The sequence below is a fragment of the Indicator indicator genome, chromosome 6, assembly GCF_027791375.1.
Source record: "Indicator indicator isolate 239-I01 chromosome 6, UM_Iind_1.1, whole genome shotgun sequence".
Classification (NCBI taxonomy): domain Eukaryota; kingdom Metazoa; phylum Chordata; class Aves; order Piciformes; family Indicatoridae; genus Indicator; species Indicator indicator.
The window spans coordinates 16,966,999-17,039,087 of NC_072015.1; the positions used below are offsets into that span (position 1 = coordinate 16,966,999).

General features: G+C 38.6%; 1 protein-coding gene across 1 annotated transcript; it reads right to left on the reverse strand.

Annotated features, from left to right (window-relative positions):
• Positions 1 to 570: 570 nt before the first annotated feature.
• Positions 571 to 56,127, reverse strand: SLC9A3 (solute carrier family 9 member A3). The gene is made up of 16 exons (XM_054381651.1): positions 55,932 to 56,127; positions 29,814 to 30,116; positions 25,014 to 25,174; positions 22,066 to 22,144; positions 21,092 to 21,269; positions 19,237 to 19,457; positions 17,121 to 17,323; positions 16,171 to 16,260; positions 14,464 to 14,534; positions 11,047 to 11,176; positions 8,442 to 8,557; positions 7,756 to 7,885; positions 7,049 to 7,225; positions 6,414 to 6,489; positions 2,631 to 2,744; positions 571 to 821 (listed from the first exon to the last, which is right to left on the reverse strand). The coding sequence occupies exons 1-16, from the start codon at positions 56,125 to 56,127 to the stop codon at positions 571 to 573; spliced, it is 2,496 nt and encodes an 831-aa protein (XP_054237626.1).
• Between the last annotated feature and the right edge of the window lie 15,962 nt (positions 56,128 to 72,089).

Sequence of the window (72,089 nt, forward strand, 5' to 3'; positions counted from 1 at the left end):
TCCTATTGTCCATCAGAATCAATAGAGTCCAACAGGTTAAAGGACTCATCTGACCTTTTATGGGCAAACTATATCCTTTGGTAACTGCAATTGGGTTGTCTTTCCAGAGCTTCAGACTGCCTTGCTTACATCTGCAGACAGTAGTGACAATGTTACTGGAAAAGACCAATCACTTTTTAAGGGAGTTGAATCACAATTACCAGATTCCTATTAGGGACTTCACGTACAAATTTTATCATCTACAACTGACTAACCAATAGACCTGGAGCCTCTTGAAAATGGATGCATAGCATTCCAGTATTTGGGATACTATTTTCTTGGCATTTAAAATATTCATGCCAAAACAAAGAGCAGGACTCCAAATAGTTACACCGCACTTCTGCAGAAGGAAAATAGAAAGTTACTTTGTAATTCAAGCTAGCGGAAAGCTGAAGGTGTATAGCTATGTGGAGAAATCAGGCAGGAGATGCTCTGGAAGAAGAAAAAATCAGGAAAGTAAGTTTGGTTGTCAGTGGTCAGTGTTGATAGGAAGGCTGAATAAAAATAAAGGTGATAACATCTTTTAAAATTTTACATATGTGTTGATTCCGGGAGAAAAGATCTGGGTCGGTCCTCTGGGCCATCTGCTAGCAGGAAGGAATCTACTGATTTATTGCTGAGCCGGAATGGAGTGAGTCGTCTGAAGTTGGTTGGAGAATATGGGATCTGCACTCGGGCCCTTTGTGATGGTACCACAGTATCTTCACTAGATAACCATGGTGAGAACTTCATGTAGATGCTTTGATCATCGTCATCAGCTGAGAACACTGGGTTATCAATTCCTAAAAAAAGTTCATGAGTGACAAATCCAATCAATCAAAATAATTTCTCAGTAAGACAAGATGCTTTGTAAATGGGCAATAGACATAATGGGGCAAAACCAGGCCAGTATAACCAGTATAGGTGCTGCTAGACCATTTCACACATACAGGTTGATCTTTCTACCTTGACAAATGCTAGTTGCTTTGGATTGCTATTAAAGAGAAAAATTGGTTATTATATCCAATATGCAGCTGTGTTAGGGTTAACTGGAGATAAAAAAAACCAATTAAAAAACCCCCAGTGAAGAAATACTAAGTAAAATAAAGCACAATATAAAATAGATATTAAAAAAAAAAAAATAAGGAAAATTTCGGAAAAAATGCAAAAGCATAAACTGCACAACTCCATAAAGGAATGAGTTATTTGTGAGTGAGCTATAAATCAATCTATATAACAGTCAAAAGTAAGTTACAGGAGCCTTTTAAAATAGATATCAAGATTGTAGTGTTTGAACAGAAAAATAAATTTTAAAATTAGTCTAGATCTGCATCTTGCCACCCACTTATTTTTGGATTAATTTCTGGACGTCTTTATACCTTCTCAAACATAAGAGTTTGTCATGGACAGGTGAAATGGTTTTATCACTGTCTGCCAGAAGAGTACAGACACAAGACCTTTTCTTCACTGTATGCACAGTGCTACATGTGAGCATACAGTGGCACACTGAAAATTCAAACAGAAAAGTGCTAAAGAGAAATACTAAATTTTCTCAGAATCACAGAATCACTTCGGCTGGAAAAGACCTCTAAGATCATCAAGGCTAGCCATCAACCTAAGACAACCAGGTTCAATCAATGATGTCCAAAAGTGACATGTCTACATGGCTTTTGAACACCTCCAAAGGTGGTGACTCACCACCTCCCTGGGCAGCCCTTTCCTATGCCTGACCACTCTTTCAGTAAAGAAATTTTTCCTAATATGTAATCTAAACTTTCCCTGGTGCCATTTGAGGCCATTTCTTGTTGTCCCATTGTTAGAAGAGACCAACCCCCACCTTTCTGCAATCTCCTTTCAAGCAGTTGTAAAGAGCAATGGGGTCTCTTCTCAGCCTCCTCTTCTTGAGACTAAACAATCTCAGTTCCCTGAGCTGCTCCTCCTAAGACTTCTTCTCATATCATGTAATTTCTGATACATATGGTGAATGACTTTCAATCTTTTTTTTTTTTTTTTTTTGAGACTTTCTGGACTTGAAACTAAGTCCAATGAATGTTCCAGGAATGCTGCAAATCTACCTTTTTCAGTGACTCCTATGAGCCTATAAGGATGTGAGGCACTTGTGAATTTAAAAGAATAAATCTTGTTTAAACACAAACGAAACAACAAAACAGCATGGAATTTGTCACAACAAATTGCTTCAAATGCAGGTAGAAGCCAGTTCCAAAGGACTGGTATTGAGTCGCCTTGTAAGGTAGGACAACAATAAAATAATATTTTCCATTCCTAGAAATAATTAGTGGGTTTAGATCAAATTTAAGCAATCACACTCACACCTTCTATCAGCAGCAAATGATCTCCATACCTCTGGATATTCAAAATTCCATTAATTAACATTAATATGAAGCAAAACAAAACAAAACATAAAAACCAGGCTGAATCAGCAGCATTTCTAGCTTTTGGGGTTCCTTTGGTGTTTTGTTTGTTTGTAGGTTTTTGTTGTTTGTTGGTTGCTTTTTTGTTTTGTTTTGTTTTTTTTTTTTTTTTTTTACATGTAAGGAAAAAAACCCAACAAACAAGACCCAGACAACTCTGTAGGTAATTAATATTTTTACCAGTAGGAGTATCTGTGAAATTTTGCTTCGTAACATTAGCCAGGAAGTCAACTCCTTTGCCAAGATGTAAAGTTTCATAATCATTATTTTCTTCTGATTCAGAAAACTCAAAATCTGAAAGAAAAAAAAAAAAAGTCCAATTTGATCAGAGATTCATAACAGTTCTGATAGAAAATGCTATTTCATCCCATTTTGATGCTGGCAGTTGTCAAAGATACATCTTTTTAAAACTCTAGATAAGAGCAAAATTTAATCAACAGCTGTAGCACTGAAATGCAAACGTGACTGTATATAGAGTTTGCAGTTTAGACTCTGATCACATCAAGAAACTCATCACAGGTTTCCAGCTTGCATAATTATCTGGTACTATGATAGAGAGAAAATCCATACTCTGGCTAAGCTTTTTTCTAACAGCATTATCTGCTTTCCTGGGACTGAAACAAATCAACCCATGACATGGCATCACTGCTGCTGCTGTAGTTTGTGCCTCAAAAAGCTCACATGTTGGTCAATGTCAGGCCATTACAATGGCCAGTCACTGCATTTCCATCCTTTGACAGAGACCAGCAGTGGTATCCTGACTGACTTCAAATATTGTGATATAGTTGCTACTTCCGCTGCAGTATGCAGGTCAGTTTTACAACCGCTGTTAAATCACTTATTAACACTATCTTGCAATTAAGCTTTCACTCTTAAGTAGAGGATGACATCTATACACAGTGTTCTTTACTAAGACAACATTGAATGACCCACTTGAAAGTGTTCAGAAAGCTATTCTTATCTAAAAAAATCTCTAGCATATTACACTTAATCAGCCAGCATGTATGCTCTAGAAAATTATTCAAAGAACATACATAACAAAAAATATTTTTGCATGGAGTTACTGAGAAAAAGTGAATCCCTCACTACCTCACATCTTTTTAAGATTGAAAGAACAGAAGAAAGAATACAAATAGGATGTAGTTCAGTAGCGTTTAAAGCGTTTTAAGTGACATGTACGTTTTAATTACGTAACAAATATAATTAATATCCATCGTGGAATCACAGAATCATTTACACTGGGAAAGACCTTTAAGATCATCAAGGTTAACCATTAACCTAACACCAACAAGTGTGGTGCTAAACCATGTCCCTCAGCACCACATCTTGGCATCTTTTAAATACCTACAGGGATGGGGATTCAGCCGTCTCCCTAGGGAGCCCATTCCAGTGTTTGAGAACCCTTTCAGGGAAGAAATTTTTCTTAATGTCTAGTCTTAACCTTCCTTGGTGCAATTTCAGGTTATTTCCTTTCTTTCTATCACTTGTCACTTGGGAAAATAGACCAACACCCACCTCACTACAACCTCCTTTCAGGGAGTTGTAGAGAACAATAACATTTCCACTCAGCCTTCTCTTCTCCAGACTATACAATCCCAGTTCCCTCAGGTGCTCATCATAAAACTTGTCAGACCCTTCAGCAGCTTCCTTGCCCAAAACTGAACACAGTATTCAAGGTGCAGCCTCACCAGTGTCAAGTACAGGGGGGCAAACACCTCCCTCCTACTGCTGGCCACATTATTCCTGATATAAGACAGGATGCTGTTGGTGTTCTTGGCTACCTGGGCATACACTAGCTCATGTTCAGAAAGGTGTGAACCAGCAGATCCAGATCTTTCTCTGCTGGGCAGCTTTCCAGCCACTCTGTCCCAGCCCTGGAGTATTCATGGGGTTGTTGTGGCAGGAGGAGGCACTTGGCTTTGTTAAACCTCATACAATTGATTTTGGCCCATTGATGAATCCTGTGCAGATCCCTCTACAGAGCCTTCCTACCTTCAAGCAGAGCAACACTCCCTTCCAATTTGGTGTCATCTGCAAACTTACTGCATAATGGGCCATTAATCATTTTGTTTTGGATTATGGGGGTCTCATCCTGTTCTGTGTCTTCCAGGTCAGGGGGATGAGTATCCAGAAAACAACTAAATCTACTTCTAAAGACCGAGGCAAAGAAGGTATTAAGCCTTTTCCTCATCCTATGTTCCACATTGCATGAAATAAAGGATGGAGACTCTCCTTAGTCCTCCTTTTGTTGCTAATATATTTGTAGAAGCATTTCTTGTTGTCTCTAACAGGTGATGACAGATTATTTTCCAGCTGGGCTGAGGCCCTTCTGTTTTTCTCCCTACATAGCCTCATGACATCTTTGTACTCCTGAGTGGATGGACCCTTCTTCCAGATGCCATAATCTCTCCTTTTCCCCTGAATTCCAGACAAAGCTCTCTGTTCAGCCAGCCTGGTTTTCCCTGCCTTCTAGTCTTTCAGCACACAGGAACAGTCTGTTTTTTGTGCCTTTAAGACTTCCTTCTTGAACATCCTTGAACTTCCTTCATGTCCTACCTTTCTGGACTCCTCTGCCCTTCAGAATTGCCTCCCAAGTGACTTTCTCAACCTGCACCCAAAAAAGCCAGTCTGCTCTCCAAGGGCAGTTCTACTGATCCCTCTCTTACCCAACATGGAGAACATTATTATTTCATAATCGCTGTGCTCAAGGTGGCCACCAACGGTTACATGCCCCACAAGTCTTTCATTGTTCACAGACATAGGTCCAACAGGGCACCTTCCCTAGTTGACTCCATCACCAGCTGTATCATGAAGTTATCTTCAGAAGAGAAGGCTCTGAGGTGACCTTATTGTTGCCTTCCAGTATCTGAAGGGGGCCTACAAGAAAGCTGGAGAGGGTCTTTTTAGGACAGCAAGTAGTAACAGGACTAGGGTAATGGAATAAAGCTGGAAGTGGGGAGATTCAGGCTGGATGTGAGGAAGAAGTTCTTCACCATGAGAGTGGTGAGAGCTTGGAATGGGTTGTCCAGGGAGGTGGTTGGGGCCCCATCCCTGGAGGTGTTTAAGGCCAGGCTGGATGAGGCTCTAGCCAGTCTGATCTAGTGTGAGGTGTCCTTGCCCATGGCAAGGGGGTTGGAACTAGATGATCCTTGTGGTCCCTTCCAACCCTGACTGATTCTATAATTCTATCTTCCATATACTGTTCCCTTTCTGATGTATAGTATTTCCAGTAGACATCTGGTAATTTCAAGTCCCCCATGGGAACAGAGGCAAGCAATTGTGATATTTCTCCCAGCTGATTATAGAACATTTTGTCTGTCTCTTCATTCTGGTTGAATTGTCTATATTAGACTCCCATCATAACGTCCACTGTTTGGCCTTCCCTCTGATTCTTTCCCATAAACACTCAACCCTATGGTAATTAAATTTTAGACATTCATAGCACTCCTAAATATACAGGGCCACACCTCCACCACTCCTTCCTTGTCTGTCCCTTCTGAAAAGTTAGGAGCCACCCAGTGCATTACTCCAGTCATGAAAGTCATCCTACTCTTCTTTTACAGCAACTATATCATAGTTTCCCTGCTGCACAATGGCTTCCAGCTTCTCCTGATTGTTACTCATGCTGCATACATTCGTGTAGGTACACTTCAGTTGGGCTGATGATCCCACCATCCTTCTGTAGGCAGAAGCCCTAATTCCTGCCTGGCCATTCTCTGATGCCTCCATGGTTTCTAACCTGTCAACAAACTCTGTACCTTTCCTGCCATATGGTTCTCTGTCCCCAGTGTCTACTGAGACAGCAACAGGCTGAAACATCTCACTAGCACACTCTTCCTTTTTGATTTAAGATTTACTGTTGCACATTACTGACAATGAAGCTGGTAAAATGCAGGTACTGAAACTAAGAAACTAAGAGTCTCAGTACAGGTACTGAGACTAAGAGTCTAAGAGTATTTTTACCTTTTTCCTTCAAAGGAAAATCTTGTACTGGATTTTCTGAAGGTATTTTTCCATTTGGTATTGCACTACTATTTCGCTGAAAGAAACCAAACAAAGTTATTGAAATCATCATCAGCTACCAATGGCAATAAGCTCCTTGGAAATAACATTAACCCCAAAATCTGTTGTAGATTTTTCTTGAGATTCAATATGTATCCCATTAGCATCTCTCCCTGTATTTGTGCTCCCTACAGGAAAAGAAAGGAACTTTGTCTCTTTGTATGCTGTACATTCCTTTTTAGGTGTATGTAGATTTTGTGGGATGTTCTGTGCAATAGTGCTACCCTGCTACACCTACCCTGCAATCTCTCCATCCTGTTGTAGCGTTGATTAAGGTCTGTTGTTTTGCACCTGATCAACAATCCTTCACCCAGAAGAAAGGTCCCAAAGCACAGAGAAAAGCAGTAGGTGAGAAGATGCCCCTTGAGTTATCTCATAGTTTAATCTCTTCTTGTTTAGGCCCTTTAAGTTCATGAAGTTCTACAGGATAGAGATAAATGCACAACACAGGACTCTTCAGAGTCCTCCCTGCCCCCCCCAGCCCCTTAGTTTGGATAAGAGGTTGCTACATCGGGGTCCTTGTGAAAGTGTTTTACCCTTTTTTGGCCCCGGTCTCGCTTGTGGATTTTATTGAGCTTCTTGGGATGGTTTATTCCTAGTTTGGTACTCTTGAAAGATTCTAAGCGCTTCCTCATTGTCCTATGGAAAATTTCTTTGTCTTGTTTCTCATCTTCACTATGCATGATCTCATGTCGACTGTACAGGTGTTTGTGCTGTGGCCAGGAAGGGAAGACAATATTTATTTATTTAGAAATACATCTTGAAACCCTGAATCAACGTATCCCAGCAGTGTCAGAAAAATGCAAATAACTCCATAAAAAAGAATGAACCAAGGACTAGTCTGAAGGCATTCATGAAACACCTATTTTGCTTTCTCTTTCTTCACTATGAAACAGGTATGAGTCCAGGAATTTTAAATATGTAAGAGTGACTGCCATTTAAAGTAAGCCTCTCCCTATAGGTGTGAATCACTTCATTTGATACACTCCATTTAATCCTGCTTCAGAATCCATATTGGACCCTGTTCTGCATTCCACTGGCCCCACTGAAATTAAAGGCACTAGTGCTGTTAAAGAAACATGTTCATAAATGAGAAAGAATATAGACAAAGAGCCTATCTTCCTCAAGGGTGCAGATTTTGCAGATGGGTTCTTTCCTTTTCAGTTTTGCTCCCAAGTTTGGGTTCCTAATGTCTCTTAGTTTTAGACTGGAAATAAGTCCAATGCTAGCCTTCTGCTCTCACCTCCTGCCTGGGTTTATACAGGTACTGTTGTAGAGTGTGATGAGCTACTGTGTCTTCTGTGTCCCGGATACTTTTCCTCCTCTGCTCTAAAGCTTGCATGTCAAGGCAAACTGGTCCAGCTTTTTCTCTCCTGAAGAAGAATACATCGTGTATATACAAAAGCATTAATTGTTGAAGAGGAAGAAAAACAGGAAAATGGGGAATGAGAGGAAGAAATTAGGATGAAGTTTAGAAAGAAAAAAAAAAAGGCAAAATCTCCTAAATGAAAATGTGGGGTTTTTTTATTTTTTTTTTTCTTTCAGGTAGATGTAGCATTAATTTTTCAGTTTATATGAACATACTCTGTTTGGTGAGAAAATCATTACAGAGTTAAGGAAGTAGCAGTTCTTTTTCCTTGCCTCTCTCTTGACGTTTTCTGAAGCAGAAACAACATCAAGCCCTCTCTATAGCAGATGGTGAAAAAAAAGGCACATGAAACAACTCTAATGTGGGTATCTGCTTCATCTTACCAGCCCTGACTGCAAATATCTGTTTGTGTGCAAAATACAACAGCACAACTCTATGTGTATCCCCTGTAATTTGCACTTTTCCAAATCTAGAGCACCTTTTCAGTTTCCTCAAATGTAACAAAGCAGAAAAAAAAAGGAAAAAAAAATAAAAGAGCCAAATCAGTCCACATTACTTACAGTAAATAAGCAACAGAGCTTTCCACGGTACTTGGGCGTGGGGTGCTGAAATCCACATTTACCATGTTGTCTGTACTTGGGGAACGTATAAAAGCCAAGGAACCTCTACGTTCTCCCTAAAGCAGAACAAGACACATTACAGCTGTAAACACCTAGGACAAAACGTGTCTCAGAAAATGCAGATAATTTCTGAGGCTGCTATATTCAAGCAGCACAAGAAGCACAAAGGCACAAGTTGTATTTATTTAAGGAATACAAACCACTTTTTTTGCTTTTCTGGTTTCTTTGCATTGAGTGATATTATCCCAGTGAATAAACCTAGGAGAAAAAACATTCCAGTCTTCTAAATTGATTTGTAAGGGACAAGCAATTTCTTAGGCATCAATCTGTTTGTAAATCATATCCTAACGCTTTCACAGCCTCTTTTCTTCTCACAGACCCTGGCAAGGCTGAACCTTTCACTTTGTACCACATTGCAGACTAAGTACATAGGGATACCTGTGAGGACTTTTATGACTCAACACATCACTACACGAACAGCAATGTTTTCAAAGATGCAAGACTGAGTAAGTTCTCTACCAGATCGGAAGCAGCAAATGTTAGAGGTCTAGCAAATACTGGTATATGCCTACAAGACTAATTGAGAGAGGTTATGTCATGAAGAGATAAGATTTGTTCTCATTTCTAAAAGTAGTGTAACAGTGGTGAATTGCTGGAAAAACTCAGCTTTATGTCTTCATGTGTTTCCTTACTGCTTGCACAATATCTTGTTTAGGTGAAAAGTAGCTGTTGGATGACATGGTGGTTACATAGGCTGAATCTATCCATGATTTTGATTCTCAGCAGAGAGAAATCACATAGCAGGTCTCTATATTTCAAATTATACTGAAGTTTAATAGAAAAACCAAGAAAATACATGTCCCTTGGAGAATATTGAATGATGCCTACTCCCCAACACGGTCCCCCACAACATCCTTCTTTTTAAGTTGAAGAGATATGGATTTGATGGGTAGACTGTTCAGTGGATAAAGAATTGGCTGGATGGTCACATACAAAGAGTGGTGGTCAATGTCCAGATGGAGACACGTGACAAGTGGTGTCCCTCAGGGGTCTGTACTGGCACAAGTAAAAAATTAGAAATCTAACTTAATTTGACATTGCTATATGGGATTAAAGACAGTATTAGGTAAAGATTCTGGGGCTAAATATACATATCTTAGTGATCTATAAAACCCTTTACATCTGTTAAAGACAAAAAAATACAATAATGAATCTACTAAACAGATTCAGCAGTGAATATGTACGAGTCCCATGTTCATCAGCATCAAAGTCATTATGTAACTTTCTTCCTCTGAGATGTGACCCAGAAAGCAACAAGAAAAAGAAAATTAGTTCTGAGATCAGATGGTCTGAAAACTGAATCTCAAAAAAACACTCAAAAGGAAGTATTTGTTTGTTTCATGAACCATTTGCTTATCCATTTGCTCCATTATTTGCTTAGCTTTTGAGACACTAACATAATTTCTGAATTTCATCTTATTTTCTGAATTTGATCTTTGAACTTCCATGTTTCACTGGAACATTGCTGCCTGTCTAGCTCATTTTCAAACAAAAGAGATTAGTAGTGGTAGTATCAGTCTCAGTAATTGTGTTTGCTCCAATTAAAGACATTAGTTGTGAAAATGAGTTCACTTGGAGATTACAGGCATATATAATCACTTCAAAGATCCCTGCTTAACAGATTCCATTAAAAAATATCCTTTACACTGTATAAATATTGCTCATTTGTAGTGATTTGAACTAAGGTGGCTAGTTTCATACTGAGGAAGATTACAAATCTGTTAACACTGCTCCAGTTTGGGAATGGTACTAATGCAGCAAAAAACAGTAACTTCTTTCCATTTTGTAGCTTTAACAATTTCTCCTGTTGCAAGTCTAAAGTTTCTCTAACTTTACAGTTGATTGTGTTTGATGTCTGTAGCATATCACTTTAGCCCTCGTTTTTGAGCCGTGGGTGTTATGATTCCATTGATTTCAAGTTACCCATCCCAATATTTTTTGATATTGCTGTCATGTGGCAGAATGAGATTGTAACAGTCCACTAATTGGGTCATATACGCACATCATTTGGAACTGACCTTCTTCAAATCAGTTTTGTCATCACACCACACTGTTCTGCAGGAGCCAGACTGCTGACACATTTAAAAGACAGTAGTTTGCCTGATTCTTTTGGAATTACAGTTTTCTTTCTCTCTCTCTCTCTTTTTTTTTTTTTCATGCAATGAATATGGAAACAAAGTTATTTGGTAAAATCCAACAGAAAAGTACACTGACAACATACTCATACTTGGCAATCAGGCATAATACTCAGCCACTCAAACAAGTGATACTGAGAATCAGAACACATAGCAATAACAAAAATAAAAAAGAGGAGAAATGAAAACAGTTTTCTTTCATACTTTTCCTACAATGTATTCATTTTAGATTATATTATAAATTAAAAAAAAACAAAACACAAATCAAACCAAACCAAAACCTAAAATAACCAACATAACCAACCAAGTGCAAATAATGCCATAACACATCAACAAGTGCTCACAAGTACCTCAGCCACATAGCTAATTGCATCCTTCAAGTTGAGTTCATGGAAAATGTTAAGGATCTGGTCTCTTGATTTTTGAGCAGACCTTCTCATCAGTACTTTACTGAGGAATCTCCTATCAAAATTGGACCACCTGATAATTTAAACAAACTGTGTTAATGGCAACAAAGATTTCTCTTTTCACAGCATTTTTAGTTTAGTATAAATTTTATTTTTGTGAGCTAAGCACTTTTGAAAAAAATGGTAAACACAGCAGTTAAGAGGGATTTGGGTTTGAAGTTTTTCAATTAGCATTTAAAGAAAGACAAGGAAGAAACTGCTCCAGAGTTATGTAGCTGTCACAAAGCATTTAATAGGTTCACTTACGAAACACTAGTACTAAAGCAAGAGTACTATCATTATAGTATCCCATTTCAGAGTCACAGGAGATTTTATACTCTGGGAGACTATGCTTCCTTATTTTTCCACTTCTGATTATGCAGTTATATTTAATACCTTTATTCTAAAAGTTTGCTTTTCTTTCCTCCTTTGGACAGTCAGCCTAGAAAATCAGTTTACATCAACATTGCCCTTCCAAAAGCACTTACACTGGGCCCTATTCTATGGGGAACAGAGAATGAGTCTTATGAGGAGCAACTGAGGGAAAAGTCTGGAGGAAAGGAGGCTTAGGGAACACTTTCTTGCTCTCTAGAGCTCCCTGAAAGGAGGCTGTAGTGAGGTGGGGATTGGTCTCTTCTCCCTAGTAACTAGTGATAGGGCAAGAGGGAATGACCCGAAGTTGTACCAGGGGAGGTTTAGACTGGCTATTAGCAAAAATTTCTTTACTAAAACAGTGGTCAGGAATTGGAATGGGCTGCCCAGAGAGTGGAGGAAAAACCTGTGGGCACAGCACTTCAAGACATGGTTTAATGGCCATGGTGGTCTTAGTTTGATGGTTGGACCAACCTTAATAATTCTATGACAGAAAGGTCGTTTATTTTCTGTCACTTACACTTCCAGGCTTGTCTAATAGTAGGATATCTGACATTTTGTATTTAGGCTCCAGAAGATAAAGGCTGCTTTACTTTCACATACCTTCCTCAAAATTATCTCTAAAGGTCATGAAGGTTCTATTCATCTTGCCCAATCATTATTTTGAGTTTAGAACATTTTATTCAAATTACTGAAAGCTTATTGTTGTTAAACATTATTTGCAAAATTGATAAGTACTTCTCTGGCCAGAAGATCTGACAAGCATGTGGCTAATTCAGCCTGCCACAACTTAGTGTATCAGTGAGGATACTAGGAGCTGCCAGTTCTTGAGGAAATAGCATTTCCATGTACATATAGTCTAAAAGAAGCAGTCTTAAGGTGGTGTCATTCAAAATATGTTAGCCATTAAACCACACAGTCAGCCATGAATTTACATTAAACTACTCCTTCTCTACTCACTCAGGGAGATTACTCTCTGACATCTAGGAAGTCAGTCTCTAATATGGCACTTTAAACATATTTAGCTCCATCTTCAAGACAGTATTTTAAAACTGAGGATGCATTCCTGTGTATTACAGCCTGATGACATTCACTCCAATAAAAGAAAATGAAAAATTTAGACCAAGAGAAATAGGATGTTCTATTTGGGATGCCTCATGAAAATTCTTCACTGCATAAATGAACAAAGAGTGAAAAGAAAGGAAAGAGTTCTGCTTGAACTCACATGTGGCCTAGCTCCAGCTGAGGACTTGTATATTTAAATGCTAAACCTAAGCTAATACACTCAGCTTCACTGCAAGGATTAGAGGAGTGCTCTGCAGAAAGCTAACACAAGTGCACGGCTTTTGGATTGAAATTGACATGCTGAGTCAGCAGGAGGTTAGCAGGTCAGACTGTGACTGCAGATATGAAGTGACCTAACCTTAAATAACGTTCTTGAATACGACCAGATTTAATGTCCTTTTCTCACATTTGTTCATCGAGACTATGGATGTCTCCCATTCACAACAGTAACTTTTCATATGCACTTCAAAATAAATAAATAAATGGTGTCTGTGTCTTTAGAATCATAAAACCATAGAATCATTAAGGTTGGAAAAGACCTCTCAGATCATCAAGTCCAACTGTCAAACCAACACCACCATGCCCATTAAATAACATCCTGAAGTGTCATGTCTATGTATTTTTTTAACCCCTGTAAGGATGGTGACTCAACCACTTCCTTGGGCAGCCTTTTCTAATGTTTGACCACTCTTCAAATCTAAACCTCCCCTGGCAAAACTTCAGGACATTTACTCTTGTCCTATCACTAGTTACCTGGGAGAAGAGACCAATCCCCACCTCTCTACAACCTCCTTTCAGGGAGTCTCCCTTCAGCCTCCTCTTTTCCAGACAATTTTAATTCCCTCAGCCACTCCTCTGAGGACTTGTTCTCTAGAACCTACCAGCTTTGTTGCCCTTCACTGGACACACTCCAGCACCTCAATGTCCTTGCAGTGAGGGACCCCAAACTGAACACAGTATTTGAGGTTCAGCCTTACCAGTATTGAGTACAGGGGAACAATCACCTCTCTACTCTTGCTGGCCACACTATTCCTGATACAGGCAGGACACCAGGGTACATGCTGGCTTATGTTCAGACACCTGTCGACCAGCACCTTCTGGCAGGTCCTTTTCTGCCAGGCAGCTTTCCAGCCACTCTGCTCCTTCCATGGGGCTGTTGTGACCCAAGTGCAGGACTCAGCACATGGCTTTGTTGAATCTCATACAAGTGACCTTTGCCCATTAATCCAGCCTGTCCACATCCCTCTGCAGAGCCTTCTTGCCCTCACACAGATCAACACTCCCACCCAATTTGGTGTCAACTGCTTTCAGCTAAATAATTTTGTTTTTCTCAAGATGAACCAATTATGAATGGAGAGGGACAGAAGTAATACATAATTTTCATTATTGGTTTCAAACTGATAGTCTGAAACTATCGAACTCATGCCAAAGTACCTTCAGACATCTCTTTTATAGGTGTTGAACACATCTGTTGTAGAAATAAAATAAACCAACCAGGACAGTTGTAGTTCAGGGTTTTTTTCAGTTTGCCCCCCCAGAATAGCATGCATGGAATTGAGTATAACAGAGAAGGACTAACATTAACATTTTGAGTTAAACCTTGTGCAAATGACCAGTTCTCAAATCTTGAGAGAAGCTGATACCTGGATGTGAACTGAAGCATTTGCAAAGGCCTAATCTGAACTGTGGAAGAAAATATTCCAGTGGTAGGGGACAAAAATAAACCATTTTCACATGAGCTATATTTTCAGTATTTTCAGTATATAATCTTTTTAACAACATTTGATATCCTTGCTGTCCCTAAACTCACAGGCTTAAAAAGTCATGATTTGCACATAAGACTCCCTAGCAGTATTTCAACATTCCAAGTTAGTTACCACTTACTTGTCTCTCAGATAGTTATGTCCTATTTGTCCAGAAATGTCTTCTATAGCAGAAAGAATATGATCAAAGGCCTAGGAAAGTGAAAGTGGAATTAATATCTTGACAAAAATAAAAGGCATAATTGGAAAACAGCTCAATTTATGCTGTTAGATCAGGTGCTATGCAGAATAACTTAATTGCTGATAAGCAGATTTCCCCCCCATTTACAGAAGCATTAATTACTACATGTTTTTTTTCAAAGGTCCTGAGCTTTCTAACCAGTTATTTACAAATTCACTATTCTCAAATTAAAAAGGTCTTAGCAAGATATTACTTAAGCCATCATTTTAACATTCAGCTTTAAGGCTCTATCAACTAATTTTGCCAACTTCATTTCTGTTGTATGAAGTACATCAGAAACCATTGGTGTCAGGGATTAAATCAGTTGCATAATTTCCATAGTGTTTGTTTTTAGACCATTCAGGAATCCATACGTCCCTCAGGCACCATTTTTTGACATCTAAGACAAAATCCCACACTGAGTGTGACAGATGACAGCTGCTAGAAACCCCAAGGTTTATAAGTCTTGATTCAAATGAAGGCAGCTGCAGGTAGAATTTAGTCTTTTTCTGTGTATGGGAGTCAACATTTCACTCTGAACACTGAAGTGATTGCTCCAGAATACACAACAAGCAAAATTTAGCTCAACATGGATGATATGGATTATTTCTGGATATAATATTAATTGTTGCCTCAAGAGATACCTGACATGGAAATGGAGAAAATGAAAAGTAAATTTTCTCCTTCCTACTCCTTGAGAATAGAAAGTACTACAATGGCTGCAATTTATATGATTCAGGGAGCACTGTGCCTAGAATATTCTAGAAAGTGGTGAATCAGTACATAAAACTTTACAAAGTGTTAGAATTTACATTACTGCTCAGCCTGCTCTTCTAACTGACATCTAAAGGTACTCGCCGTAAATGTAGATGCACTGTTTTTCTTCAACTGCTGAAGAGCCCTGATTTTCAATTAGTAAAATATTTGAACAGAAATGGGAATTTGAATTGCTGGTTAACAAAAGTATGATGTATTTGTTCAGTAGTCTGTAAAATATTCCTTAGAAACAAACCATGCCTATCTCTAAGTTGTTAACTCACTTCCTCCAAAGTGCAAGATTAGAAGCTCACAGAAGAATATCTTCAAATATTCCATTAGGGATAGCTGTGTAAATCTGAAAAGTTTGTGAATTAAATAAGGCCATGAAAGACATATTATAGTCTTCCATCCTTTATTCTGTTTTTCTATTGAAAATATATGTTTTCTTTAACTTATATAAATAAGCATAATAATAAACATAATGCTGTGTGAACGTGAATTGCAAGAGGCTGTGTTTCAAAATCTTTTAAAAGGTTAAAGACATGCAAGCACATACACAACATTCACACTGGACTGAAACTATTACAAGTAATCTGGAATTTCAGTATGTTATTAACAATTGCACTGGGCAGCAGATTACCTTTCTATGTAGCTACCTTTCAGTGCAAGCTGCAAATCCTGCTTTCATATCTTTTCCATAAATAATCATAACATAGTACATTTTACACACATGATATTTGATTCTCTTTTTCCTACCAAAAAGAGATTTTCTCTCATATTTTTTTTTCTGTCTCAAGGCAGTCTATAAAAATTCAAAAGATATCCTAGTTTTGTTTTAAAATATCTTACTCTGCCATGAAGTTTCTCATTCAGTTTTGGCTCTCTGTGTTCAGTTTTCTTCACTTTCAACCACTGTACCAAAGGTTTGATAGTCAGTCCCTGAGGATTGAAAAATGATAATAAATACTTTATTATACTTTTATTATAGTCCATGTATCCTTTCATGTAAATACAGACTTCCATTCATTTGGTCATTATTAAAAAGAAATAGAATATTTTTCTAGTTTACATGGTGGTTCTCATGCTTCCTCAGTTGATCTCTGTCTCCTTTAGAAGAAAATATAATGAAATACTCTTAGCTCCTGTTGTAAAGGTTTCAAAAGACAGAACATCAGTGGAAAAATGTATCTTCTATAAGAAAACTATGATAATGGAGGGGTTAAAGTGTTTTCTTAAATTGAATGTGGTATTTTCTGCACATGTCGGGAGTTTCTGACCACAGTTAAACTTTCTGTAATAAACTTGAGAAAAAATTCCAAAGAGGTATACACTGACATATTTCCATTTCTATTAATGTTTTGGGGTTTTTGGACAAAATTTTGTTTGGATGCTAAATACTTTCTTCTCCCACTGCCTACTGTTAAAAATTATAACATATTATACGTTTAATCAAGGATTTAGGCTCAGGTAGATCAGCTTAAAGACTTAATTTGCCTATACAAATGACTTACAGTTATTCACATAAGATGAAGGATGTTTAATCAGATATTAACTCTAGCACTATTAATACAAAGCAGGTAAGGCTGAACGCTTTTTAGCACAAAGGAAATTGTGTTTTGTCCCTTGTGGTGCCGTATGAAAACATAAAATAGGGTCTTTGTTACTAAAATTACAAATTCAATTATGCTTTCAGTTCAGTGAAACAATATGCAACCTTCAGCTGAGAACTGCTTGATGCATTTGTTACTTTGGGGGGACTCCTTCTCCTTGTGAGAAGCATGCTTAAGAAATCGAATTACCTGGAAAATAACTGTAAAAAACACAACAATGATAGTTGTGCTGACAAACAGGTTTTTCTCATTCACTTTATCCTTATCCAGAAGAACAACCAGAGCAAAAGCAACCGCTCCACGTAGTCCTCCATATGACATCACCACCTGGTCTATTATCTCTAACTGGACCATTCTGTAGTGGTTAAGAATCCACGTCTGTAAAACTACACCTATAAAAAAGAGATCATAGAATCATAGAATCAGTCAGGGTTGGAAGGGACCACAAGGATCATCTAGTTCCAACCCCCCTGCTATGGGCAGGGACACCTCACACTACATCAGGCTGGCCAGAGCCTCATCCAGCCTGACCTCAAACACCTCCAGGGATGGGGCCCCAACCACTTCCCTGGACAACCCATTCCAGGCTAGAAATACCCTTATGAAAGGTCGATATTCCAACTGTGTGTAACAGAAACGATGCCACCAGTCTGCTTTCATAACAAATTCTCTACACTAGCTGCTTTTCACTGCTCCTCTCATTGCCAAGGAGGGCAGGTCCACCTGGACCTTCCCTCTCACATTTACCCAGAGGAATTAGATTAAGGTTCTGTGAGCCAGCAGCTCACCTGAGAATGCTGTTCTCTGACATAGGCACTGCATGTGAAATTCTGCTGTGTCATGAAGTGTTGCAACAGTGTTGATTTTGGGAATAAGTGTGGTGCTCTTTACAAATCACTAAAAATGACTTTTATGTCATTGTGGAAAGTTAAGTATTATGATAACATTGTCTTCCTCTAGACCTAAATCTCTAAAAATCACATCTCCAGTGCACCCACCATAGAGAAGGAAACCAGCTTCACCACTCCTGAAAGTGGCACAGCATGTGTGTGCCAGGGCTGTCAACCAGTGCCAAAGAGAGATTTCTTTTATATGAGAACATTGAAGTTGTGTTGAGGGACAACTGTGCTGAAGTTGTGCTGTGTCTTATGGTGGAGGGGACCTCAAAAAGTAATTCATGCCACTGTCTGACTTCTCAAGGGGTATGAGAGCTGCAGTTATTTAAGGCTAAGCTATCTTAAAACTTGATATCATCAAGTTTTTAGTAATTTCTCAATGCCTAAGACCAATTACTTTAATGGATGCAGTTGGTATTGCGGAATATGTAGTATTTAATTAGTAATTACACTTATTACAGGATTGTTAACCATTAATTCCAGGAATAGAAGTCACAAAGGCAATATATGGAGAACTTGTTTAGTGGTGCCTGAGAGGTGGCTAAACAAACAATGGTTACAGACCATTTAGAAAGGATGACCTGGGGCTGGGCCCTTCATTCAGCCCAGGAAACTCTAGAAAGAATACAGAGTCTAGGAAAACTGCAAGCTAGATAGATGTGTTACTTTCTAATTGAATTTAATTCAAGGTAAACAAGTGAATAAACCCATTTAATTTATTCCCACGTGTAACTATGTACACTAAGTCACTATGCATGTTACTCTTCAGAAGTACGTCATTCTGTGCCTGTTTGGGCAATAGCAGCCCCTTTGCTGTTTCACAAAACAGTGATTCATAGTGGAGTGGGCAAATTGTCATTGATATTTTGAAATGTTTGCAAGCTTATATAAGCCCATTAAATTGACAGAAGGTAATCCCTCCCTGCCACAGTCTTATTTGCTCAGTTTCTCACAGGTCTTTGCAAATCATTTCTGAAACCAGAGAACCTTCAGTTTAATTATGTATCGTCTTACATCACTGCGGGTCTCAAACCTAAAATCAACCATAAAATTAGCCTAATACAATGTCTTTATTACCAGATTGAAAGAGCTGAGGGAAAGAGCTGACTAACAGGACTCACTTTTTTTTTTTTTTTTTTTTGCAGGCTACCAGTGAACAAATTCGCTGGGAGATTTTGCCACTAGCATCTGCTGAGTCAATAAAAGTTAGTCACTGGATGATTCATGTTAATCACTGGGCAAGACATATCCTCACAGGTCATAAAAAGTGAAATCCTAGCATATTTTCAGGGTATGATGAAGCTTACTGTGGAGATCTACCCTCCCTACACCATACCAATCACAGATTCAAATGACAAAGTATGCATCAACAATACAATGAAAGGACAGGAAGAAGATCATTCCCTTACCAATAACTCTGTATACTGAGATGAAGACCAGAGTCAACAGAATAAAAGCTGTATTCCAAGTCCAGATGTCTGGATTTACAGCTGAAATTCCCAGAAACATGAAGATGATAGTTTCTGCTCCACTGGCCAACATTTTCATGGTATATCTGACAGTTGTAGAAGATTGTTCAGAGATGTTAGCCTTTACGTATTTCTGACAGCAGATGCCACAGAATGTTATCCTGGTGGGAGAAAAAAACAGGAAAGTAAAAGCTATTGTTTCGAAAATATTGATTGTACCATTTCATATTATGTCCACCTCAATGTCATATACTGATAAAGCCTCATAATTAATCCCTACACTCAGTAACCATTGTAGAATCTCATCTAAGTAAAAAGCATATTTCAAACATTCATTCTGAAGTGACTCCAAGAGATCTGAACACAGCATTTCATTAGATTGTAACAGGTCTTCTCTTCAGTTTATCCCACTGCTTTACATGCACAAATCTAAATCTATTTTTAGATTAGACATAGCTTTAAACGAATGAACCATTTGCAGTAAGATTTTCAGATCTTGAATATACTTAGTGTAGCATCTACAAACATGACAAGCAAAACTGGGAAGAAATATATATTAGGAATCAATGGATACTAGAAGAAGAAAGACCACAGAGGTAGTCAAGCCAAAACAGGGAAAAATTAGGCAAACCCTAACAGGCAAATCAAGACAGTGAGACTACCAAATAATAGCTGTTCAGATGTACTGGCTTACAGAATCACAGAATCACAGAATCAACCAGATTGGAAGAGACCTCCAAGATCATCAAGTCCAACCGATCACCCAATCCTATCTCATCAACTAGACCATGGCACTAAGTGCCTCATCCAATTTTTTCTTACACACCTCCAGGGACGCTGACCCCACCACCTCCCTGGGCAGCCCATTCCAATGGGCAATCACTCTTTCTGTGAAGAGCTTTGTTCTAAGATCAAGCTTAAACTTCCCCCTGCCCAGTTTGAGACTGTGTCCTTTTGTTCTGCTGCTGGTTGTCTGGGAGAAGAGACCAACCCCTGCCTGGCTACAGCCTCCATTCAGGTAGTTGTAGAGGGCAATAAGGTCATCCCTGAGCCTCCTCCTCTCCAAGCTAAACAATCCCAGCTCCTGCAGCTGCACCTCACAGGGCTTGTGCTCCAGACCCCTCATCAGCTTTGTTGCCCTTCTCTGGACACATTTGAGCAACTCAACATCTTTCTTGAACTGAGGGTCCCAGAACTGGACACAGTACTCAAGGTGTGGCCTAACCAGTGCTGAGTACAGGGGCAGAATGGTTTCCCTGCTCCTTCTGGCCACACTATTCCTGATACAGGCCAGGATGCCATTGACCTTCTTGGCCACCTGGGCACACTGCTGGCTCATGTTCAGCCTACTGTCAACCACTACCCCAAGGTCCCTTTCTGCCTGGCTGCTCTCCAGCCACTCTGTCCCCAGCCTGGGGTTGTTGAGGCCAATGTGTAGAACCCAGCACTCAGGCATGTTGAATCTCATGCCATTGGACTCTGCCCATCTACCCAGCCTGGCAAGGTCCCTCTGCAGAGCCCTCCTACCCTCTAATAGACAACCATTAGTTCCTGAAGCATTATTAATCACAAAGAGGCGAGATTCAGGTCTGTGTTTTGCAAAGGAAGTTCTCATGTTGCATAGCAGATATAAGAAAGCTTGCATTCCTTTTCAAGGCCAAATGACAGTATTTGCAAACTATAATGTGAAGGTGGCAATATTCAGCATAAGTTCCATAAATGTCATATCCTATAGCTTTTAAAACCCATATTCCATTCTCAGCCCCTTCACCGACTGTAATAAGAAGAGACTTACGCAAGGATAGCGGAAAGAGAAAGCATCTCTGCTGTGAGGTAGGACATGTAGGAAATGATAAACACAAATCCAGGTTCAATGATTCTCACGTGCTTGGTGAAACGACTGACCAGCGAAAGCAGGAATGCAAAGAATATACCAACCAGTGTCCCACCCAGGCTCACCACAAAGAATGACACTGAAAAACAAACCCAAACACAGCTTAAACAGTAGGAAATCAATGGTTTGAACAAATCCTCTCCTATTGTATGGTCAGTGCACCAGAGAAATTTTTGGAGGACAATTCAAAAATAATTTCTAAAATGCAACGAGTTTTGAACGCTTGGTATATGAATGTGGCATTCTGTGGAAAAAACAAAGTTACTTTCTGTTAAACCTCACCATTTTAGGCTTATTAAAAACTCTCTTCATTTCTTTGAACATTTTTTTCACACATTCTGTAAAGAAATGCTTTTCTAAAATCCTATTCTAGACTATTCCAAAGTCACTGCTAAAACATTATTGTTTAAGAAGATGTGGTATGATATGCTTGGAATGGGAAGCAATTACTCATTTTTTAGGTAAATGACATTTCTTAATAGTCACTGGTAACTGCTACTAGATGGCAATCGTGATAAAAAGTGAGAATGTCCATATGTAATCTCAGTTTTCCTGGAATGCAGGGAGAGCATGGGCTGAGACTGAGGACATGTTATTAAACACCAAAAAATTAGGTATAGCTGTCAAGTTTGGTGGTCTTCACAACCGAACTCCACATCTCTTGAGTCTCCTCAGGAGAAAATAAATTTGATCAAGTTTCCCAAATATGCAGGAACATCCACTTAGCTATTTTCTTAAGATATTTGTCTATCTCACAGGAGACAGCAAGAGAAAGGGCTGAAAAATATCAATTACTGATAGCATACTAGTAATATCTTGTTTAGAAGTCTGCATATGTACATCAGCAATGGGATGCAGAATTAATTTCTACGCACCTACTCCTTTGACACATTCAATCCCCGTCACATTCTCTGGACCTATTGCAACAAAAGTTTCAAACACATTGTACAGCACCTGAAAAGAAAAGTAGAATAACTTAATGTTTGATCCTGAATTAAGCCTATTAAAATAATTTCAACATTATGAATTCTGAAATCATGTGTGACTGGGGGAAATTCTGTGTGGAGGGAGAAGATTTTGCAGATTTACTGATTTTTCAAAACAAAAAAAAAAAGTGGTAGAGCAAGAATAAACATTTTTTTTCTGTAACAAATTTTTCTTTTTTTTATTTCAGTGTGATTTCTGTCTAGAATAAGCATTGTTACATCTACAGGTGTGCACTTAAAGCACTTCTCACTCTAAAATCCAGGCAAATTTATTTAATTGCCTGTATATGATAAATAAGATATTTAATAAGATAGAGCCAAGAGGTTAATAATAAAATACTGCATTAAAATAGATATAAAATAAGTTAAAGGTGAAAGAGAACAATTATAATTGTATTAAAGCTCTTAAAATAACTAACAGTGATAGTACTAACTACCATATCCCTGCCTAAGGAGGTTTGTATGAACATCATTCTTGACACATGCTTGTCTAACCTGTTCTTCATTCCTCCAGTGATGGAAAAGACCTTTACTATTGTTTTGTCAGAATCACAGAATGGTAGGGATTGGAACAGACCTCTGGAGATCATCTAGTCCAACCCTCCTGCTAATGCAGGCTCGCCTAGAGCAGTTTGCACAGGGACTTGTCTAGGCTGTTTTTGAAAGTCTCCAGGGAAGGAGAATTCACAACCTCTCTGGGCAGCCTTTTCTGTTGATCTGGCACCCTCACAGCAAAAAAGTTTCTCCTTAAGTTCAAGTGAAACCTCCTGTGGTCTTGCTTGTACCCATTGGCCCTTGTCCTATCACTGGATACCATTGAAAGGAATCCAACCCCAGCCTTATGGCCGCCACCCTTTAGCTACTTAGATGCATTAATAAGATCCCCTCTCAGTCTGCTCTTCTCCAGGCTAAACAGACCCAAGTCTCTCAGCTTCTTCTTGTGAGATATTCCCATCTCCAAATCATCTTTGTGGTCCTCTTTTGTACTTTCTCCAGTAGTTCCCTGTCCCTGATCAACTGGGGAGCCCAGAGGTAGACATAACACTCCAAATGTGGCCTCACCAGGGCAGAGTAGGGGAGGAAGAGAACTTCCCGTGACCTGCTGGTCACAGTCTCCTTAATGCACCTCAGAACATCATCAGCCTTCTTGGCCACGAGATCACATTGCTGGCTAATGATGAACTTATTTTCCAAAAGCACTCCCAGGGGTTGTTGTTTTTTTTTTTTTTTGCACACAGCTGATTTCCAGAAGGTCAAGTTCTAACCTGTACTGATGCATGGGGCTAATCCTCCCCAGGTGCAGGACTCCACACTTGCCCTTGTTGAACTTCATGACATTCTCAGCCTTCCTTGTTGCAGCTAAGCTTCTTAATTCTTATCATATTTACCCACAGTCATGGCATACAGCTTACTTTGTTCCACAATAGTAGTCTTCTGCATATTTACATTAAAAGAATGCTACATCATGCACTTTCTTCTGTCCTCCAGTTTTTCCTTTCTCAAGGTAAGAACTCCAGTTGCTTTAAACTTTCTTATAGGCTGTGCTGACTCTTGATCATGCTTACTCTTCTGGATTTTCTTCAACAATCAATCTCATTTTTATTTATTTGCAGAGTGAGTGTTTCTATACATTTCACAACAACAAAAACTTCTTTCCTTCATAACAACAAAAACTTCTTTCCTCCTGAAATCCAGTGATGTTGATACTTGAGTTCATCAAGGGTTTATTTTAATATTTCTTTCCTGTAATACCCCCAGAATACTAATAAGACTGATTATCTAAAAGCAATTAGGTTTCTCTGTAGGCCCTAAATGGCATTTTCAAACTAAGCTGAACAGTTAAGCTGCTGCCAGTGACCTTGCCGCCTTGGATGCAAAAAATTAAGTCTCTGATCCTGCTTCACATGTCTTATAATTATTTGGAGATATGCAGAAGCAGGAATAGGAGACAATTCAAGAAGTTAACTGAAATGCTGTAACAACTCTGTTGAATTGCATCTTTACACCATAGGACTTCCTTGACCCTGCCAACCAGCACTGTACTACGAAAAAATAACAAAAAAACCCAAACAAATGAACAAACAAAAAAACCCCAAAACAAACCCCCCCCCAAAAAAAAAACCTATTACATTCTAAGAAAAAAAAAATGTGTGAAAAGAAGAAGTGTTTCAACCAAAATCAAAACATAGTAGAAACCTGGGATTCTTTTAAGACTATTCAAGTCTGTTTAGCTTTCTTTTTCTTTCTAAATGGAAAAAACAAAACAAAACCAGCAAACAGAAATTAATGTTACCAAAAAACCCCACCCCAAACCAGAAACTTTATAACATCCCACAATTTTCCCTAAATTGGCTCTTTATAATACCTCTTTGATAAGCATGAGGCATAAGCACTTTGACAAGTATTCCCTCTCTCACTGTCCATACATCTGAGGTACATGTATAAATTATGTTTATTATGAAAATATGCAGAAAAGAGAATATGCGTTAAAAACAACAGCAAAGAAAGGCTAAAAATCCCTAGAACTAATTCCAGTAATTGAACAACAAAGGAAAATAAAACACACATCTGAAACTTCATTTTAAATGTTTTTATGCTCACCCAACCCAGTGGTGTTTACTTTTACATGACTTACAGACTCCAAATAGCTTTCCTGCTCAAACATTTAATTTTTCCAGTACAGTGTTTGTAAGCAAGACAGAGAACATCAGTAGCTACACTACACTAGCCTGTGATTAGAAACACACAGATGAAGCAATATTTGATTTAGGGGGAAAAAACACTTCACAAGAAACCCTCTAGAGTTTGGGTGAATTCAGGATCTATAATCTACTTACCACAGTTACAGCATCATTCAGAAGTGATTCTCCAAAAACAATGATGAATAGAACTTCATTGACATGGACTTCTTCAAACACTGCCAGAACAGCTACAGGATCCACAGCGGCAATTAAGCTGCCAAATAGGAGGAAGTCCAGCAGTCCAGTATTCAGATGGCCTTCAAAAACAAAAGCAAACAAAGTATAAACTGAGTCAACTCTGTATTATCTATACTAATGATAGGCAGTGATATTACAGACAATGCAAAATCCTTGAAAATAGGGATCCTAAGATACCACCTGGAAAGCACAGCATAGAAACCTGGTTGGTTCTGGGAGCAGTACACTCCTGTTTTTACAACTAGGAACTCAAGATATTTCCAGATATTTACTGGTTTTGTATTTGTGTATTGTATGGTTTACCTAACTTGAGTGAATTATCTTAGGTTAACTGAGAACTGACAAGATGGACAACATGGGACTTACTTCTGAAGTAAATGTTCCAAAGTACGTCATGTCACAGGACAGATTTGACTCTCAGTCACTAAGCACTGCTGCAGGAAGGCTTAACTTCACTCAGTGCAGTTAAACACTACTTGTAGCCTCCTTACTCAAGTAGATATTTATTAATAGGTGCAGTTAAGCCATTTGTTCCAAATTATGAGGCCACTGTTAAATTGTTTGCAAGTGCATAAATACAGATGAAGGACTAAAATGTACTTCAATATGTTTGTGGTGTAGTCCTTTAAGAATATTGGCAGTTATTTTGAAAGTTTTGAAATGACAGAACTCTGATAACAAAGTAAACCAGTATTTTATTTTCTTTTTCTATCTTCTTTTAGTTATAAAGTGGTTTTGTGTTTGCTTGTTTGGTTGGGTTTGTTTTTTGGGGTTTGTTCTTTTTTTGTTCATTTATGCAAAGAGACGTAGGCAAGCGTCACTATCATTTGAAAAGTAATAGAAAGGAAAGAGCCACAAGGATCACTTTTGCTAAGCTTCCTAAATATCTTGAAATATTTACCCTCTTCATGTAATCAAGAGTGGAACCTCAGCCTATTTTTTTTCTTTCCTTTTTTTTTTTTTAATGGGGAACAGATTTTGGAAAGCTCAGGGAACAGGAAAATTCCCATCACGTTCATTAATGGGTGAAGGAGGAAAAAGTATTCCTTAAGAGGTGATTATATGAGGAAGAGCAAATAAGGCATGTGTCAATAGTCCACTCATTAGAACACAGTGCAGAGGCCCATGCCCAAAGTTAATAAACAGGTGTATCAGGCATGATTTCTACAGGTGAGGGTGAAATATTTTCACTTAAATGATTTAGAGGCATGAGTAGCCATAGCCATAGAATCAATATTGTCTGTAAGATGCTGCCAACATGTGGCTACTGCTCTAAGAAGAACCTAAAATTTTTCAGATTGAAAATTTTTAATGCTTTAAAGGTAATTGAAGCAGAAACTACATTCCAAATACATTTGTTACTAAATGGCACAGGCTTAGTTCATCAAGAGAATGATAACACTTACACGAGCACCTGGGGACACGAGTAGGCAACACTTTGTTGTATGTGACAATGGCCAATAATCTGGGGTATCTGCATAGTTTGCAGAGATAGAACTACTTTATATTTTCCAAAAAAGAAATAGTCTTTTTCAGACTTTGTCATATTGGGCTACGAATGAAGACTGGATCTGTCCATTTCAGTGTGTGAGAGAGCTTGAAACAGTAAGCTGAAGCCTGTGCCAAACATTTTGGGAACAGCCTTGAACCTGAATCTAAGTAACAGCTACATCAAATGTCCTTCTCTGCCATACTAAAGGAAGGAACAAACCCAATGACAATAACTGTCAGATATCAGGGTAGAAGAGAACATAAACTTTTAAAAGAAATTGACTCACTGAGACTGCTTATCTTTTTTATATGTTACCAATTATAATCATTGGTACATTCCTTGAAGACATGCAAAGCTAGTGAGCAAATATTTATGGAAAGGTTAGGACACATCTACAAAACAGTATCAAGAGGCATAGGTTCCTAAATCAGGCTTTCATTTAGCCTAATGATGCAAAGTATTTCCAAGTGATACATGACCACTGCCCCTTTCCATCTCACTAGAGTCTGGAGTCACTAACTGCCAGAAGTGACACCTGAGCAAGGTAAGTTTCATGGGCGCAGTTTAAGGCTTCTACACATGCTCAGTGTGTAGTCACTATGACCTAGATGGTACAGGAAAAACTTCTAAGCATTAGCCACAAGTACAGTTATTCCATGCTGCATGGATTAGTTTTCCAGCAGATGGTGAGCAGTTAGATGCCATCAACCAGGAAGATTTAGGATCAGATACTTCTTCCTACTCTGTGAAAGCAGACTGGTTTAGCTGTTAATTAGTAGTTAAGGTGCTGATCCTTTATTTTAACTTCTAAAGAAGGAATTTTTTCTTCTTTTTATTCTGCAAATAGTATCTGTAATGATATTGAATGCAAGCAAAGAGTTTCTTTTGTATGTGTTTATGTAGAAAATCTATGTAATCTAATTTGGATTATGCATCCTCCTGTTGATGGACAGAACTACAGGCTCATTCAATGGGAAAATTGGAAGTAATTTTGTTTTAATACAGCTTACTCTGCAGTGGATATGTATTCCCACATTTTAATGATAGTATTCCAGCATTATCCACTGCAGCTGTAGAAAAAGTGGGGTAGAAAGAAGCATATGCCCTAGAACCTCAACCAGAGGGTGCTATGAGTTGTTCTAGAAGTTAGCTTGCTGTTCCTCTGTCTTCAGCAAATAAGTAACAACAGCAAGGCTTTTGACAAGGTGTGGTGCTCAGGTCTTGCTGACATCTAAGAAGGTCACCACAACGTGTTGGGTGGATTAGTGAGTATACGTCATGTCCTATGTAGCCTTGATGGAGATTGCCATAGTTTCAATGAGTGACAGGCTTCTCTGGCCTTTTCCACAGCTGAGACTAGAACTGTAGTAGGTTGAAGTATGTTTTGGTGGTAAAGACAGGTCTCCACGGCATACCAATTAGTTCTCATTCTAAACATTTAAAAACCCCAAGCATGTCAGTTTATTGTTTGCTTTTGGTAACATCCCTATTTTTAGCTTGTAGAGCTTTAGCTGTGACCTGTGGTAGGGTCTGATTTTCCTCTTCAACTATAAGCTCAGCATTATACACCAGATATGGTATATCCTGTCACTTAAAGTCTTCCTTGATGATGAAGCAGAACACATAGCCATCAAATCCAACTTTGATGGTTAGTTGAGAATTGTTTATAGTTTGGGAAGAAAGTAGGAGATAAATGTGGTTTTTTTTTTTCACTTGACTTTCCCACTTCACATGTCACAAAAACATTCATGTTTTTAATTTAATATTTTTTTAAATCAATACATTTTAAAAACAATTATTATTCAGTATATTTCCCTGAATAGGATGTTAATAAAATATTGTTGTCCATTTTTAAAAAATTATGACAAGCAGCTTGGATATTTAAAGAAAGAAATTGTTGTCCAACCTGCTGCAATAGCAATATGCCTTCATCATCTTTTTGTTCCTGAAAACCTATATTTAGCTACAAACATGAAAAGGTAGATGCAATGTTCTGTGACTGCAGTCTGGAAGCACATAAAGCATCTTACCTGCTTGCAAAAGTCAATAGTGTCTGCATCTGAGCAGTCACCTTTCTATCACCTTTCTATCTTCTAAAGAAAAAAAGTTACTTATAAAGTGTGAGCTCTAGTAAGGTAAATATCTAAAATATCTAAACCTATCATAGATGCCTATATTAAAAATATCTGCAGTTACATAAGATGAGTCTCAGATGAACAAGGCTGTGGTCTAGTTCTTCCAGATGGGGATTTTCAAATAAGGACAGCACAGGTCTCCCTTAAAAGGATGGAACAGATATCCCAGTCTTGGGCTAAGTTTAAAAGAAGCCAGCCTCAAATTCTGCTGCTTCTCTGTGCTGGACATTGGGAGCAGTTTTTGATACTGGAAAACTATGCTGCCTTCTGTAATAATCAGCTAATAGTTTAATTCTTTATCAAGAAACTGTCTTCTGCAGCTGTTGAAACTTTAAACATTTGAGGCACTCTTTTTATAAGGATTGAAAAGGACATTTGTGGAAAACTGGTGTCAGTTTATTTTGCATTGCTGTGGTTACAGAACAGCCCCATGACTAGCTGTTGGGCCTTTTCTACAACCCCCCCATAACACTTGAAGTCTTAGAGCCACCACTCAGTCCCAGGATCTCAGCAGCGGTTGCCAAGAACAGGTGAGCAGAGTACAAAGGCACAAAATCACACTCTATCTTGTACTCCTTGCAGCAGATGTGTCATCTAAGTACCTTCTAGAACTCACTAACCTAAGAGAACTTTGCTGTAGAAGGGCTCTTGACCTTCTTCAATGTGGACATTAAAAAAAAGCATAGATAGGATGCCTGTTTCAAAATGCATGCAATCCATACACAATGTGAATTGATGCTCCTCACATGGCAGTACATAGCTCATGTGCGTGACACACCTGCTCAGGAGATTAAGAATTGCTTTTATGTGCCTCTGAGTAGCCCCATATATTGTAGTACAATTAAGACAGAGTGAATCTTACATGTGCTGCTTGGCTCTGTGAGTCTTCAGTTACAATTTCCAGTCCCAGAAGAAAATACAGAGATGTGTCATGCATAGGTGCCCCCCTCAACAACCACTGGTAATGTTAAAGCTGACTGAAGTAAGACAGTTCCATTTCCCAGCAACTTTGAAGATTTCTATCAGCCATCCAACAGGTGGCATTCATTGACACTCACAGATCAAACTTACCCATGATTCCTGTCTGATAGACACCGTAGAGAGACAGACCAGTTGTGGCAGCATTCCAGATTGTCCCAATGACGGCATACAAAAGGATGGAACCAAGATTTCCAAAGAACAATCTATTTGGCATAAAATATCCAGCATCCAAAACAATGGGGGGCAGCAGATAGAAAAAGAATACGGTTGGTGTAAGGGCAAAGGAGGCAATGTGATCTGCTGCCCATACAATGCCACCGAGGAAGAGACCAAGAACAATCAGGAGAGCACTTTCTGGAACCACTCGAGTGACTTTGTGGGACAAGTGGAAAACTGCAAGGAAAGAGGAAAACAGTTTGTCACAATTGGAATGGAGAAACTTGACCAACAATCATTGTCATTGGTAAATTTTGGAATGGAGACATTTGACCAATAACCATTGTCAGTTGGTAATTTTGACTTCACACAAACTTCCTGCTTTGTTATTAGAGGCAAGGGCATATATGAAAAGCATGGGAAACAGTCATATTGCAAAATAAAATCATTGCTTTTCATATTTTATCCAGCATATTTCAATTTACAGGAAAACGATATTCCATGACATTTATTTCTTTTATTGGATTATCTTCTCCATACAAGATCTGTTTAGGGTTAGGTGGTGTTCTGTGCAACGCAGTAAGTGTGAGACTAAAAGGAAATGGTAGAAGTGCTGGAAGTGCATGACTTTATATGGTTTATTTCTGTACCTAAAAATACACATCTGACCTCCCCATATTTGCCTTTAAAAATGATCAGTGTAGCAGCAGGTTTGTTGGAAAATGGGAGACAAATGCTGAAAGAATACCTTCAAACCAAAATTTCCCTAAAAGGATTTCAGTTAATTCAGAGACTTTCTATGGAATGGGACCTTTAGTGGTGCGTAGGAAATAGTACTGCAACAGGCTACTTTGTTTACTTTGTTTGTATAAAGTGTCATGAAATGTGTATCTTGTGTAAAAGCTATTTATAAAGATGAACAGTATACAGTAGCTATTATAGAAAAAAATGTAATAGTATTGTAAGGCAAAACTATTAAACAAACCAATATTTAGGAGAGAAAATTAGAGTGCCACAAGTGAATCTAAAAGGACAGAAAGATGGCAAGGTCAAGACAAAAAAATAGGCTGTTGAAGATGACAAAAACACAAGTAAGATTGCAAATATATGTGGCAACATATATTTATAGTGTTTCTTAGGTATCAGATAAAAAGAAACAAGAAAGAGTGGAGAGAAGAGCAGAGAGAAGTCAAGTCTACAAAGAAAGACAGAACATGGGAAATGAGGAGTGGCCAGGGTTTTTGATAAAAAGGAAACACATAAGTGTTAACTGACTTTCTTGGGATTTCTGTGAGATTTTCCTTCAGTTTATCTTAAATATTGATGTATCATAGATAGTCTGAATCCTGACACTGTGATACTGAGCCAATAAATGGAATTTTATTTATATAGCTTTGTCTAGAAAATGTGAGTTTAATTTTAGGAAGGAGAAGGGGGGGGGAAAGCCTACTAAAGCCTAAAAAAAGCCACGAAAAGCCACTGAGTTTCTCCTAGTTTCAGTCAGCTTAGAACAGTGTTGAAACTTTTACAATGCTAATGCAAGTTATCTCCAAAACCAGTTTGGGCAAGAAGACATGATTAAGAATTCCAGCCTTTTAAGGTGTAGTGGAAGAATCTTTCCTATGACTATGCAGAGATCTTAGACCAAGTTACTTTACTAAAAGACTATTGTTTTTCCTTCCAGACAAGTATTTGTCCTAGTAAAACATTTACTAGTTACCTTTTAGAGTGTTTTAAGGGGCCCATTCCTGAACTGCCTCTCTTTGTCTTGGCTGCATCTACACAGGTAACGTTAGAAGCATCACCCATCTTTATAACAGCCCCACAAAAAGATGGCTCCTACTAGTTGTGTAACCTCTGTGGCCCCATCAGAATGGAAAACACAGAAGCAAAAAAGACAACAGCTTGCTTGTAACAATGAGCATGACTAGATGCTCAGAAGTGTTGGTAAACAAGACTTGAAAGGCAAACCATGTTAGAACATAATTTCAGAATTGAATTAATACAATATCAATCAGACATGAAAGCAAACTTCATTCAGTGAAGTGGGCTAAACCATGCCAATTTTCTCTAAGATCTGTTTCATGCAAGCAATAGCTGAATAATATTTCACAGAAACAAACACTGTGATTTATCCCAATTAGTCTCCTCCCTGTAATAAAATCCCATGAGCTTTCATAAAAGAAGGAAGAAATTAAATAAAGAAAAACAATCTAGATGCTGCTCCATGTGTATAAATTGTAGTGCTTGACTCTTTCCTACTGGTCATTCTTGATTCCTTGAATTTCCAGTCAGTGAATTATCAACTAATTTATCATCTCACAGAGTAGGGATTATCTCCTTATCCCAGAAAATGAATGTTGCTGAGCTAGTCTTGCTAATCCAAGTCTGGTTTTCCTACTCTCATGTTTGCAGATGAAGCTGTGACTACAAGAAGTTAATGTTAAAAAGTAAAACCTGTGAAGACTTTTCAGAACTGGACTTTTACAAAAAAACCCAGCATCCAGCTAAAAATACATGTTCAGCTGAATTCTTACCTTTACAACCAAAACCAGTTTCTCCTTGTGACTTCTGGGATGCCAACCTGGTACTGGTTCTAACACTGTCTGCTCTTAGAAGTGGCATGCTCCTAGTGAATCACCTACATTGTATCCTTACGTTCCCTTTAACTGAAATCAGTTAAGTATCTATGCCAGATTTTAACACTATCAGCAATAAATTCTTCTCAGTTTAGGAATGCAGACTGTGGGCAGGAAGGTCATTATCTGAAATGAGGCTTTAGAGAAGGCTTTTTTTTTTTTTTTTCATTTGGCACAATCAAAATCTAAGTAACAGACAGAATCCTAGTGTCTGTAAACATAGAAGCATGTAAAAAGAAAAGATAACTGATGTAATTCAAGGAAATAGCTTTAGCCTGAGATGTAATTGGAACTTAGTTTGGTGTTTGAGTTCAGATTTGCACTTACAGTGATCGTTTTTGGTGTTGCATGTTTTTCTTTGGTTGTTTTTTGGCTTTTTGTTTGCGCCTAAAAGATATTCAATCAAGACTGTGCATTATGAGTATTTATTAAATTTATTAAAAAAGATAGTAGATTGATTTCAAAATCACTTTTTTTTTTAGCAATACATTATTCTAAAGTTATGTTCAAAATACATTGTGAATGTGTTAGAAATTGGCATAAGGATAGCACACTCACTTCATAAAGTTTGCATTTTACTTCTTTAGGAGAGATCCAGAAACAGTCCCACAAACTGAATGGTATCTCCATGACACCTGAATATCTATCATGACTAGGAGTAAAAGACTTAAGAGTAAAAGACAATCCAGTAATAACAGACCAGGAATTTAGTTTAATTCTGTTATGAAACAAATTGCAAACTTCATGAAGGATAGCGAGCTGTGCTGCTCAGATAAGTTATTCTGTAAGGGGCCCGGAGTCTGTTTTCACTGCTTTTAATTGTGATAGAAGTATATTACTATATTTTAATGAAGAGAGGAAAAAAGCAAAGAAAATTTATAGCCATTCCATGGCATAAGAGAAATAACACTGCATAAGTCAGTCTTGTGGTCTGCACATTCTAACATTTCTCATTTAAAATTCATTTACATAAGTCTAGATAGGACATTAGTGAAAAAAGTTAAGCATATGCTTTTCACCCAGTACATGCTAAACCTGTCTTGAAAGTGGGTTGGACTATGTTTGAATTCAAGATGAGCATCAGTGAGTTTGATGCTCTCTACAAGATTAAATAATTACACACTATAAACATCCTATGAAACCTTTTTCTGACACTTCCTTTGAGGTCCAATAAAGGGACTGTCTGACATACCTGATGAGAAAGACAAAACAAATAAGAAATTGTTGTGAAACTAGTTTCTTTTGACTCAAAGAAAGAAATATTCTTTAAGAAGTAAGATTTTTTTTTTCCACCTTTAAAAAATGCAATAACTTAGATCAAATCCTTCAGTGGACTTTACAGCATTCAATGAATGATCTGTTGCTTTCTAAGGCCATCTGAAACTGCTTGACAAGAAATTTTTCAGCAGAATAACCTATTTTCCAATCACTAAATGAAAACAGAAAGAGCTGATTAAATAATGAGAATAATAAATAAAAGAATAATGAAGAATTGATAATCCATGCTCAAGTCACTTGTAGACACACACACACAAAGGTTTCTGAATTAGTTTCCTATGTTTCTTTCCAAATTATCTTAAACAGCACCTGTTTTTAATGAACATTGATTTTTGCTTATCAAGTAAATAATGTTATTGACTTCCTTCTAGAATTTTTTGCTTCCTTTCTGGCTGAAATGAACAATTCAAGACAGATTTGCTATCTTTTGAAAATACAGCACTGCAATAATTAAAATCTGAAAACATCTATTTAATTTACTGTTGCATTTCATATAATTTCAACACTAAATCAAGGGACTAATGATATTTCCATTAACTTATTCAGTGTAAAATCAATGCCCTGGAACACTGAATATTTTTTTCCAGCTACTATGGCTGTCCCAGTCAACCACAAATCTGACTGCATGTGTGCAGCACACAACGTGTCATCCAGAAAAGTCAAGAACTGACTTCTAATAATGCTAGTCATTCTTTACTGAAGATTCTTTTCCATGTATGTTCTGATAAAATCCAAGGAATCACAAAATAATTTAGATTGCTAGAAGATTTTTACGAAAGTGTAGATATGGATTTGCCAATACTTCCCAGCTCTTCGTACCACTGACATGACAGAGAGTGACAAATGTGGGGTCTGCCATATTCATATATACTGGGGGGTCAAATATGTGCTGGTAGTATCCTATTACTATTTATTTTTCACTTCTAAAGAGGAAGTCATCATATTAAATCAAGCCATAAATGCTTCTAATTTGAGATATAAGACTTGATTTTCTGAAACCGATGGAAAGTCTTTGCTATTGACCATACTGAGAGCAAATTTTTTTTATGATTTTTTAGATTTATTTTACAGAGATGCAAAAAAACCCACTGTCTCCAAGGCAGTGCATAATCAGGTCCCTGTAATGGCACAACATAGAAGTTACCTAAGAGAAGGTGTGAAAAAAATCCAAAAAATAATATTCTGTCTCAAGAGAAATATTTCTTCTAAACATCTTCTAGCAGTTGGACTCTGACTTGAAAGTATGAAATTTTTGTTCCTTATCTTATCTATCTGTTCATGTCATCCTTAGCATCATAGAGGGTAAGTTCTATTTAAAAAAACTGATTAGTAGTATTCTTTCTGCAGGATTTTCAATAGCATCTTATGCAGAGATATGTTATTACTTTCCAAAAAAAAAAAAAGTCTGAAGTATATACCAATAACACACATGGGAAAACCTGCTTTACCCTGTCTGTATAATAGCTCAAAGTATAATCGAATGTCAAGTTTGTGAACTAAATCAATCAAATGTATGTGGGCACTAATGGAGTCCAAAAGCCTTTGGGAAGTCCCAGTCCATCCTTGTTATACTGGTTTACCTGATTAGGGAACAGCCACACTGTTTAAAATATAAAGTGGAGCATGGATCTTTGAGATGTAAGCTTTATATCACTATCAAGATGTATGCTGAGGTAGTCAATACTTTCTTTGCCTCAGTTTTTAGCAATAGGACCAAGAGTTTGCTGGATACCCAGCCCCATGAGTTGGGAGATAGGGATGAGGAGTGTCCCTATCTATGAGAAGATTCCATAGTCCAAGAGGACATACCTCTTAGGCATACAACCAGTGATACTGAGAGAGGTGGTGGAAGTGCTCACCAAGAGACTTTCTGTCATTTACCAGCAGTCCTCATAAGTGGAGAGGTCTCAGCTGGCTGGAGATTGGCAAATGTGACACCCATCTACGAGAAGGGCTTGAAGGAGGATCCAGGGAACTACAGAACTGTCAATTTGACCTCATTGCCAGGGAAGGTCATGGAGCAGGTCAGCTTGAGTGCCAGCATGTGCAGGGCAACCAGGTGATCAGGCCCCATCAGTATGGGTTCATAAAGGGCAAGTCCTGCTTAATGAATCAAATCTGTTCTGTGACAAGGTAACCAGCTTATTGGATGACGGAAAGCTGTGGATGTTGCTTATCTGGACTTTAGTAAAGCTTTTGAGACTGAGGATTCCCACAGAATTCTCTTGGATAAACTGTCTGTTCATGACTTGGATGTGTGGACACTTTGCTGAATAAAAAACTGTCTGGATGACCAAGTCCAAAGAGTGGTGGTGAACAGAGTTTTATCCAGTTGGTGGCCAGTCAATGGTGGTGCTCCCCAGAGCTCACTTTCAGGTCCAGTCTTGTTTAATATATTTATCAATGTTCTGGACAAGGAGATTGAGTGCTCCCTCAGTAAGTTTGCAGATGACACCAAGTTGGGAGGGAGTGTTGATCTGCTTGAGGGTAGAAAGGCTCTGCAAAGTGACCTGGACAGGATGGATCCATGAGCAGAGATCAGTTGTATGAAATTCAACAAGGCCAAGTGCAGAGTCCTGCTGTTTGGTCAGAACAACCTCATGAATGCTCCAGGGTTGGGGGAGAGTGGCTGGAAAGATGCCCAGCAGAGAAAGATGTGAGGGTGCTGGTTGACAGCCATCTGAACATGAGCCAGTGTGTGCCCAGGTGGCCAGGAATACAAATAGCATCCTGGCCTCTATCAGGAATAATGTAGCCAGAAGGAGTAGAGAGGTTATTGTCCCCCTGTTCTCAGCATTGGAGAGGATACACCTTGATCAGTGTGTTATGTTTCAAGCCTCTCATTCCAAGAAAGACATTGAAGTGCTGGAGTGTGTCCAGAGAAGGACAACAAAGCTGGTGAAGGATCTGAAGAACAGGTCTTATGAGGAACGCCTATGGGAACTGGGTTGCTCAGCCTAGAGAAAAGGAAGCTCAGGGAAGACCTTATGCTCCCTAAAGCTCCCTGAAAGGAGATTGTAGTAAGGTGGGTGTTGGTTTCTTTTCCCAAGTAACAAGTGATAGGACAAGAGGAAATGGGCTCACATTGCATCAGGGGAGGTTTAGATTGGATATTAGAAGAAACACTGGAACAGGTTCTTCAGAGAGGTGATTGAAGACCCATCTCCATAGCTCTTTAAAATATGTGGAGATGTGGTGAAGGGCATGGTTGTCAACAGACTTGGAAGAATTAGATAATGGTTGGACTCAATGATCTTAAAGGTTTTTTTGCAATGATTCTATGATTCTGTGACTCTAAGAAGGAGTCTTTTTGCTTCCACCACCCCTAAAAGGCATGCATCCCTGGACATTCTCTTGCTCTGTATCACCATGCACTAGTGGAAGCCATTTAGTGGATCATACCTCAGACTAACTAGCTGCAGCTGCCATACCATAGAGGAATCACCAATGCTGAAGAAATCCATGTCTTTGCAAGTCTCTGGGCAGAGATTGCAGCATTCATTGTGTAGGAACAGTGTGTGGCTGCTGAGTTACAGAGAAGTGTTTATTTTCATAACTTTTTCTCTGTTTTCTGTCTGCAGACTTCTTTAATGTTAGATTCTCAGTGTTTGATGATTCATTCTCATTAAGCAGCATATGTAGAAAACCCAGATACCCTCACCTCCCACACATCTCAAAAGAAGCTGAACAATCACTGTTTTAAAATTATTTCTAGATCTTGGTTTAGCAGCAGTTTCAGATAATCTCTGATCCTTACTGGCTGTCTGTAGCATTGGTTGTGGTCCACTCGTGATACCAAGGTTTTGCAACTCGTCTTTAAGAAAAAGGTGTTAATTGCTATCTATTTAATTTATCTGTTCAAGAGCATGCTTTTCTACTTATCTGTATCGCCATTGGCATGTCTGTATAGCCTTAGGCATGTCTTCCAACTAGTTACAGTTGCTTATGTATCACAGAATCATAGAATGGTTGGGTTGGAAGAGACCTTTAGAGATCATCTAGTCCAATTCCCCTGAAGTAAATAGAGACATCAAGTAGCCTACATAGAGGATCTAGAAATTTTAATTATGATCAACAGAACTAGAAGTGCCTGTATAGTCAGGCCCTCTATTATCACATTAACACACTAAATAATCCTAGTTGCAGAGGACTTTTTGCTCCAGCTAAGCCTATGTGAAGACACACCAGCAGCCCTCATCACATAAAGACTTCATTCTGGTTTCTAGCTTGAACTTGTTCACAACTATTTTACATCCATTTTTCCTCTGTGACAGTTAAATCCTTCATTTCCTATTATATAAGCACTAGGAGACATTGCTTGTCATTGCTTTGTTAAACCAAACCACTTATTTTCAGTCCTTACTTTGCCTCTGTCTCTTTCAGTCTGAGTTCAGCTGTGTGGACTCCGAGCCATCAGAAATACATACTTTGTGCTGCATGAGTCACAGCAGAAGCCGGTCCAACAGCCTTAATAATTTCCTATCGCAATCTATTTTTCGATAGGCTTTGTTACCACACCGGTGACTCACAGTCATCCTGCTTTCACTTCATACACATGTGTACCTCTTTTCTCTTCATTCACAACCTCACGTAGAAATTCTTGTCATTGATCCCTGACTGAAACTGCCCTTAGTGTTACTGTTCTCCATCCCTTCCTCTAGTCCTCAAGATAACGGGTTTTTTTGTATCATACCCAGATCTGCATGAATACTGTTAATGCCTAGGGAATCATGTCATCAGTGGTAACTAAAAAAACCAAACCATGACCAAAACCCTGTATTAAGTCCAGTCAAAACCAAAAATTCTAGTGAATTCCACAAATACCCTTCTTACAATTTCTTACTTTATCATGTTCTTTCCTTACCTACCTGGTAACTGTTCTACCCTATTTCGTATTAGCAGATGAATTTAGGCCTAAACCAAGGGGGAAAAAATAATCTTCCACTGTGCTCTAAAAGTGGTTAAGTTGAAGTAAGGATTCAAAGCACCAGGGAACTGCCTTTTTAGCTTGTTCAGGAAGTGTTTGAGCAGATTTGACATGGCTGCCACTGATCATTATTATTGTATTTGCCTTTCTAATCTTTAACAACAAAGTGCGCTCAGTTTTCTTTTCCTGGTCAGGAGACTGATAGCATATTTTATGGTCCTTTAGATTCTGTTCTGTGATCCTTGCGACAATGGTATTCCAGAAGTCTTATGAGTTGATTATGCCAGTTTTAATTGTTTATATACAAATACTACAGAACCCTTAAAGAAAAAGCTTTTATTCATTTATTCTAAACAACATTACTTAGACAAATCTTAATGATTTTATTAATCAGTACCTATGCTTTTAGCAAAGCTAGCAAAAACTGACAGATTTGTTAAAAAAAAGACTCAGATATTTTATATTTCAGAGATATAATACATGTGTATAGTGCAATGAGAAGTAAAAGCTTGTTTTGACATGTGTCCTTGGTTACTGATTCAAAATACACTATATGAACATGACAATTAATACTAGTTGTACTTAGACATATTTTTCCTAACCAAGGCACAAAGTCCTTATTTATATTTAAATTGTTTAGATGGACTGGTTTGAGTTTGGTTTTATCCAGCTCAAGAAAGAGTTCTTTATTTGTCACGTATGCAATGATCACCATTTACAAAGTGTACAGCATTGTAATGAGCTCATTAAACAGGAGATTTTAGGTTGCCGTTCTTTGTAGGTGAACAATTAACAAAATATGTTAGCAATTAAAACTGCAACCAACATACAGGTCAAGGTTCCCAGCTGATAGGTCTTAACATAATAAGCTAGCCCCAAGTCAAATTCAAAGACGTGTGTGAGTAAGCAACTATTACCTCTATAAGCATTTAGAACATAATGAAGTTTAAACAGTCAGGTTCAGTTTATCATAATTGTGCCAAATAGTTCTTTTTTGAAGGAGAAGTCCCACTGCAGTGCAAGTGTGGTAGAATTTGGCCCTTACGGAACTGAATGGCACTGAAAGAAAAATGGGAACAGTCAAAAATAATATTTCAAAATGAGAGCAAAGCACACATTAGAAACACCTTGAAGTATAGTAGAGGATATAAAACAGGACAGCAAAGTACCATAAAACATCTTCATTACCTATGCAAAGGGATTAGAATTGAGCTTGAAAGAAAAATCTTCTTGCTCAAGTTAATATTGCTCACAAACTGAATTCAGTTAAGTGTTGCTAGGAGTTTTCTGCATTTAGGATGCTGTCAGTACAGGATAGTCCATGGTGAATACAAATACGAAGAAACACAGATGAAGGGTAATACACACAAGAGCTACTCTGTACAAAACCAATAAAAATAGTATGTTTCTGACATAACCTCTACATGGGAAAGGGTCAGCAATAACTGTAAGTAGAATTACTGGTAATTTTCTGATCACTGAGGTAGTCTTGAGGTCTAAAAAAGACTTCCCTTTGAAAATGTTTCAGCTTTTGCTCACACAGATAAAAAAATGTAAAGAAATGGATTCCCAGTAATATATGGACGCAGTTGTTCTGGTGTCATGATAAATTGCATAAAGAGTTACCAAAGCTGGAACACTAAATAGAACCTGTTCTCCTCTACTCAGGTCCACTACATAAAGAGTAAAAAGAAGATGAAGAAGGTATAATTAAATGAATCCCAACAGTGAGTTGGAATTCTGAAAATCTACTTATACTATAGGACTTTCCCTGTATCACTTCTTGTAAGGATTGTTGCCTGTTAGGAAGGGCATGAAAGACATAATCAAAACCTAAGGGGAGAGAGGAATGGCTATGAAGGCTGCTCCAAGTCACAGGGTAGGAAAACACTTTTTTTCAAGCCTTGGTAGACTATTTTGCTTCCTGCTCTATTCGTTCCTCCCTGGCAAGATTTCAATTAGTACAATTGGAATAGCATGTGTTTACATCGGAAGTATTTCTGATTACAGCAGTAAATTAAATAAGTATTAGCATATTCAAATTCAGCAGTGATGCCCACAGAGAAAAAAAAATCAAATATCAAGTACCTCTTCCTTAAAACTTGAAAACAAACTTCATTTGAGAGGAGTTAAGAAAACACAACTAGTTAGTTTCCTCTGAAAGTGAATACTGCCATGCACCCTGAAAAGTTTCAGAGCTGTGACAGTCTTATATTGAAGGATAGACTCATGCATCTCAGTAAGAGAAGAGTTTCATGATGGATTATAACTCTTGTATGTAATTTCAAAAACTCAAGTATGCTGTTTACGTGTACTAGGAATTCAAGATTTTCTAGATGTGATCATTTTAAACTAATAAGCACTTTTAGGAGAATCACTTCTAAGAGAAACACTTTTAAGAGAATCACTCCCTATTGCCATAAGGTATCCAGAATGACAATAGATAAAGACTAGAGACTTTTCCTATGATTTTTCAGAGCTGTGGAATCTCCTTGGTGTAAGATTTGGGATTCAAAAGCTTTGACAGGAATTGGAAAATTTCTTAAACAAATTTTCTTTAAGAACATTGGTGAAATCATGTCACTCACCTGTTTCTCCATATATAACAGGCTTTGTGGAGTTCAACTTAATGACAGAATGGCTCTTTTAATACCAGTAGTGCTAATCAGAAAGATCATGGTGAAGAACTCAGCAAGGGAATATGTGGGAAAGAAATAGGCAAGGATTCTTATGTTATAATGTTTGCACACTACTCAGTCTGCTTGTTCCATATGAAGGTTAAGAAAGCAGCATTTTCATCAGCCAACCTTGGGAGTTTCTGGCTTAGGCAATAGAGAACAGAAGACATGATATTCTTTCTTACTGATGTGCATATTCCTGCCCATAAAGGAAGTAATTTTGCTCAGAAATTTAAGCATGTGTTTTACCTTCCCCCTGATTTAAGAAGACTGCACTAGAGGTTAATTTATATTGCTCTTATTGTTTTCTTGCAAACGGCTCTGAGATACTGCTATCATTCAATGTGTTTTTGTATGGCTTTTGATTTTTGTCCTTACAGCTTTTCTGATTGACTGATACTTTAACCCTCATACCTTCACTATCTCATTTGAGAGGTGAAGTGCATGATGATAACAGCGGGAAGAACAGTAGTTTAAGTAGTGTCTTTATACTGCAAAATGTAGTGCATGGAAAATAGCTCAGATGTTTTGAAATGGGATAGGAAGCTACTGATTAGCCAGCTGTTTTTTTTCAGTTATGTATCTGCATACACAGAATAAGTGAGAAAGGTTAGCATTGAAAAGGAATTTCACAAGGAGATTAGTTCAAACTGATTTTCTAGAGTGAAAAAAGGAAGTGGAAAAAAAGTCAACTGGCTAAAGCTATATTTGAAAGTAGCTCACAACACAAACTTTTTAATTACTGAAGATGACTGCTTCTGTCAAGAAAAAAGGACAGTAGAAATAAGACACAGATCTCATACTAAATAAAAAACAATACCCCATAATGTCACAAGTACACAATGCGTGATACAGAGTATAAAGTCTTATCAATTTTATATAGGAAAATGTCCTTTCTATAGTCAGATCTTTCCAACATGGGACAAATATTTGGCATATATCATTAAGAATATCTGTGCAAAAATTCATTTTTAGGGAGCAGTAAAAATTCAGTATGAATCAAATGTTACACCTAGTATGCACACAGCACTGCTCCTTTTTGTCTTCCATTACCACATATATATGTTATACTTCAGTAGAATAATAGAATAGTTCAGATTGGAAGGGACTTTTAAAGGTCATCTAGTCCACCACCCTTGCAGTGGCAGGGACATCTTCAGGTGGCTCAGAGCCCCACCCCACCTGACCTGGAATGTTTCCAAGCATGGGGCATCCACCACTTCTCTGGGCAACCTGTTCTAGTGTTTCACCATCCTCATCATGAAAAAGTTTCTTCCTTCTATCTGGTCTGAATCTCCTCTCTTTTAGTTTAAAACCATCATCCCTTGACCTGTTGCAACAGGCCCTGCTAAAAGGTCTGTCTCCATCTTTCTTATAAGCCCCCTTTAGGTACTGAAAGGCCACAATAAGGTTTCCCTGGAGCCTGCTCTTCTCCAGGTTGAACATCCTCAACTCTCTCAGCTGTTTCTCATAGAAGAGATATTTCATCCCTCTGATCATTTTTGTGGCCCTCCTCTGGATCTGCTCCAACAGGTCCACATGCTTCTTGTCCTGAAGACTCCAGAGCTGGGTGCAGTACTCCAAGTAGGGTCTTGTCAGAGAAGAGTAGAGGGACAGAATGATCTCCCTGCATCTGATGGGCACAATTCTTTTGATGCAGCCAGGATATGGTTAGCTCCCTGGTGTGAGAGTGTATATTGCTGAATCATGTCCAGTAAAGGAAATTAAATTATTTACATGCAGATAAACCATGAGAGAAAGATTATAACTGAAAAGATTCAGTGTAGCATTTTTATATACATATAAATACCAGAATAGGTTCTGGGAATAAAAATGATGGAGTGGAAAATCTAAAAGAAAGACCTAGCTATGACACTGTTTATACCAAAAATAATACATTAAGGAAAAAAAAAAAAAAAAAAAAAAAAAGCAGATAGGTTATGTCTGCTTTTGTTCTAAACCAGAAAGTATTGTGAACAGTCAAGCTTTGTAATTTTCTTCTAGTGTTTTTTCCATTAATCTCTTAAATCCTGTACCTCAGTATAATGCTAGTCCTGATGTGGAAGAAAAAAAGATTAACAAAATGTCAAGACAGAAGCCAAGTGTCAGCTGAATTTTCCTTAAATCTATAGATTCTTCACTTTCTGCCATGTTCACTAGCATCTAAGTAATCATATGATATACAGGTTATATTTTACTATTTTTATTTCAGCTATGAGTGTTTAGTCTGCCAGCAACTGAATCTACATCATATTCCTAACTGATAAGCAGTTCCCCAAGTATGAGGTTCTTTCAAACCCACACAAACACTGTTTTAGGCACTATAGCATGAACTGTTAGCTGTATTTATAATAATGAAACCTTTATCATATGAAGGTATATAGACATTCCACTGACTTTCAATGCATTAGGTTCCTCCATTATGTGACAGAGAACACATCCTATGCTAGGCAGTAAGAGGAAAATCTAACTATAAGCATTCATCTTTACTTTAAGGTAGATCTTTCCTGGCATAAGAGCTTCAGTACCTACACATAAACTGAGTTCCCACCAACAGGGGCAGGGTTTATCTTGGGCTGGTTTAAATCTTTACTTCTAGATCACGATGAAAAGAAGGAAACTTCATACTTCCTCCTGCTGTTTTTACATCCTCATACTTTCAAACACCAAACAGTACTATTCAAGTAAACATGCCTTGAAAACGATGCTTTTTACCAAGGTCAGCTGTATTATGCTCCCTAGGAAAGACTGAAGAATTAATTTGCTTTATTGAGTGCTCAAAAGCAATAGTTTTGTCTCAAGGTAAAAAGTTTCAGCTTTTCACTTAATTACAATTTTCTTTAGTACAAATATTCAAGAAACAAAACCAAGATGAATTTCTGTTTACGGAATTGCTAAGTAAATAAGGCTGAAAATAAGACTACTGTGTTATGTACTGATGAATTGCCACTCCTTCCAACTCCACGATAAATGTGACAGCACTTTTTTTACATTCATTTGAAGTGTAATAACCTCATCTTCTGATGAGAGAATGCCTGAAAATTGATGGAATTAGTCTGAGCAGGGGTGAGGGGAAGGATGAATCACAAAACATTTCTTCTTCACTGAAATGATGACACCTGCTCCAGGTGGTCCTGCTTTGGCAGGGAAATGGGACTAGATGATCTCCAGAGGTCCCTTCCAACCCCTACGAGCTGATGATTCTATGACTTCAATGCCATATCTATCACCCGCTGCAGAACAAAACATGCTGAATCTGAACTCACTATATTATTTCTAATAAAATTTTTGGAAGGGTGCACATATTTTTCTAAATATTTTCAAGAAGAAAGTAACAAAACCAGCTTTCTCTTTCCAGACACTTTCACTGCATAAGCATTATAAATTTTCCACTGCAGGACAGGAATTTCAGGCAACAAGATTCTGTTCTGGATGCCATGCAACCACATAGACAGCCTGAGTGAGCTGCCACCTTCCTTGCTGTTCCTGTCTTGAATTGTAAGAATTTGCTGCGTAAGAGATGTGGAACACAGAAGTAAAAAGAACAAAAAAAAAAGTAAAAAAAAAAAAAAAAGTTAAATACCAAAATACAAAAGCACTTCAAATTCTGCAACTGTGGGTAGCTGCCCCTATTGTTTTTTTTTTAAACCTGTCAGATGTAATCATGGCAGATATATAACCCTATAAAAGCCCCAATGAATGAATCTATAGGATCTTCAGACAGAAAGGGAGGTCCCTGGTATGAAGGAATACTTAGCATAACACCAAAGAGAACAAAGAGATGCTGACTGTTTCTCTTGTTTTTGAAATGCCTTTTTAGTGGGGGAAAAAAACTAAGCCTTGGTATGCATGTTCTATTTACACTCTAAAAGCTAGCATCCTCTAAGATACACTGTACTACACAGGACAAGGTGTAGAGCCACTGGATGGGTTCCCCTGAGGGCAGATTGGCCAAGAAAAATGTTATCCTCTTGAAGCTCTAGAGAGCAAAGTCTAAAAGACCTTACAGTGCTAATTCAGGGTAAGAAATTGTGACTAATGGACATATTGATAGAATCTGTCAGGTAGTAATTTATGACAAAATCCTTCCAATTGATGGAAAACATATTGACAGAAAACCTCTAAAGATGGCCACATATTTATCTTCTTTGTGGTTACAAAACAACAGAAATTAAGAAAATAAGAAACTAAGAAATTTATTTGACACTAAATGTAAGCATGCACATGTTTTCTACTCTTTCTTTTTCCATCACAATCACTTTTATGCAACATACATAATAGCATTCTCATATGCAGCTTCTGCCATTTCTCTCATGGTACTTTCTGTCCTGCTTGTTTTCCTTATTGATCAGTACACTGATTATCACAGGACTGTTCTTTTTTTTTTTTTTTTTGTTCTTTTTTTAATGTAGACTGTTTTAGTCTGTTATACTGGAAAGATTGTACATGCAACTGATGTTAGTTGTTTGTCTACAAAAATGTCTATGATTGCTTCTCCACATCCCATCTGTGGTACTGAGCATGAAAGAAACAGAAGAATCAACACGGTATTTATGCAATATTTCTGCTATGGGAAAGAATATCCTGTCCTCCACTAATGATCATACATGGCAACCAATCTAAATGGCTATCTGAGCTCAAAATATCTATACTCCAATAATATACCTAGACAAAATGCCAGTTCAATGGTCTGCTATCTGGAGTCATATTTTGTATGGTCCTTTGCAAAGTGAAATGAAGATAGGAGAAAAATTATTTTCATATAGGGAAGTGATAGGGCATCCCCATAACCATAAGTATCACGGACTCAGACATTGCCTGTTTTTCCTATAGAAGAGAAAAGAACTGAAATGATGGAATATGTAGCCACATATTATTGTCTGAGGGGTTTCTTTTGTTTGATTGGGTTGCATTTATTTTATGAAGAGAATAAAGGTAGTCTTCTTGAGAAAAATCCCATTAGAAATAGTGAAGTTGAGATAGGATTCCAAAGTAACTGCTGCAATTCAGGTAAATGGAAGGCCCAGAAGTAGTATGTACCCAATACAGAGGAGAACAATAGAAGTGTGCTTTCTGGCCATGTTTCTGGGTAGATAAGAGATATGTAGGAAGTAGACCTATCATCCTGTTCTGCAGGAAGCAAGAAAACCTGTACCTGCCACCTCTACCTTTAGATGCTCCTGCAGAATCAGCTAGCTACTGCTTGAGCTCAATACCAGCAGTTAATATATTCCACTGCACATTCCCACCAAGTAATGATATTCATTAGAATATCAGTTCATTCCAAAGAATATTTTGTCTAAAATAAGGGATAGAACTCATATTGTATCATCTAAGAGAAGGCAGAAGTACGTGTGACATATGAATGAAAGCTGTTTAGATTAGAAAATTGAACTCGTTCTGATTAGAAAGCATCCAGGATAAAGGATCAAACTTTATGTTGGTAACTTGTCATTCCTTTCTTTAATTCATGATTGCAGGACCATTGTAGTCATCATATGGCCACCATATCCATATATTAGCTCCTCTTATCCATATAGTAGCACACAATTTTGCTCCAGTTAATCAAAGTATACAGATTCCATCAAAAACATCATGCAGAAGCATTGCATTCTTTGTCCAGGTAGGGTATGGATATAATGTCCACCCATGTATAAACACTGCTAATCCAAAGACCAGAATCTGCAGGTCTAATTGATAGAACAACTAATTCTGGAAACCATTTCCAGGCACATGATGGACTAGAAATTCCTCAGGAGCAATTAACATGACTTCATGAAGAAAAAGTCATGCTTGACCCACCTGGTTAACCTACATGGTTAAAGGGTAGGCCTGGTAGATGATGGGAGAGCAGTGGCTAGTCTACTGAGCCTTCAGTAAGACCTTTCACAGTGTATGGTGTGAGAGCCTTGTAGCCCCTCAAGCTGTTACTGTATGGGATGGATGAGCAAACAGGGAGATGGACTGAAAACTGGCTGAATGGCAGGGCCCTGAGGGTGCTGATTGGTGATGTAAGGTCTAATTAGAGGCCAGTAACTACTGATGCACCCCAGAGGTCAGTACTGGATCCAGTCCTGTTCAACATCTTCATTAATGATCTAGATGATGGGGCAGAGTCTGCCCTGTGCAAAGTCCCACAGCTGGCAAGGAGGAACCCCATGCACCAGACACATTCTGAGGGACAGCCAGCAGGAAAGCAGCTTGGCAGAAAAGGTCTTGAGGTTCCCAGTAGACATAAGTAGAACATGAAACAGCAATGTGCCCTCACAGCAAAGAAGGCCACTGGTATACCGGGCTGCATTAGGCAAAGTATCGCCAAGAAGGCCTAGGGACATACTCCTCCATTCAGAGCTGGTGAGTACACACTAGAAGTACTGTGTCCAGTTCTGGGCTCCTGCATGCCAGAGAGACATGGATGTGCTGGACAGAGTTCAGTGAAGGGCCACGAAGACAGAGGGTCACTGTGACTGTTCAGCCTGGACAAGGCTCAAGAGGGAACCACATCGGTGTACAGAAATATCTGAGGAGAGGTTGCAAGGAGGGCAGATCCAGACTTTCTTCAGTGACAGCATCAGAGGCAATGGTCACAAAGAGAAACATGGGAAGTTCCCTCTGAACATCAGGAAACACTTTTTCACTGTGAGTATGGCAAGCATTGGCACAGGTTGCCCAGAAAAGTTGTGGAATCTTAGGCTTGGAGATATTCAAAAGCCTGACCCAATTTGAAAGACTCTGATCACTACTGTCCCAAAGTCACCCTGCAGGACTAAGTAGTGTTATTCTACTAAATTAGGAGGATTGTTGTAACTCTGTATTGCAACTATGTTTAGTTTTATGTATGATCACATAACAACTGTTCCTCCAGCACATCTGTGAGTACTGATGTACTTACATTAACATAAAGCCATCTCATATTCACCTATGTCATCTAGTCCCTGGAACACTATTACACCACCAAAACAATGCAACATTATTTGTTTTAATAAAGGAGTTAGAATGATTTAACTATGACAAAACAGTTAATATAAAATCAGGTTTGTGTTTAGACAAGTCTTTCTATCAGTTTGCAATCTGTGTGCACCAGAGATATTTTCATTATGAAATCTTACTGGGTCAAGACCTTTATAGGTTTCTGAATATTTAATCTTTTCCTCAAAGCCATATTTTTTGGAAGTGAATAAATCCATTAAGCTTCCACTTTTAAAAAACTGTAACTGAAGTAGATAAAATCATAACCAAATGGTTTTGAAATTCAGTCCACTGAATTTTCTTTCTTGGTGTCTGTTTCTATTTTAACATCCAGAGATGACAGAAGGCTGAGGCATTTGTTTTTCTAATGGATAAAAACAGAAGAACTCACCCAGGCACATATTATTGAGTCCAGAATGACTTCTTCTACTTTCAGTTATTAGAAGGAGAAAACTCTCCTGATCCATCTACATGAAACCCCTGCTTTTGCACTGGCCTTTCACAGTATCTCCCAGTTTTCTTCTTCTGTGAATAAACATTAAATATTTGTGACTTAATTAAAAGTGTTTCCACTTGAGGTCTTGCGTTCCATCTTGGTGTTTTCAGTATTTATGACTTCACAGTGCTTTACATTTCAGCCAACTGGTATCAAGTTGCTTCTTTCACAAGGGTGACTACATTGTAAGCAGTTTTACAAAAGGAATCGAAATATTACAACATAGCCAACCAACCATGCTTTGCAGTTTACCAGGGCTGCTTTAATGGTCTGCAACTTTAAATGGGTGCCACTTGTTAGGAAGTTGAATAAATAGAGACCTTAGTCCTGTGGGGACATCAGTTTAACTGCACTACAGCAGAGAGATGAGAAAAATCAGAGAAAAATTCTTGAAAGAGCAATAATAATATTCAGGTAAGAAATAATCTTCTATAACTTTGGACTCAACATTGCATCTTAGAATAGAACAAGCCATACAGAAGAACTCAGCAATACGTTAATCCATTAATTCAGAGCAATGGAGAAAATAGAGATTAAAAAAAAAATCTGTATTTGAATTCAAAGCAAACTGGTGGTGAAACTCACTTTTGATAGACCTCTGGTAGTACAAGTCAAAACAACGGGAAAAGCAACTTTAGCAACCTTCTTATTGCCAGGTGAAGGCAATAATTCAGGATTTCAGTAGGAGCTTCTCTGCTAAGTATCCCTAACACACAAAGCTCCACAAAAGCAAAGGGGATCACGCAAAGCCTTCCACTCCAAGAACCCTTTGTACATCTGGAAGGGTTTGCTGCTTGCACTTAGTACTTCTGCTGCATTACCACATGAGAGATTTACAGTCACTTTGGGGGTTTGCAGCTTACTCTTAGTAGTAAGTCACTTAAGCTCTGAAAACCATAAATCAATGGTTTCAACAATCCCAACACTACAGTATTAAAAGAATTCCATTGTTTTGGAGAGAACACCGAGCACTTTGCACACAGGTGCCTGAAAGTAATTGATGGAAGAGATCCTTTCTTAGGTATGCATGCCTGAGCTGTATTCAATTCAGGCCCATTCTCAAAATGCCATTGTTTTCTTATGTAATTCACACACGTTGCCATTGTACATTTGCTATTTGTCAGGGGATGTAATCTGAATCTTGTTGAATTATACTGTCCCGATATCTTCTTCCCTACTCTAAATAATTAAAACTTGAGACTTGCAAGACTTAGAGGGGGAAGGGAGAGAAGTGATGTGTATGGCAGGACAAGAAAAAGATGAGTAAGGTACAAGAGTAAAATGGAAATAATCTGTGGAGATAGGCATCCATTTACAGATCATATATTTCATAAAGACATGGCTTATGAAGTTCTTTCCAGAACTGGAAATGTTAAGCTGTTATTCTGTCTTAGAAATGTTTTTTTTCTGGTGCCTAAAATGTTGTCCTAGATGACAGAGATTTTACAGTACTTGTTTCTAGCTCACAACTATTCTAAATAGCACTTTGCAAGAGCAAATCCATCTTTCTAAAATGAAGGCACCCCAGTTATACAACATTGCTGCCACCACAAACTTACAGCCCTCCTATGTAATTGGTTTTTAAGTTAGATAATAAAAGGCTATATCCAGGAATGAAATGCACATGCCTCCCTTTCAACATAAGCCAGCTTTCACCATAAAAGATTTTATTTTTTCCTTGTTATCTTCATAATATAAGAGAACACAGCCAAGTCCAGGCTTCTTAGTCACAATGCAAAATCCTTTTTCATATTACGACTTGCTAATGAAAACCACTTTTCACAAAGACTATAGTCATGTCAAGGCTGGTATTTAAGCTTTGCTATGTCTGGTAGTATCCTCATCATTTGAGACTCCGACTCTGTTTTCAGTTAATACTTCCAGTAAATTTCTGCTAAGTGTCCTTCAACATTTCTTCCTAAAGATGCTTTTTACTGAAGAATTGCCAACAGGACAGCTGGTCTCACATTTTTCACCTTTATTAAAACAATACCTTAAATTTCTCTCTCTAAGGAGTTGACACTTCTCACTAGTTCAAAAATGACATCAGTAGAAACTTATGAGTCAAATAGGCTTTTGTTTTGGCAGTTTGTTTTGGAGGGAGAGGTATTGATTCTTCAAAGAAAATATCACCCCAGGAATCTAAATTGGATGCGTTGTTAGACCTGCATTTCACAGTTCCTTCCCTAGCCCATCCCTAACATGCTTAAAATTCTCTACAGCAATTGTTTATGTTAACAAAATACTCTGAAGTGCTCCTTTCTCAGGGTAGGGTGAGACAACATGAAGGGGGCTAGACATGCAGAAACTAGAGGATTTGTAGGAACCCATATCTCTGTAAATTTAGAGATACTGTGTGGTTTACAGCTCATATTTTCCTCAAGTCTCAAGAGCTGACAGACTCAACAAGTCCATCTGACACAGTATCTTTTTGAGATATCATTATGCCAAACTTCTCCTAAGCGTTCATTTTTATTGAATCACTTCCCCCTCCTCCAAAGAGTTGTTGCATTCCTGAAGATGGATTTACCAGATGCCCTGGATTTTAATTTCACTCCCACTTTTTAATTTCTTTAGATTTCATGCACAACTACACAAACAGTAAAAAAAAAAAAAAAAAGGAAAGAAAGGCTTTTGTGACATTCTTAGACTCAGCATAAACTATGCGCCCTTCCTCATTTCTGTTTATAGTCACTCTCCTACTATTCCTTACAGTTGCTTATCTGCTCATCAGCTCCACACTAGGCAAGTTCAGGGGACTAAACAGACAGAAAGACTGTGTTGTTGGCCTTTCTTATTCTTTGGGTCAAGCAATTATCTATCCTTCTGAAAAAAAAGGATTTAAACTACAAGTATGAATTTTACAAGTTCCCCAACATAGTCTCAAATGAAAATATAAATAAAATCTTTTCTGTCTCCTGGGATTTTGAACAAGTATAGAAACATGCTGTGCACATCCTTCAAATAAAAGAGAGTAATTCTCCCCACACCCCCCCAAGACAAGACCTCAGAAATGCCCTCAAAAAAATGGATACAATATTCAGAATTTAAACTGTTCTCTTGCCCATTTTTACCTCCTGAACTGATTACTCCTTTCCTTTTACTTGCTTCCAATTTCTTTTTCTGATCTCCCCCTTACTTCTGCCTCTTTCTGTAGCACACTTTTCTGCTACTGTTTGTATCTTCTATATCTCTGTTAAGTAAAAATTTATGTCAAAGATGTGATCTATTAAAACATACAAATAAATTGAGCACATGACAAAATGAACTTGGAAAGCATTTGCAAGGCTGGTCAGCGTGCATGTGGTTCTCAAACCAGTATGTTAATTAAAAATGTTACATATTTTAAAACATAGCTGCAGTAGGAAATGTCTTAGTCTATATGTACATGCATGTATGTATTTGTTTGGGGATTTTTTCCCTTGGTATTGCTTGTTTCAACTGGAAAACTGAGGTACCAGGGAGTGGACAGCTGAAGTCCACTAGGAGAGTTCTCAGCTGTAACTCATGTACCCTCTTCATGTAGATAAGATATTTTTCTGACTTGGCTTTACAAATGTAAGTGGTTTATTGGTCCTATCCCATAAGGATACTCATTTGCAGTGATAAGAGAGCCTATCAAAAGAGGCAATATAGATCATTAGCCAAAGTGGAACACCGCGTACCTTAGAATGATGAGTGGGAACATTTCAAATGCAGAGGGTCAAATCAAATCAATTATAATATGTAAAACAGTACACTGAGGTGCATCAGTGTACTGCTCAGTAGATACAGACAAATTAATTTATTTCCTATGCTGCGTGAATGCCAATTCTACAAAGACTTTTCTTCCACAGTTTCATTTGCAGCAATACTTACATTTCTCCAGGAGATGTAAGTATTCTTTACATGACAACAAATAAATTTTTTAAAAGCCAAAAACAATAGACACTTTTTCACATACTTGGGATGCTTATGAGGTTTCACATACAATAGCTTTTGTTGCAGAATATCTTGTCAGCACCAATTTACATTCTAAAAGTACACAACATGAATATCAAGTCCCAGAAAATCCACAAGTATCTCCTATTAAACAAACAAAATAAAATGACCCCAAAGTTCTAAGGTTGTTCTAATGCAAGAGAAGGTGAAGCATTTTCACACAATTTTCAATCTCAGCTACCAACTGCAATTCACAGAATCAAAGAATCATAGAATTGTCAAGGTTGGAAGGGACCTCAAGGATCATCTAGTTCCAACCCCCCACCATGGGCAGGGACACCTCACACTACATCGGGTTGCTCACAGCCCCATCCAGCCTGGCTTTAAAAACCTCCAGAGATGGAGCTTCTGCCATCTCCCTGGGCACTCTTTTCCAGTGTCTCACCACCCTCATGGTGAAGGACTTCTTCCTAACCTCCCATCTGAATCTACCCATTTCTATTTTTGCTCCATTCCCCCTAGTCCTATCACTACCTGACACCCTAAGAAGTCTCTCCCCAGCTTTCTTATAGGCCCTCTTCAGATACTGGTAGGCCACAATAAGGTCTCCTCAGAACCTTCTCTTCTCCAGATTGAACAACCCCAACTCTCTCAGTCTGTCCTCATAGGAGAGGTGCTCCAGCCCTCTGATCATCCTCATGGCCCTTCTCTGAACACGTTCCAGCATGTCCATATCCTTCTCGTAACAGGGACTCCAGAACTGGATGCAGTACTCCAGGTGGGGTCTCACCAGAGTGGAGTAGAGGGGGAGAATACCCTTTGCTGACCAATAAACCCATCATCCAACAGTAAAATAGCTCTTCAGCCTCTGTGGCCATGAAGAGGTGAGCCTATATGAGTAAGAACAGCTCCTCCTTTGCTGAAAATCCCACAGCAAACTTAGCATTTTGACACCACTACCTTTGCCCTCTTTCAGGTAGTAAAACAAGAGACACAAGGGCAGGTGCTCTATATTTTCTTCCTCAGTTCTTTTCTGTCTGCTTTTTGAATGTATAAAACTTCTTGGATTGAGCGCAGCATTTTTGCTATTCAAAATCTTCTGACAGATTTCTGGTCCACTTTCCAGAACCCTTGACACACCAAGGCAGACAGAAGACTGACAAAGCTTTTTTTACAGTTTCCTTTCTCATTGACTTATATGAACAACTTCACTCTTTCTTCATTAATACACAATTGAATGGTGAGTGTACATTTTTGCTTTTCTGTATTTATTTGGGACTGGTGGGGAAAGCAGAAGCTCTCAGTGGAATACAGCAGCTGTCCGTTGCTTCTTCAGGGACAAAGTCGAGAGTGGTAGAGGACTGAAATCACAAATGTGAAGAGGAAAAAAAGAACAAAGTTTGAGAGCTTTGAGGAAGAAAAATGATGGAGTTGATGACAGATACTATCTACTGGTAAGTGGCATGCTCTGTGCAGCTGTGAATAAGTGTAAAGACTTTAAAAACAGAACCAGCAATATCAAGCTCCTGAACTTCAAGTACAATTAGCGTTTTGTCAAGAGTATATACTGAGAACTGCATGGTAAAATGGCTCACTTTAATCCAAACTAATCTTAATCCAGACCATTGCAATACAGCACAGGGCAATCTAACTGTCCTGTTATCTTCATTTTGGGTTTCTGACATAGCACCAATATGGTTGTGCAGCCATAATAATAACTGTACAACTCTGGCACATGTACAAAGTAGCCAAGCCTTAATAACACAGGGTGCAAATGCTTATTTAGAAGATTATCTCAAAAGGAAGGTTCAAATGAGCAAGCTGTAGTTTAGTTAGCACAATTTTATAGGGACTCAGTGTTGTCACAGGGGTTTTTTCCTGTATCTGGTTTCCCCAGCATTTGTATTTCATATAACTCACCAATAAAAGCCAATTAAAACAAAACTATGTTTATGTAATCTAGGTAATGCAGCAATTAAGTTGTATTATCTATGGTCAATCAAGCAAACCCAGGATGCAGGTAAAACAAAAAATGCTTTACAGTATCATCTTTTTATAACTTATTCTTCATTTGTAAAATGTTTTATTAGGATTTGAAAACAGCCTTTTTTCATCCAAGTCTTACCTGTGTTTATTTTATGTGTTAGGCAACACATACCTAAGTATACACTTTTATGTCTTCCATTTTCTGTGACATGCAAAATTCACAGAATGTGATTCTGGTATCCCAAATTATTATTAACAGTACAAGTACAGAAAAACACTAGTAGGATTTTTCAGCTGATCATATCCTGCATTGAGACTGATTTTTTACTGCAACTTGAAATTTACATTTTCGGTGCCCACCAGACTGGAGGTCTGGTTTTAGATCTGAAGGTTAAAGGACTGAAAATAATAGCATCAAGCAAATAAAATACATTCCAATTAAACATTGACTCTTCTAGTCACTGCAGTGTTACTAATATGATTGCTTTTGGAAAAGTTCCAAAGTTCAGAATGCAAGAGTTAGAACACTCATATAAATTCACTTGAGCTGCATTGAAATTAGACTAAGTCCTTGCTTACACAGATTCTGGTTTCTTAAAGAAAATTCTGTGTGCTCTAAAGCTTGTATTTTTTTCAGTTGCATCAGGTGGTCTGGGAATATATATTACCTTTACTAATTATGCACTTTCACTAATTCAGCAATACACTACCAAGCAGACAAGACTAACTTTGTATGTGTAGTCTAATGTTCATTGCTGATGCCACTAGCTAATATAGCTTCCGTTCCTAATCAGCAGGATAACATATCATATGACATATCATAAGCCGAAATAGGTTTTGTATAAGCAATTGGTTTCACTTTGAAAAGGTTTTCTTGGAAACAACAGTACTGCAAGGTTTCAGGGAATTCCAGGCTTTGCACAGAACAGATGCGGAAGGCACAGTCCTATGCACTGAGAATGAACTGGATAACCTTCTGGGGCAGGTGAAAAATCACACTACTAAGTACTGTGTAGGGCAGTATTATGAAATCAGGACAGAGTACAATGAGTTCCCCAAAACAAGTCAGTGGATTTACAATAAACTTTCTTCATTTATGTTGGGTGGGAGAGGGGAAAGGGGGAAGGGACATGTATCAAGATATAACTCCAGACTCACCGATTTTGGCCAAGCTGGCCACAAGTATCCAGAGTGTAATGACATAAGGATCCTTGACGTGATCCCATTTGAAAGAGACGATGGCAAAGCTTTGAGGCTGGCTGCTATTCTTAGAGCTTCCAGAGCTTCTCTGTCCCAGCGCCGCTGGGAGAGCCATCAGCCCCAGGAGGAACACCACTCCAGATACTTGCCTCATCTCCAAGCCACACAACAAAAATTCTGCTTCCCCGTCTCGGAGAAATCCCGCCTCTTCGGAGGTCCTTGGGGTCGAGGTCCTTGTCCCTTGCGAAAGAAGCGACAGAAGGCTGCGGAGGCGGGATAGCTGCGCGCTGGAGAGGGTCCTGTTCCGCCACGGCCGGCACTGACTGGCTCAGGTACCTCTGGGCACTGGGTGGCCAGGAGTGGCCAGGGGTTCTGTGCATAGGCAGATGCTTCCAGCTGGGGTTCTGGTGCTTGCCAGCACCTGCCTTTATCAGGCTGTTCACGACCAGCGGAGGCGGAGCTATCTCGCCGCTCCCGCGGAGGCTGCACGGAGCCAGCGATGTCCTTTCGGGATCAGCGGGGCAGTTCCGTTCCGCCAAACGGGTGACGGTAAGGCTATGGGTTGTGTCCGCCGTCCCGACTCGGCTCTGGGCACCTAGGGGTTGGTAAAAAGTCTCCTCTCTTCTGGCCGAGGTTAGGATATGGCCAAGGTAGAGCCCGGGATCCGTGCTGAGATCGGAGCTGGATGAGCAGAAGATCTGGAAGTCTCCGTTTGGGTGCTTCGAATGCGCAGCCCAATGGTTCAGACTGCCTCTGTTAGACCTGCGATCTCAGCCGGTTGCCACAAAGGAAATGCTCTCTTTCCTGCCTTTCAGTTTCAAGTCGCGTTAGAATCTAGCTCATGGAAGATAGAGCAGATGTCTCAAAACATTTTTTTTCTTCTGACCACCAGAGAGCACCGTTTCCTGGTTACAACATGAAACCTTTTAGAGGATTTCTCACTTTCCCACTAAAGCCTTCTTGCTGATAACATTTACCTGATCTCCTGGATGGTCCACGCTGTGTGTTGTAGGCAGGTGGACCCATGAGAGTCATCAGCCTGCAGTAATAAGGCAGTAAAGCAGCATGTTCCCAGCAAACAGGGCTGAGAGCACCTTTCCATGCACTGCAGCAGCAACGGCTCCTGTCCCCTCTTGTGTGCTCTGGTGCAATCCAGCTGGCCATATCTGTAGTCCAGTGCTTCTGTAGCTTTCTGTGGGAAAAATACTCTTTTTGGTTTACTTAGATGACAGTTGGTTTCATCAGGAGTACAAAAGTTAATATGATAAAGCTCTGCTTTAAAGTATTTGAATGATTTCTTTACTGAGAGAGCAGCCAGGCGCTGGAACCGGCTGCCCAGGGAGGTGGTGAAGTCACCAACCCTGGAGGTGTCCAAAAACATATAGATATGACACTTCAGGACGTGTTTTAATGGACATGGTGGTGTTAGGACAGTTTGGAGTGTGTGATCTTAAAGGTCTTTTCCAACTGAAATGATTCTATGATTCTAATAATTTGGCAGAAAAGTTAAGTACTTTTTCAAAGTCTAAATGATCTGCAGAGACTCTGTAAATTAAATGGGTAATTAAAACAATAATTTTGCATGGAACGTCTTTGTTATAAAAGTTGCCTATCACTATCACCTAATAATCTTATTTAGCTAAGGAACTCAAGGAGTTTTCTTGAGTTAATGCATTGAAGATTCCATTTTTTTTACCTCAAATCATGTGCAGGCCTTGTACTGGACCCTCTCTTCTAACAATGAAACATCTTGAGTTTTTTATTTCCCTTGCTTCCTCATTACTTAAGGGAGAGGAAACTATGTAGGAACCTTTTAAACTAGGAGCCAGTTTGAAGAAGGAATTAGCAACTGTTTTAAGGAAGCATAACAGATAGCAAAATATTTTCTTTATACTTAGGAAATGTTTTAGACAAAGACAGTAACAATATTTCAGTATCTAACAAGTGAAATCCTATCTATATTATTTTTTGTCTTTGTCAGATTATGTCTTGGGCACCCAAATGTACTTTAGAATTTGCTCTCTAGATTTTTCTTCAGATTCCACAAATGGTTCTGGCCAATATGAGAGCATAATTTTTGTACATTGCCATTATAGAGAGAGAACTACAACTGGAAGTAAGCAGCTACTGATCATCTGTGCAACCTGTTGCTGAGCCCTATGGATAGCAGTAGTTGCTAGATATTAATGTCAGCTTCATTTGCTGATATTAGAACAATGAACTTGAGTAGAGACAAGCTGTCAGCACTGTTTTTATTATCACAACTAATTCCAAGCACCATCACTTCACAATTAACTTCTCAGCTGCTTCTGATAAAAGGTCACCACAACTCCCTCCATGTCCCTTCTTTTATATATATATATATATTCTTTTATATATATATATTTTTTTTTTTCCCATATGTAGTTCCACAAAATAGTAATTTGTTTAGAAATAAACCTTACTGTTGAATGTGTGGAATCTAATCATATTGCTAGGATGAATGTGTCAGAGATTAAGAAAACCTGCAGTTATACTAGAAAAATGAGAAAGCCTTCTCCAGTGGATCTTTTCTAAAGATGAGGCATACACTTCACAAAATCTCTCAACAAGTTTCACAGTACCATTAAAATCCCTACATTGTGTTTTGGATGAACAATGACAAGTTAGTTGGTTCAAGGTATATCTAACTGTCTGGGATATTTTAAGGCAAGCCAGATATGAAATGACTACGTATCAGGGAATTCTTGTGCAGTTTGTTAATATGTTAGCATTACACAGAGAGGACAGAGGAACAAACTACTATTCCTGTAGGGACATGCATACATGCTAATCCAGCAGTCTACTGGGTATACAGGAACTCATATATAGTACAAGAATACAAGTGCATTTGTGTATTTATTAACAGATTCAGTTTTCTGGAGGCTCATTATGGAAGTTGTTATGTAGTTTCCTATGACCTCATTCTGTATAGGTAACAAAAAGCATTAATCTTGAATATTATGTTTGCTGTAAAGATACTATATCACACAACAGCTGGTATTTCCTGACTCTTCAAAAAGATTGCACAAGGACACAAGGAAGGTTTTTTCTTACTGTAAAATAATGACTTTGTGTGTCCTGAAGGCCTTTTTTTTTTTTTTTTCCCCTAACTGAAAGAGCTTGAACAGTATTGACTCTGGAAATATTGTGTAAATAACTGCTTAGATAAAAGAATTAGTAGCATCTTATGAACCCCTCACATGATCTGTGTCCTGCAGAGGTTACTTCTGGGGGATATTTTTAAAGCTGAGCTAAAGAAAATTTTGGTTAAAAACATAAACACAAAAGATAAACTTTGAAATTGTATTAGTTTTCTCTAGAAAGCATACACAGTGTTTTAGTTGTACTAACTTAGAAGCAGAAGCTGCAATTAACTTGCAATATTGGCATTTACAACAAGTGTGTTTAAGATGAAGTAAAATTAAGAAGGGCATTCCTGTGGAAGTCAGAACATTCATAAAGGAAAACAAATCTAAATAGTGAATCAGCACATGAACTGTGAAAAATGTCATGATGCAACATAAACCATCATAGTTCACTTATGATCATTCCTGTCATTAATGTCTACTAAATGTATAAGGAAGTTCAGGTAAGACTTTGAAAGGAATTCCAGTGTATATTTTTGGGCCATAATGCCAAATTCATGCATAGCTAAATGGAATAGTAATTGTTGTGAATGGCATTGTGCCAATGGTTTGGTGAAAATAAATGTGGTCTATGTACAGATGAAGTAGACCCATATGAGTTGCAGCGAATTCAGCTGATTCAACAGCTGACATTTTGTCGACTCCTCTCTCAGCAAAATGAGTGTTGCTATGCAAGTCTACCCTGCAAGGAGTCGGACCAGCATTGTTAGGCTGTAATGTCGCAGGGCATTATGTTACAGCATGATGAATGTAAACCTCTGAATTGTTTTCAGAAGCAATGTGTTAATTCCACCCATATACCATACTACCAATTTAAGTCAACACAATGAAGACTAGGGTGAGGATGAATGAATCAGAGAGGTAGGTGAAAATGGACTTGGCTGGGAAGTTAGAAGGCAGAGGAAATCAGCTGGATTTTTCATGATTTGTTTCATAGAATCCTAAATTTTGTAAAAGACCTCTAAATTCATCAAGTACAACCATCAGCCCAACACCACCATGCCCACTAAACCATGCCCCATTGTCTACACGTTTTTTGAACGCTTCCGTGGATAGTGACTCTGCCACCTCCCTGGGCAGCCTGTTCCAATGTCTGACCATTAATGCAGTAAATACATTTTTCCTAATACCCAATCTAAACCTCCCCTGGCACAACTTAGGGTCCTTTGCTCTCACAGAATCACAGATGATTAGGGGCTGGAAGGAACTTCCAGAGATGATTGAGGCTGACCAAAGCAGGATTACCTGGGACAGGCCACACAGGAACACATCCAGGCCAGTCTTGAAAGTCTCCAGAGAAGGAGACTCCACAACCTCTCTGGGCAGCCAGTTCCAGTGTTCTGTCACCCTCAGTGTAAAGAAATGTTTCCTAGTCTTCTCCTCTCAAGACTAAACAGCCCCAGTTCTCTCAGTCTTTCTTCAGAGGAGTGATGTTCAAGTCCCTCAAACATCCTTTGTAGCTCTCTGTTGGACTCTCTCCAGCACATCACTGCCTCTCTTGAATTGGGAAGACACAAACTGGACACGGTATTCCAAGTGTGGCCTCACCAAGGCAGAGTAGAGGAGAAGAATCACCCTACACCTGCTGGGGACACTTTTCTTAATGCACCCCAGGATGCCATTTGGCCTCTTGGCCACAAGGGCACATTGCTGCCCCATGGATAACTTGTGTCCACTGGGGCTCCAAGATCTTTTTCTTGGAGCTGCCTTCCAGCAGGATGACCCTGAGTCTGTACTGGTGCCTGGTATTATTCCTCGCCAGATACAGGACTCTACACCTGTCCTTATTCAACTTCATAAGGTTTGGCTTCGCCCAGCTCTCCAGCCTGTCCAGATCTCATTTGATGGCAGCACAGCCTTCCAGTGTGTCAGCCAAACCTGCAGTTTTGTGTCATCAGAAAACTTGCTGATGGTCTCACCCTATCGCTAATTACTTGAGAAAACAGAACAATATCCACCTCAGTACAACCTCCTTTCAGGTAGATGTAGAGAGCAAAAATGTCTCCTCTCAGTCTCCTCCAGATTACAACCCCAGTTCCCTCAGCCATTCTTCATAAGACCTGTTTTCCAGACCCTTCAACAGCTTCATTGCCCTTCTCTGGACCTGCTCCAGCACCTCAATGTCCTTGTAGTGATGGGCCTGTTTCAAGGAATCTTTCTTTAGGAAGCTTTCACATGATCAGAATGATATTCCTGATCAAAGTCCCAGAGGAAGGAAAAATTTCAGTGCAGATGATAATATCAATAATCTAATTCACTGCAAAAATGTAATCTTGAATCTTCATATATTTCATATATTTCAGGTGAATGCTCTGATATTGATTGGGACTGAGAAAAATTAAGATCATCCTGATTTAATTTTGTTCTGCACTGAAGAGAAACAATTATTGAAATTTCTATGAAATCTGCTTTGCAACCAGTTTAGGCTTTTAAAAGATATATTAGTACACAAATCTTTGCACTAACTGTGCCTGAAATTGCAAGCAGTTTGAAGAAGTTTGCATGTCGCATTTCAGATGCTTATTTAAAAGCAATGCAGTACATGTTTTGTAATCAATCAGGCAGCAGTGGAATGGAAAGAGATGGTCATTAGTTGCTGGTGTAAAAAGTGACGGAGATTCTTTGAAGTAGAAGGGCTCTCTTCTCTGAGGTGTGAGGGAATGTGAACTGGGTTGCTGATTATCTCACTGAAGTTCCAAAGGCCAGGAGGTGAAGCATATATATGGCATACATTTCTGCATTACCAAAATAGCAGCCATAAACTGACTGAGATCAATAAATAGATGTGTAAACAGGAAGAGAAATCTTTTTTTAAATTAAAAATGACATTACTGCATTTAATAATTAAGTACATCAATCTAGTTTTAGTTTCTGGTGTTTAGTTGTCTTGATCAGAGTTATTATTACTGAATTTTCAAGAATTCTTTTTAGAATCAAGTAATGTATTGAAAAAAAAAGTAACTTTATCATGATAACTTTAAAGTGAAAACAAGAAAGAAACTGATTCAAACATTCCTCATGAAGCTGTACAAATGAAATTATGAAGTGGATCCATGTTTTGTTGGACTAATATATTTTAAAGTGATGTTTGCTACAAAGTCACACTTTTGGAAATACCGAAAAATAAACTGAACAATTATAGAGAAGAGTTACTAATTTGATCTGCTACGTGAAAATAAGAAACCACACAGAAAACTTAATTCTCTAAATGTCTAAATTTTCTAAATTTTAACTGCTGCAGCCACCTTGGAGGCACTGCTTAATATGATAACATGGGGACGCACTACATCTTTGGGAGATGCTGGAGAATTTGTGCCTGGGAGTAAGAATACAATCCTATAATTTGCTCTCTGCCTGTACATTCTTATTGGTTTGCTTCCCTTTCTTTGCTCAACCTTTTGATAAGCCATTTCTGCTTTCAGTCCACTGCAATACTGAAGTGAGGTGATACAAAATCAGAGGTACTTGTTCTGAAAGGTCCTCACTAGCCTAATCTCAGTTTGCAACATGTTCAAGCTTTATCTACTATACTCTAGTCTTAAAGAGTGAAGAAAAATGTGTGGAAATGCAGAAAATACTGAAGAAAAGTACAGGAAAACGAAACTATGAGGGCTGTCTTGGTCAGTAAATCTAGTCTCCTGGGATTATATGTTTCAGATTGTGTATTTCTTGCATAAATTTACCACACATTGTTATGAAAATGTTATATTGAATAATTTCTGCTGGTTAGGAATTTTCATATAATATCTAGCCTAAATTTAATCAGAAAGATCACAGCCTATTTATTTATTCTTTCGTGAACATTGCCCATTACGATTGTTTCTTCTTCTGATCTTTTTTACTCCTATAAAAATAATCATACTAACTTTCAGTATTTCTTTTAACCTACATTAGACTGGCCTAAGCTAGTCTGCATTTATACAACAGACCGACCAATCCTTCTTTGAAAAGAAGACTGAATTAACCCTTCTTGAACAGATCTCACACACAAGTGAGGATGGAGCCAGGCTGTTTTCAATTTGTGCCCAGTGACAGGACAAAAAGCAGTAGGCACAAACAAATACTGCTCCCTTTGAACATCAGGACTGTGAGGATGATCAAGCAAAGGCACAGATTGCCCAGAAGGGTGGACAGGATTATTTCTTATTCTTTCCCTACAGAGGCTAAGATGCTGACTGAGCACATGCTGGCTCATGTTCAGCTGGCTGTCAACTGCCAGGTCCTTTTCTGCTGGGCAGTTTTCCAGCCACTCTGCCCCAAGCCTGGAGCGTTCATGGGGTTGTTGTGACTGCAGTGCAGGACCCAACACTTGGCCTTGTGAAACTGTACAGTTGTCCTCATCTCATTAATTCAGCCTGTCTGGATCCCTGTGCAGAGCCTTCCGACTATCAAGTAAATTAACTCTCTTGCCCAATTTGGAGTCATCTGCAAACTTACTAATGGAGCACTCAATTCCCTCATCCAGATCACTGACAGAGATATTACACACATCCACAGGTCCCTCTTTGTTCACAAACAGCAGATCCAGCAAGTGCCTTCCCTAGTTGGCTCCCTCATTACCTGTGTCAGGAAGTTTTCCTCCACACACTCTAGGAACCTCCGGGACTGCTCTCTCTGTGCCGTGTTGTATTTCCAGCAGACGTCAGGGAAGTTGAAATATAAGCAAATAACCTCGGATGCTGTTACTCCATTGTGTTTCCTAATCTTCCATCTTTTCTATCATCTACAAAAGAAAATACTTCTTTTATTTTTAGTATTAAAATAAATGTTTTATTAAAAAAACCCCACAGAGCAGTCATTTAGCTTATTGAAAGTGTGATTTTCTCGAAATGGAGAAGTTTACTCTTGATTTTTTGCCAGGATAGGAAACAGTGAGTAATCAAGTTTTTAATTTTTACTTTTTCTTATCACTTCGTTGAACTTGTACTGAAAAAAGGAATCACTGAGAAGTACAGTGATACTTTCCTTATTGATGTTCAGTAAAATAACTTTTTCTACTGTTTCTGAAAACATTTTAGCAATGATCTCACTTTTCACATCCTTTACTTTTTTATCCTCTTTAACAAACCGCATATTTCCTTGATCTCCTTTTACATGTCCATTTTTACTTTTCTTTTTAACTAAATGTTGCCAAAATTTTGTTTGAGAAAGACAGAGAGAATGCTACAACAGTGCAGTATTCTGTATCTCAAAGAAACCACACAAGTTATTGCTTCTCTATTGCCTTGTACACTATGATGTTCCATATATTAGGTCAGGCTATAAAGTCTTGGTTTCTCCAAAAGGAATTTGCATCACCTTGGGTTGTCATGTTCTGTGCTACTGACCTTGCAACAACTACCCATATGTCACTCCTCATGTCAGCAGTGAAAATAACCATGGCCATATTGAAACCATAAATACCTTCTAAAGAAAGGAAGTAAAGCAAGCATATCAGACACAGGCTCTATAATCCACTATAAAGTGGTGTTCAGTACAGCCATGAATACAAGCTACACATTGCAGTTCTCATTCTTCAGTTAAGTAAGATATCTTCTTGAACAGTAAGGAGGACATATTTATGATTCAAAGGAAATAATTTGGTTTTCTCTCTCTACTTGCTAAAAGAAAGGATAATGTCACAACGTGTGTTGTGTCACTTTGAGAGAATCATTACATGCAATCCTAGTGATGTCAAAAAGCAGGCATCAAAATGTAAACAGTGTGAGATAGAAAAGGATCTGAGTTGTGTATCAAATTATCTAATCACATCAACTAATTAATTTGGATCTATGTACTGAATCCTTCAATAGTATAGACTACCACCAGATTTAAGCATGAATCAAGTTGCCTGTCCTATCATCTCCTTATTTATACTGATATTAGCAGATCTGCAGATGATACCGAGCTGAGTGGTGCAGTTGATAAGACTGAAGGACAGGATGCCATCCAGAGTGACCTGGACAGGCTGGAGAGGTGGGCTGAGGAGAATCTCATAAGTTCAATAAGGCAAAGTGCAAGGTCCTGCACCTGGATAGGGGCAATCCTTTATACTGATATAGACTGGGGGAGGACGAAATTCAGAGCAGTCCTGCAGAAAAGAACTTGGGAGTACTGGTGGATGAGAAGCTGTACATGAGCCAACAATGCACACTTGCAGTCCAGAAGGCCAATTGCATCCTGGGTTGCATCCAAAGAATCATAGTCAGCAGGTTGAGAAAGGTGATTCTGCCCCTCTCCTCTTGTGAGACCTCACCTGGAGTACTGTGTCCAGCTCTGGATATTCCAACACATCTGCTGGAGTGGGTCCAAAGGAGGGCCACAATGATGATCAGAGGGATGGACTGCTTCCCCTATGGAGACAGGCTGAAAGAATTGGGGCTGTTCAGCCTGGAGAAGAGAAGGATCCAGGGAGACTTTATAACTACATTTCAATATCCTGTAGGGGACCTACAGGAAGGGCTATTTAGAAGGGCTTCCAGTGATAGGACTAGGCACAAAGGTTTTAAACTGGAGCAGTCTACATTTAGGTTAGACATAAGGAGGAAAGGTTTTACAATGAGGGTGGTAAACTACTGGCAAAGATTGCCCAGGGATGTGGTTGAAGCCCCGTCCCTGAAGACATTCAAGATCAGTCTCGATGTGGCCCTGGGTAGCCTGGTCCGGTTGGAGGTTTCCCTGCTCACTGCAATGCAATCTGTGAATAAGATTGAATACTCTTGATTACCAGTGGTGGTGGAGCTACAAGAATTAGTAAACATCTCTATTTCTCATTTCTCTCTTGAGCAAATGAATTTCTTTCTTTCCAATAACAAACCATGGCATATTCAATTTTGCTCTTTTATGTGTAAATAGATGTATAATAATTTAGCTGATAATATTAATGAGACACTATTCATAAAACTATATTTACATTTCAGCCTTATCAATGGGTTTACATTCATAATTGTTTGTAGGCTGTGGGAGAGAGAAAAGAGGATGAGGCTCAAAGGTATTTCATTGAGGTAAGTCATGAAAATTTGTTTAATATTCTGTAGACTATAGTTTACAAAGAAGTCAATCCCAGTTAGCTGTCTCTAAGGCACCTGCAAAACCTGCAGGCTGCTCAAAAGTGTAATGGGAATTGGAGACCAAAAGTCAAACAAGACTGCAGCAATAAATACAGAGTTTCCTCCCAGGAAAAAATACCAGAAGGATACTTATCCTGTTCTTGAACTCTTTTACGTATTTACCACTGTCTAAGAGCTAGGTAACTGGTTTGAATCAGGGTGATCATATCACACTTAGCTCTAGCAGTAGTTCTCATCAGGAACATTCCAAATAAAATTTCATGGCCTATAAAGCAAAATAAGCTAAACAGAATCAGTGTCTCATTATAGGGGAGATTTCTGAAAGGCAGAATGGTTTTGAAGTAGTAGTGTATGAACAATGCAGTTTAAACAGAAATCACAGAACCACAGAATAATGCAGAATCACAGAATGGTAAGCGTTGAGAGGGACCTTTGAAAATTATCTAGTGCAACACCTATGCTAATGCTGGGTCACCTACATCAGGCTGGACAGGATCACACAGAATCACAGAATTGTCAGGGTTGGAAGGTACCTCAAGGATCATCCAGTTCCAACCCCGCTGCCATGGGCCCCAAGCCTTTGGAATAAAAATTCAGGTTGATGCAAACACAGACATACAGTCAATGAAGAAAGAGATGGTATGGGAACTATTGCAGAAGCTCAATTCCTATAAATTGATGAGCCCAGATGTTATCCATCCAATGCTAAGAAAGATGGCTGATGTTGTTGTGAAGCCCCTTTCCATAATCTTTAAGAAGTCATGGAGATCGGAGGACATCCAAGAAGACTGCAAGAAGGCTAATATTTCCCCATCTACAAAGAGGGCTTAAAGGAGGACCCAGAAAATTATAGACTGATCAGTGTTACTTCAGTCTCTGGGAAAGTTATGGAACATGTTCTCCTGGAGGCTATCACAAGTCAAATAAAGCATGTGGTTGGGAAAAGGCAGCACAGATTCACTGAGGGCAAATCATACTTCACAAACTTGATCACCTCTGTGACAAAGTACCCTGCTCAGTCGATGCATTGTGAGCAGTAGACGTTGTCTACCTGGATTTCTCCAAGGTTTTCTTATACAGTTCCCCATAGCCTTCTTGTAGAGAAACTGATGCATTGTGGTCTAGAGAAGCAGTCTGGGTGGTGGGTGGGAACTAGTCTGCACCCAGAGGGTGCTGGTATATAGCTCTTTTACAAACTGGCAACCTGTCAGAAGTGGTGTCCCCCAAGGACATATCTTCATAAGTGATATGGATGATGGGATTATGTGTGCCCTGATGAAATTTGCTGATGATATCAAACTGACTGGGTAGGAAGGGAGAGCCACCCTGCAGGAAGACCCAGATAGACTGGAAGAGTGGGCCAATAAGAACATGACAAAGCCCAACACAGACAAGTGTAAGATCTTGCACTTGGGAAAGCATAAGGTAAGAGTGCAACAGAGGCTGGGATCTACTTGACTGGAGAGCAGCTCTGCAGAAAGGGACTTGGGGGTTCTCTTGGACAACAAGCACAATCTGAGTGAACAGTGTGTTGGAGAAAAAAAAAAAAAGCCAACAGGATGCTGGGTTGCATCAGCAAGGACATCGCCAGCAGAGATGAAGGTGTCATACCACTTATACTCAGCACTTGTCAGGCCATACCTGGAATGCTGTGACAGTCTGATTTCCTAATTTTTTTTTCAAGTTGACAAATATTATGCACATACAAACTATTCTAAAGATAGAATCATAGAATCATTTTGGTTGAAAAAGACCTTTAAGAACATCAAGTCCAATCATCGACCTAGCACCACCACGGCTATTAAACCATGCCCTGAAATGCTGCATCTACACTGTTTTTGAACATGTCCAGGGACAATGACTGCACCACCTCCCTGGACCTGTTCCAATGCCTGGGCACTCTTTCAGTAAATATATTTTTCCTAATATCCAATCTAAATCTCCCCTGGCACAAGGTGCGACCATTCTCTTTCTGTCTATGAGCTGATACTAGGGAGAATAGACCAACACCTGCCTCACCACAAACTCCTTTTAGGTAGTTGTAGAGAGCAACAAGGATTTGCTTAGAATTTTGTGAGTAGTATACCAGATCCCCTTCCAATCAAATACTTTGCTTTAACCAACACTGACTCTCATAATTGCTAAGTCAATTCCACTGAAATGATTCAGAGTTTTATCTCCTTTAATATTTTTCTGTAACATAACATCACTTTTGTATTGGTAAGTGTATTAAATTGAAAGTCATAGTTTAAGTCTAAATACATCTGAAATTAAAGCATCATTTACCAGCACATTTACTTCTCTTGAGGAGGGAGGTTAAAGCTTGATTTCTACTTGTTCAGAAGTTTTCAATCAGTTGCTACCAAGAAAATGATATCAGCTTGAAAACTTTTTTTTAAAGAAGCACTATGGGCAAAGGCCAAAATCTCTTTGCAGTTTCAGTTGTATTAAAAATCACTGGTATTTTCTTTTGAACTGATGAGGGTATGATCTTATTTTAGATCAAATAAGGCATTGCTTTAGTTTGCAAACTGAACTGTAGTCCTCAGTAAACTCTAATCTTGGCAACGTAACAAATGCAACAACAACAAAGCCACTTCTACATGTTGTTCTTCCTTACAGCTATGAGTAACTTCCCATATATTGAACACAAAGCTTAATATAATCTTAGTCATTCTTTTCCCTCTTGGGGGTCTTTGTGAGTTTAATTGCTTTAGGAAATCAAATACAGCGACTACCACACCAAATATATTACAGAGGAGTGGGGAACACACATCTAGCAAAAAGATCTGCTTACTTACAGGATTTTTTTTATTTTTTTTTTCCTTCAGCATATTGTCATTTAGGAATCATATTTTTACCTGCCATCTTTGAAATGTTTTAGCAGAAAGCACAAGATTCCATTCAAAAGAAAATACTACTAGCAATTTCTGATTAATGTGAAATTCTTCACCATAGAAAACCACTTGCCTTACAAATTTATTTTCCAAATTACTTAGCCTCTTTGTTTTTTTGCATACAGTAGAACAAATGCAAAATTTACTGTTTAAAACCAATAATTTAATTCTGAATCATCAAAGTCAGTAGTTCAGACATTTTCATATATTCATCACTCAAAATAGTTTTCAAGTACATTTTCTGTAAGCAGTTCAGTCTTCATGGATTTATAGTTATCATTTCATTTGCTTTGAAAATAATTAATGCTGCATTTAACAAATAACAAAGATGGAAATGCACATCATACACAAATTAATCATTGTATTTACTCTCTGAATTTATTTCTTATTAATGCTGAAATAATTTGCCCTGAAAAATAATTTGAAAGCCCTGTTTTTTTCCTGACATGAGTGTTGGCTTTTCAGTACAGATAAATTAATACAGCGGATTCTGATACAAAGTCATACCTGAAGACTGGAACCCAGGTGCCATTTCTATTTTCACTACTTTTTCTTTTGCTTTGTTTTGTTTTGATTTGGTTTGGTTTGGTGTTTTTTGTTAACACTGAATGAATGGGAGAAATTAGTCTGATGCTGATTGCTCTGAATTAATTTTCATCAGTCATAATTGGTTAAGAATCGAAGTATTCTGACATTGTTTCACTGGGTATAGTAGAAAACAATGTTTTCCTGTTATTAATTCTAATATATAGGACAATAGCCAAAATTATATGGATCAATAGGAAAATAATTGTTTGGAAAATAAACTTATATTAATTCAGAATATTAATCCCCTAACACACATCCCATAATTCTCCCAGTTTACACTGTCTCTCAATGTGCTCAAGTACAACTCGTTATTCTGGTATGGTAACGTATGAAAGAAGAAGTCAGCCAAGGTTTAGCACATCAGACTGAGTTAATTTCAAAATGTTAGTGTCTACACTGTCTACTAAAAGGCAGTCCATGCTGAAGGAGGTGTGAAGCACAAGGAGTTGTCAAGTTCACTGAAAACCAAGGTTTGCTTACTATTGTTTACATTTAGTCTGAAAAGGTCTGCTGTTTTATTTAGCTAGTTGTGTTCAGAAGCTGAGTTTCTAAGGAAAGTGCCCCAGGTGCCCTGCAGCTGCTCAGGGAATTTAAAGTTCCTGTAGCTATCAGTATTCTTCTAATGAACTATTAATCAGAATTGACAGGAATGACACTTTCCCTGGGCAACTGCAGCAACATGGGTGGGAACACCTATCCTCAGGGCAGACCCAGTCTGCAGGCTGCTCAGAAGCTGCAGACCCATGAAACTTCCTAAAACTTCAGGATTCCATTGGAGATGGAGGTTAGGCGCCCGTGAATTTCAGTGGCAAAGAAACGAACAAACAGACAAAAGTATCAATGTTTTGGATCAGGAATTCAACACTTTCTAATACTTTTTTTTTTTCTTTTTATTTCCTCCCCCCCCCCACTTTTGTTACTAGTTGTAAGGTACCAGGGAGTGAGAAATATCTGTGAAGTCTCCCCAAGACATCCTAGACAAAATGCATCTCTGCTACTATGGAAAGGAAAACGCTGCAGGTTCCTCTCTGCTAGGGATGGTGGGGATGTAAGCTTCTGCATCTCAAATACTGTACAACCACAGGACATCACCTACAGATGGTGACTCTCTCTTTGAGATGTGGATGCAGAAATTATCACAATGTCATTATTTAACAATGAAATAACTCCACAAAATGTATAGTTAAAGCTGGAAAGGCATCCTAAAGTCTTACTGACATTTCTGGTTTTGTCAGCCTGGATATATGTGACTGACAGAATATAATTAATCTTACTTTCTCCTTGCCCAAGGTTTAGGGAAAGTTTTACTGTGAACGGCTTCAGCTTTTGCTGTTAAAGTCTAATCACAGGATGTTCATTTGCAGCATTTCTAATAATGCAAAAAGACACAAATGAGGGAAAGTCTGAGACCCTGGTTTTAGGTATTAGGGGAAGCCACAGTATAAGCAGTGAGTAATGAAGAAAATTTGAAACAGCTGAGATTAAAAACAGACATGATGAGCACAGGGCAAAAGAATCATAGAAGCATTTTGGTTGGAAAAGACATCTAAGATCATCAAGTCCAACCATCTACCTAACACCACCATTGCCATTAAAGCATGTCCTGAAGTGCCATGTCTAATTTGTTTTAACACCTCCAGGGATGATGACTCCATCACCTCCCTGGGCAACCCATTTCAATGCTTGACCATTCTTTTGGTAAAGATGTTTTTTCCAAATATCCAATCTAAACCTCCCCTGGCACAACCTGAGCCCATTCTCTCTTGTTACTTGGGAGAAGAGACTGATCCCCAGCCCATTACAACATCTTTTCAGGTAGTTGTAGAAGGTGAATAGGTCTCCCCTCACCCTCCTCTTTTCCAGACTTCTCCCAGTTCCTTCAGCTGCTCCTCAGAAGACTTATTCTCCATACTCTTCACCAGCTCCATTGCCTTTCTCTGGACATGATCCAGCACCTCAATGTCTTTCTTGTAGTGAGGGACCCAAAACTTGAACACAGTGCTCAAGATGTGGGCTCACCAGTGCCCAGTATAGGGAGAGAATCAGTTCCCTGCTTCTTCTGGCCACACTATTCCTGATACAAGCCAGTATGCTGTTGGCCTTGTTGTCCACCTGGGCACACACTGGCTCATCTTCAGCTGTCAACCAACATTCTTAGGTCCTTTTCTGCTAGGTAGCTTTCCGGTCATGCTGCTCCAAGCCTGGTGTGTTGCATGGGATTAAGAAGAGCACACTGAGACTTTGGATGAGTTATTTTTATGGGGAACAGCAAGGAAATGCCCTGAAATAGAAAGAGATGTGTGTAGCAAGCTGGGCCTAGGGTCATGGCTCTGGCACACAAGTCATGTCTTGATCCCTGCTTTCAGGGAACTGATGCTCTTGTTCATCAGGTCCATACTCATCCTTACATCTGAA

Excerpts from the sequence above, each read along its gene's own strand:
- SLC9A3 (XM_054381651.1), bottom strand. The coding sequence starts at position 56,127 with ATGAGGCAAGTATCTGGAGTGGTGTTCCTCCTGGGGCTGATGGCTCTC. Across the intron at positions 17,324-19,236 it reads CTCAGTATACAGAGTTATTG|GTGTAGTTTTACAGACGTGG; the intron begins GTAAGGGAATGA and ends TCTTTTTTATAG. Across the intron at positions 14,535-16,170 it reads ATGAGAAACTTCATGGCAGA|GCCTTTGATCATATTCTTTC; the intron begins GTAAGATATTTT and ends TCACTTTCCTAG.